The sequence below is a fragment of the Odocoileus virginianus genome, chromosome 10, assembly GCF_023699985.2.
Source record: "Odocoileus virginianus isolate 20LAN1187 ecotype Illinois chromosome 10, Ovbor_1.2, whole genome shotgun sequence".
NCBI classification, from domain to species: domain Eukaryota; kingdom Metazoa; phylum Chordata; class Mammalia; order Artiodactyla; family Cervidae; genus Odocoileus; species Odocoileus virginianus.
Window position 1 is genome coordinate 35,818,891 of NC_069683.1, and position 50,936 is coordinate 35,869,826.

The 50,936-nt window shown below is 46.2% G+C and overlaps 3 long non-coding RNA genes across 5 annotated transcripts; 1 reads left to right on the top strand and 2 right to left on the bottom strand.

The window, feature by feature from the left end:
- Positions 1-20,679: 20,679 nt before the first annotated feature.
- LOC110144834 (uncharacterized) lies at positions 20,680-25,251 on the bottom strand. Its single transcript, XR_002315978.2, has 2 exons — positions 24,171-25,251; positions 20,680-20,884 (listed from the first exon to the last, which is right to left on the bottom strand). It is a non-coding gene; the product is annotated as an uncharacterized lncRNA (long non-coding RNA).
- A 50-nt stretch (positions 25,252-25,301) lies between these two features.
- On the top strand, positions 25,302-37,674 carry LOC139037140 (uncharacterized). Of its 3 annotated transcripts, XR_011489962.1 has the most exons (5): positions 25,302-25,427; positions 27,466-27,728; positions 31,566-31,883; positions 36,125-36,607; positions 37,031-37,674. It is a non-coding gene; the product is annotated as an uncharacterized lncRNA (long non-coding RNA). The 3 variants fall into 3 exon arrangements; XR_011489961.1 differs by having other exon boundaries at positions 36,125-37,674; XR_011489963.1 differs by lacking the exon at positions 27,466-27,728 and having other exon boundaries at positions 36,125-37,674.
- On the bottom strand, positions 34,645-36,129 carry LOC139037139 (uncharacterized). The gene is made up of 2 exons (XR_011489960.1): positions 35,793-36,129; positions 34,645-34,946 (listed from the first exon to the last, which is right to left on the bottom strand). It is a non-coding gene; the product is annotated as an uncharacterized lncRNA (long non-coding RNA).
- Positions 37,675-50,936: the final 13,262 nt, after the last annotated feature.

The window sequence follows — 50,936 nt, forward strand, 5'->3', positions numbered from 1 at the left end:
CCTTTGTGGAGAGGATGGAGAAACTGTCAGTGGCTGAACTCTGAATAAGAGACCCCCTCCTCTATAAGCTTCTGAGGCTCAGCTGTGTGCCTGACCCTCTGTGAGGGCCTGTTTCCCCCAGCTCCCTTACTGAGGAGCTCAAGACTCGGGGGGCTTCATTCAGCGAATGCACAGAACCGGAGGAGGCCTGCAGAGTCCCACCCACACCCTCCTGGGCAGGGGCTATTCCCCAGAGCACGCTGTCTCCACTCCTCACTCCCTTCTTTAGCTTGGGGACTCAGACTGGTGAAGCCAGAGGTGAAGGACACCATCAGTCAACTCCTTTCTGTGGAGGCAGCTGCGGCTGAGGGAGAGGAAGAAGGTTGGCAGGTCCCAGGCTGGTCAGCGGCAGAATGTCCCATCTCCCAGCCTGGGCCTCTCTCCTCCCGCCACCCCCACCCCGTCTCTAAGCCAGACAGCTGCTCCAGTTCTGTCATGGGTAAAGCTTTGGGTAAAACCACTCAAACTCAGAAGCCCCTGGGTGGTCTGGACCCTGTGGCTCCCTCAGCCTCACCCCAGACCCATTTCCCTACATGCGGACTCCGCTTTCTGGCCACCCGGAACCACTTCACTTCCCCCAGAGGGTCTCCCTCCTTCTCACCTCCGGGCCTGACGCCCAGGCAGCTCCCTCTGCCAAAAAGTCATTCTCTTCCCCTTCTCTGGGTGCTGCCAACCCTTCTCATCCTCAGAGACCAGTCCAGACATTGCCCTTCACCCCGCTTTCCACAGCCACTCCATCACAGCCACTGCCAAGCTCATGTCTGCTTTCTCCTGGTATATCCTGGGCCTGGGACAGTTTAGCGATGAAGGTGTGAACGAGGTCCTGTGTTCTGGACCCAAACTCATGTGCTTGAGCTGTCTCCCTTCCCCTCTCCCCGACGCTGTGGTCTCGCCCTCCCTTCCATCCCAAGGTGTCCTTCCCCAGCAGGAAGGGAGTGGACCCTGTCGCTGCTCCTCAGCCTGTGACCAGATGGGGCCTGCGAGGTCTCTGATAGCCGCCAATGGTCAGTAGAAGCCCGTCCTCACTTCTCCCTGGCGAGTTTGTACCCACGGGCGCTCTGCAATCTGCCCAGGAGGTGGCGCCAAAGTGCTGCCAGGAATAGTCTGATCGGTGTCTGGGTCCCTGGGCTCCCCTTCACCCGGCCAGAGCCCACCTCGGGTTCTGCGGCCGTGGCCAGGGTGCTGCTCCCAAATGACCACGGGGCAGCAGGCTCCTTACCATGAGGGCCAGGAAGGCTCAGTGAGGCTGGGCTCTGAGTCACCCTTTGCACCGTAGCCTCACGCCGGGGCCTGGCACCAACTGTGGGGAATGGAGGGGACAGAGACCGTGTGAAGACTGACCAGGTCCCGGGCACATCCTGCGCCAGGTTTCCCATCACAGTGCCTTCGGGGTCCTAGGCTTGGAGGCTAGAGCTGACCAGGAGCGCCTCATTACCAAGAGCCGTTGTGCCTGGAATGGGTTATACGCTCATTGCAAACTTTGACCCCCTCAGGGTCATAACTCTTGGGGCGGCTGGGTGGGACCAGGAGGGCAGGACTCCTTGAGGCAGTTGCCCCCAGTAACAAGCATCTCACCCACTACAATTATTATTTTCTGCCTTTACTTGGTGTGAACACTGTTGGGAAGCAGTGAGCCAGAGACACATTGTCCAATATGCTAGCCACTAGCCACAAGCCACTACTTAACAATTCAGTGAATTAAAATTAAGTAAAATTTAAAATCCAGTTCCTTAGTCACACTAGCCACTTTTCAGGTCCTCAGTGGCCACACGTGGCTGGTGTCTACCCTACCAGACAGCACAGAAATGAGCATTTCTCTCATTGTAGAAAGTTCTGCATGCATGCTCAGTCATTTCAGTTGTGTCTGACTCTTTGGGATGCCATGGACTGTAGCCCAGCTGGCTTCTCTGTCCATGGGATTCTCCAGGCAAGAATCCTGGAGTAGGTTGCCATGCCCTCCTCCAGAGGATCTTCCCAAGCCAAGGGTAGAATTTGGATCTCCTGCATTGCAGGCCGATTCTTTACCACTGAACCACCAGGGAAGCCCAGTAGAAAGTTCTACTGGACAGCATTAACCTAGTGTTGCTTTAGACTCTCTTCTAGATAGGATGTTCTTTACAATCAGAAAGTTCTCGACTTCTTAGTACACTGCCTTCCACTGCTATGTTTGCTGCAAGGCAACTGAGAAATGGAGTCAGACCGACCTACGGTTAAATCCTGACTCTGGCACTTGCTTGTCTTGTGGCCTTGGAGAAGTCACGTGTCCTTCCTTATCCTCTGATTTCTCATCTATGAGATGGGGATAGTGTTACACAATTCCCACGGTTATTGGAGGATTGAGTGAGGTAGGGCTGGTGACTCATTGGGCACAGTGCCCGACACCTAGTTTTATGGCTTGACCACCCCCAACCCCAACTTCATCTACTTGTAACCACTCACCCTTATCACTGGTCTGTACTGTGTTGAGACCTGCGTCGGGCTCCACGGCTTATTCACAGTGAGCACAGGGCTCGATTCTAGAAGGAGATTGCAATCTAGATGGGAGGGCGAGATAAGTGCCGTGAAGCAACTTGAAAACAATTCTTGGGCAATTCACGGGGCGGTGTGTCATCCAGTGATACAGGGCCTGACGGGAAAGGCACTTCAGGGTGGGAGATTTATCCGAGAAGGACTCGTAGAGGAAGGGTGGCAGTCCAGCCGGTCTGGAAGGAGGCGCAGGGTGTGGGCCGGCGGAGCTGATGACAGAGAAGAGGCAGGAGAAAGGGGTTGTGGCAGAAGAACAGCAGAGTGAAGACAGGCTCAGAGGTGGGCTGAGGAGGGGCCAAGCTAAGCCACAGTGAGCTGGTCCTGCCAGGGCTGTCGGAGAAATCAGAGGGTTTGCTAAGAAAAATCGCTCAGCTCTTGGAAGCTGAGTCGCTTGAGTTTGATGAAACTGATGCTTCCCTGGACAGGTAGGACCTTGAGTTCAGACACGGGCAGCACTTGGGGAAGATTGTAGTGAAAGCGCCAGTAAGAGGGTCTGTGAGAAAGATCCTGAAGGCAGGGTGACCGACGGTGAGGTGGGAAAGGAGAGGCCTTCCTGGGGCAGCAGGAGGCACCATTTACCAGGAGCTGGTCACACGCTGTGAGCTCAGACTGCTGGGTCCCAACCTGGCCGGCAGCCCTGTGCAAGAAGCTCATGTCCGACCAGGAGCAGTGGGCAGGGGACGGATACTGAGAGGAAATGAAGGAAATGCATTTACAGCGTATCAGAATTTGAGCCCCAGCTCCTCATTCGGGTGAGAAAGAGAATAGGATGGGGACTGAAAGAAGCAGTAAGGAGAGAGGGAAGTGTCTACAGAGAGGCCTGGATGTCTGAGGAGCAGGGCTGGATGCAAAAGCATCAGGCAGAAACATACACACAAAAGCACATGCACATACCTATTACACATATGCACATATCGGTATATGCACACACAAGTACACATGTTTAACCTTCAGTATACATCTGCATGCTAACTATACACAAAGACCCATAAGGAAATACCCTATGTACATCTGTGCAAATGCACGTTCATGCACATGTCCAGGCACACATCAACACCCGTGTGTATATACATATGTTCTCCTCTATCCCAGCCTATACTTCCAGAGCTGGAGCTGGGGCTGGGGTGGGGTTTACAGTCACCAAGCCAGAAAGCATGTGTCCTCCTGGGCACTGAGTGTGTTTCTGATGGAGGCTTCTCCAGGCTTTGCTTGTAAACACTATTTATTTTGGAAAGCCACTTTTCTGTTTGCAAATAAAAAGTTGGGACATGTGGTATTGGATTTCCCTGATCTGACATTGACCTAGAAAAATGTGCTGGCAGGAACAGAAAATGCAGTGCCCCACTGTGCTGGCAGGCACAAGGGAGTTTCACTCCTCTTGGCTTTGATTGCAAAGGTTAAGATGCAAGTGAGGGGAGCAGGGCTGTCTCCCTGCCTGCGTGGCTCTCTCACGGCAGAGTTGGGGGCTTCCTGCAGGCCTGGGTGCTCGTGGCCTTGAACAGCAGGTTGGCAGGGGGAATCAGAGCAGCTGGAGAGGGACTCTGGAGAGGCAGCCTGTCCTAGAGGCCAGTGACGCAGAGCACAAGCAGCTCCAGCGGGTACAAACTGTGGGGGGGGCCAGGCTATGAGGGCCCCCAGAGGTGTCATCAAAGACATGGGCAATGCATCCTCAGCTCTGGGCGCGGTTTGAAGTGGAGAAGGATGGGCTCCTAGGAGGCAGAGTGACCACAGCCAGCCACAGGTGAAGGTCATGGTCTGCTGCAGACCTGTGGGGACCTGGGTACTGGTTGCATAAAGCAGAAGCAGCACCTGAGAGGAAGGTCTGAGCAGGAGCCCTGCATTATGGTGGGAACCTGAGCCCCCAGGGTATCATTGTCAGATCGGCATCAGAGGAGACCCAAGAAGCTTCAGAGGAGACCCAAGAAGCAAGATGCAACCCTTGCCTCAACCAAGTCACAGAATCCCTCAGCTGAGCTAGCGACTTCATTCTGGGCCTGTTAAGACCAGGGTTCACGTTTCACCCACCTCCCTCAGGGCTACTCAGAAGGATGAAGTGGCATCAGAAATGTTAAGGGCCCAGCCAGGGCCAGCAACAAAATAAGTGCTCAATAAATTTGAGGTCAAATCCCAGCTTCACTATTCACTAACTGTGTAGCCGGGGTCAGTCTCCTCATCTGTGCTTTAACCTCCTCTTCTGCACATGCAGAAATAATAATGTGCACCTTACGGAACTGTTGGGGGTGAAATGAGTATGTATGTACGTACGTATGTACATCATTTTTGAACAGTGCCTGACCCTGAAAAAGCACAGTTACTGGTTACTAGGATATTAAATCTTATTCTTAATAATTCATTCATGTATTCATTCAACGAGTGTCAGATACTGTTCCGGCCCTGGGAATAGAGCAGTGAAAAAGAGACAATAAACCCTGTTGTGGGAAGAATGCAGGTACCCCAAGGACACCCATAGCCTAATCCCCAGAACCAGTTGGCAATTAAAGCTGGCAATCAGCTGACCAAGAGATAACTTGGCCACCCGGGTGGCCCAAGATAGTCACGAGGGTCCCTGCAAGTTGAGGAGGGAGAACAGGTGAGACAGAGTCAGGGAGGACATATGATGAAGCAGAGGTCAGAGTGGAGTGATTTGGGGCTTTGAAGATGGAAGATGGTCAAGGGCCAAGGAGTGCCGGCCGCCTCTACAAGCTGTAACAGGCAAGGAAGCAGATTCTCCCCAGAGTCTCTAGAAGAGAGTAAAGCTCTGCACTTGATTTTAGTCTAGTGAGACTTCTGACCTCTAAACCTGTAAGATAATAAACCTGTGTCATTGTTGTTTAAAGTCTTTATTGAGTTTCTTTCAATATCACTTCTGTTTTATGTCTTGGTCTTTTGGGCCCGAGGCATGTGGGATCTTAGCTTCCCGACCAGGAATCAAACCTGCAACCCCTGCAACCCCTGGAAAGCAAAGTCTTAACCCTGGACTGTCAGGGAAGTCCCAAATCTCTGTTGTTTTAAGTTGCTACATTTGTGTTAGCGTTTACTAACACAAACGCTCCAGCATGGGCTTACATTCTTACAGGGAGATAGACAATAAGGAAATAAATGAATACATGCTGTGTGGGATGGACATTTCCTCTCCCTCTGGTGGGGTGGTGAGCCAGGCTGCTGAGCACAGATGAAGCAGAGGGAGCAGGGGGCGGGGCAGGCTGATCAGCTGATGGTCCCCCTAGCCAGGAGTGCCGCCCACTTCTCCATATGCACCCTGCTGGGGGGCCTGAAAGACAGGGCTGCTCTGTCAGAGGGCTTCTAGGCTCTGGCCTGCCACATAGCCGAGGCTGGGCTCCTGGGCTGGGGAGAGGTCTTGTATGCAATGTCCAGGAGTGGGTGGAACCTGCTACCAGAAGCCTGGAGCAATTATCATGTTCTTCAGATGCCTGCTGGTGGGGAGGTGAGTACATGTGATTTGTCAAAGTGAGTCAGGAGTGAAAACCAAGGCCAGGCGGCCGCCTTGGTAAGAATCTCTGGGTTTCTGTAATTGCAAGCTCTTGATTGAGCATAATAAGAAGCACTAAGAATCCTCCCATTAGGAGACTGTAAAACACCACTTGGACTTGGCTTTCATCTTGCCCAGCTGCTTACTGAAGCCTTCCTCTTTCATCTTGAAGGCCTGTAATTGGCAGCGTGAGCCCAAAGAGCTACCTTAGGAGATGGCTTGTGGCCTGGGGTGGATTCTGGCCCCCGCCCCAACCAGGCCCTCCTACTCAAGCCCCTCAAGTCTCTGCTGCATTCTTGAGCCTAGGCTGAGCAGGGCCGGGAGTCTTGAGGAGTCCAGCCCACCACCAGGTGGGGTACGGCTCACAGGTCTTGAATGGACACTGCCTTGCAGCCTATGTTCGGGAATTCGGCTTGTGCACTGCTCGAGGGCACTACATCTAAGGGGCACCGTCCACATGGTAGACACACTAATTTATGTGGGAGAACACTGATGGTACTGAAATGCTGGGTCTCCAGATGGGTAGCAGGGGAGAGCCACCTTTGACCTGAATTCACAGTGGCACACTAGTCTGCGCGCAGACTCCCTGCACACGCATGTGTATCCTGCCCCATCTGCCCTGCAGCTGCCCTGCGCAGTCTTACCCTCTGGGGCCCTTTTGTGCCTGATTCCCAGGCCTTCGAACCTTTGAACCTGATGTTGTTGCCGCACCTGATACGGGTGGGGATGGTAGGGTGGAAGAGTGGCCCTCTGAGTGTGTGTGATGTTGGCCATGAACGTGACTCCATGGCTTGTGTGTGCATGGAGCCAAGGTGCTACTCACCCCGATCCTGTGTTTTTATCCTCAAGAAGGGACATCTTTTCCTAATTTGCACAAAGGTGCTATATGGATCCACCAGGTCCTTCCCTGGACACAGCCTTTACTGCCACCACATGTGTGGTGAGGATTCACTCTCCGTGTCCCTGGGTAAAATGTCAGCTCTCTAGCAGCTCCAGCTCTGCTCCCAGAAACAACCTTGACCTGGATGCTGACTTCCCCATCTTAGTCTCTTAACCCTGGGGCTGGACCCAGACCTGTGGCCTTGCCTGGTGTCCACTGTGTCCGAGCCCACTGCCTGAGCCTGCAGCCCACCTGCCCTTCAGAGTGCTCAGCCAGGGTAGACGCAATGTCCATTGTTCAACCACAGCCAGCAGAGAATTAAGTTGGGAAAACACTTCTGAAACCAGACCTAGGGGAGTATAACAGTAGAGCAATTTGCAATATGGCATCCTTTGACACAGTGGTCCTACTCCAGGAAATCTGTGCTTAAGAAAATCAAGGATGTGTGCACAGATTTTGCCAGGAGGATGTTATCTGAAGCATTGTTTGTTCTAGCAATAGTTGAAAATAAACCAAATGTCCATCAGGAGAAGCAGTAATTGATCACAGGCCACCCTCTGCTTTCATACATGGTGAGTGTTCCCAGAAATTTATCCGTATGTCAAATGTTTGAAAGTTGGACACCTGCTTATTTTTAAAAACTGACAATAGCTTTTAAAGTTATGAGAGATGTTTATACTCCCTACTAACTCCTGAATTAAAAGCATTATCAAATCACTAAACATGTCTAACCTTTTAGACACAATCTTTAATATATGTGTCTTATTTGGGTTTTTCCAAAAATAACACATGAGAAAAAAAGTTGCATGCAGGTGGTTTATTCGGGAAGTGACCCTAGAAAATGCTGCTTTGGGTGGCATGGTAGGGAAATGAAAAAGGGAAGGGAGAGAGCTAAGAAAAGGAGACTTCTCCAGAAAGTTACCACTGTGGGCAGCTGGAACTTGCCTCCCCTGGGGTCTCTGGGAAACTAGGCAGAATGCTCCTGTCTCAAGGGGCGGAGGAGCTGGGGTATTTACCCTCCACCTCCCATCAATCATTGGCTGCAACTGCTCCCGAGGGCACGGCTTCCCAGCAGTGCCCAGAGAAAGCAAAGTCTCAGGGGTTGGGGTGGGAAGCTAAGTGGAGTGCACGGAAATGGGAAATGCTAAGGGGATAGGCGGGCACTGGTGGAAATTGTTATAGTACATTTCTGGATTCTCTTTGGTGTTTTTCTTTTAAATCTCTTCTTTTCTTAAACAATTCAACCTACAAGCGGCAAAGAAATCCAGAGGATATTTATTTGAGAACAAAAATTTCCCGCTTGATTTCCCCATCTTTGTCACAGTTTAATAATCATTATCACCAACACTTCTACATATCTATTTCCCACTGGTTTTTATAAAATAGCAGTACCAAATGCAGTCTCCTTAAGTGCACAAAGAAGAATAACAATTGCTAACACATACTGTGGGCCAGGTTTACAATATCTTTGCAACAATGCTATGTGGTAGATATTATGACTGTTATTGTTATTTTACAGATAACAGTCCAACTCTTTGTGACCCCATGGACTATACAGTCCATGGAATTCTCCAGGCCAGAATATTGGAGTAGGTAGCCTTTACCTTCTCCAAGGGATCAAACCCAGGCCTCCTGCAATGCAGACAGATTCTTTACCAGCTGAACCACCAGGGAAGCCCAAGAATACTGGAGTGGGTAGCTTGTCCCTTCTCCAGAGGATCTTCGGACCCAGGAATTGAACTGGGGTCTCCTGCATTGCAGGCGGATTCTTTATCAGCTGAACTACCAGGGAAGCCCAGATTATGACTGTTATTGTTATTTTACATATTAAGAAATGGAAGCCCAGAAAGATTAAGTAATTTGCTCAAGGACACATAGCCATTATGGGACAAAGCCTGAATCTTGCTCCAGAGTGCATGCTTTGTCATGTGACTGCTAGAAAACTCCCCCTCCCAGCCAAAGCTGACTGATAAAGGCTTGAGGATGGTACAAGATAGGGAGTGGAGGCAGGGGCGGTCAGTATTAATGTACATACAGTAAACTTTTCAGACTTAGGTAAATCAGCACCACAGTAGCACAGAATGGTTTATGACTGTAACAGGTACAAATTTAAAACTGTTCACTCATTTGGATTAGAAACATCATTTCATCTTTTCCATGGCTAGAAGAGAATTTTAAGATACTATTCACCCAGACGGTAAGGCGTCTGCCTGCAATGCTGGAGACCCGGGTTCGATCCCCTGGAGAAGGAAATAGCAACCCATTCCAGTACTCTTGCCTGGAAAATCCCAATAACAGAGGAGCCTGGTAGGCTGCAGTCCATGGGGTTGCAAAGAGTCGGATACTGAGCTACTTCACTTAACATTCACCCAATGAGAGAAATTCGTCTCAGTCAGCTAGGGGCTGCCTTAACCCTTTCCCAATGGATAGGGAGGCGTTTAGTGTCAGACATTAGTGTGCGTGGCCGCTTTGTGTTCGTTTGTCAAGCCCTTGCGCACACCATCTCCTCCATCCAGCCCCGGGATCCTCTTTGGGGAGCTGGCTCTGTAGCTGTACTTCTATGCCCCTCAGAGTCAGGAGCATCATTCCTCTGACATGCTTGAAGACCTAATGTCCCTCTGCTTTCTTAGATCAATGCCTGCATCTTTGTGAGACCACCATCGTGTTCCCCCTCCCCCCCCTCCCCCCGCCACCAGCTCCACATGCAGGGACTCTGCCTGGGAGAGGGAGGGGAGGATGGGACGGAGGTGGAGCCCCCCCTCAGGGAACCAACAGCGGCTCAGCTTTTGTCCAGGCCACTTTATTTCTCCTTTTCTCCCATCGAGGAAATTTCTCTTTCTTTCTCTCCTTTCTTTCTCTCTTCCTTCCTCCCTCCCTCCCTTCCTTCCTCTTTTTTTTAAATTTTGAGAGTGAGAACAACAGCTTTGCTAGCAGCTGTATACTTCCAACTCCAGTGTATTATACAAGAGAAAGATTCCTTTCTCTTCCCACTGTTCTAGTTATCTACTACAGCATGACAAACCACTTCCAAAACAGCTGTATCGAGCATATATTTTCTTTTGGTCTAGGATTGCCAGATAAAGTACTATGGATATTTTACCTCTAAATACTGTACCTCTTTATCTTTAAAGTTAAAAATATTTAACATTTATCTTTGTATACTATATGAGTAAAAATTTAATACCAGTTAAATTTGAATTTTAGATCAGCAATATATATTTTCTTCATATGTCTTAGCATATTTGAGCGATACTTGGACCAAAAAAAGTTTACTCATCATTGATCTGAAATTCAAATTTAATGGAGCATCTTGATTTTTGGAATTGTTTTTTTAATTTGGGAACCCTATTTTGGTTCCAGTTTTGTGGGTCAGGAATTTGGGTGGGGTTCGGGGCAGCTGAAAAATGCCCTGCTATGGGTGGTGCTTCATGTGTATGTCTGGCGCCTGGGTGCCCCTGGCCTCACTCTCTCCCTTCAGGAGAGGCCTCATCCTCCAGGGCTTTTCCGTGCAGTTAAGGACTCTCATAGGAGGGCAGCCTCAGATGGCCAGACTTCCTACATGGAGACTCTGAGACCTGACTCCGAAGAAGGAAATGAAAACTGCCAGTCTCCTGAATCTTGGGCCTGTCAACTAGTACAACATCACTTCCACCTTATTCGATAGGTCAAGCAGTTACAACACCCACCTGGCTTCCACAGTGGGGGACATAGACCTCACCTCTTAGGGGAACAGTGATGAAGAATTTACAGCCATCTTTAATCTATTGCACCCACTGAGAAGGAACAGATTTTCTGCCACCCACCTGAAGATTGAATATCATGTTTCTCTCTTTCAGCATCCCTTTCTTATTGAGAGATACTTGGACTAAAAAAACTACTCATTGTTGATCTGAGTACTGGTACAACTGCAAGGCAATGACAACGGCTCATTTCAGCTTCTGTCTGGTTGGGAGAAGGGCATTAGGAAAAAAGGATATTCAGAAAGGTAGGGAAATTGGTTTAGTGTTTCAGTATGTGATTTCTAGGGTTGAATGATATATAATAATTCAGAAAGATATTATTAAATTGTTAAGTGTATAAAGCAGGTGACAAAAGTGTGTTTATAGTATAACGTTTTTCTTAAATGTTATTATACTATATAAATGTTGGATAGCTATATGGAAAAATATTAGCAGTGATTCATCTATAAAAGGTGTGTTTCTGGCACATTTTGATCTTTCTGCTTATAAATGTTTTTGATATGTTAAAAAATGAACACATGTCACTTTTATTTCAGAAAAAAAAGAGTTTATCATAAAATAAAACAAAAAGGAATCCACTGTCCTCCTAATTATTAACATTTTAGTTATTCGTACAAATCCTATTGGGCATCTAGCATGTACTGGCTACTGTACTAGGCCCTGGGGATTCTGCCATAAACCAGACACAGTTTTCTCCAGAGTCTTTGGAAAGAGTGTGGCCCTGAAAATGCTTTTGTTTTGGACTCCTAGCCTCCCAGATGGCTAATGGTTAAAGAACCACCCTACCAATGCTGGAGATGCAAGAGACACAGGCTCAGTCCCTGGATTGGGGTGATCCCCTAAGGAGGGATCAGCAACCCACTCCAGTATTCTTGCTTGGAGAATCCCATGGACAGAGGAGCCTGGCAGGCTACGGTCCATAGTGTTGCCCAGAGTCAGACATAACTGAAGCAACTTAGCACAGCCTCCAGAACTTGAGAAAATTTTCTATTTTTTTTTCTTTTTGTTTGTTTATTTTTTTGCTACCCTCATTGCAATAATCTGTTCTGGCAGCCCTGGGGAACTAAATACAAGCCCTTTATTCCTGGGTATCTTATTAACTAGTGATGGAGATTTCCGTTTTGGAAGTTAGTAATCTAATTGTTCCCACTTTACAAAGCGGGAAACTGAGATTCTGTAAAGATCAGTAGTTTGTCTCAGACCCCACAGAGCATGGCTTCCACAGCAGATCCAGGATTCAAACTCTGGTTTATCCATCACCAGTGTTAGGCTGTCTCCATGATGCGACAGCTTGTAGACCTGGGTTTCCAGCAGTTTTACGACTCATGCCACTGTTTCTAAGATCCTTGCTCCTTGTTCTGTCACCCTGCAATGACAAAGAAACCAGCCCTGGGGCCTCTCCACAGCAGGAGCAAAGAGGGGGAAAGTGGCCTTGCATCAGGACCTGCCCTGTTCCTTCACCTCTGACTGGCTCTGAGTCCACGCTGGGATGGATGGGACTCAGACAGCTGTTTCCAGGTGTGCTCACTGCCATTCATGCCTGCGCGTGCTGATCAGCCCTCTGCATCGTTTCGTTGCGGCCAGGGTGTAGCCCTCGCTCAGGATACCTCAGCCTCTCCTCTGACCTTGCAAGGAGGGACTGCCATTTCTTTCCTTCCTTTAAATATTTTCTTTCCAGATTTTAAAATGAATGCATGCTTTTGGAAAGAAAAATACAGAAAGATAATGGAAGGACAAAGAAGAAAATAGAAATGACTTATAGGCAGCAGCAGTTTCCCATTTATAAATGTGCAAAAGGAAAAAAAATAACTATATTCAGATATGCCTCTGGTTATGCTGCGTATGTAGACACATCCATTCACAGAACAAATTTAGCTGTGTTTAAAAATGAACATTTTTATATAGATTCTTTTTGGTGGGGGAAGCGGGAGAAATCTGGCCATAAGAACAATTTTGTTATCTATCCTAAGCATTTCCCCAGATTGTTAAAAATGCCTTGGAAATACCATTTTTAATGGCTGCATGATATTCTATCAAGTGGATCATCACTTACTAAGTATTTATTATCTGTTACTAAACATTCAGAGATTTTTAAAATTTTTCTGGAGAAGGAAATGGCAAGCCAGTCCAGTACTCTTGCCAAGAAAATCCCATGGATGGAGGAGCCTGGTCGGCTAAAGTTCGGGGGTCGCAAAGAGTCGGACATGACTGAGGCACGTCACTTTCACTTTCATTAACTTAAAACACTGTTATGAGCATACTTGGTATGAGACTTTGTGTGCTTTTCCAATTATGCCCTTGTCATGAAATTATTGGGTTCAAGCTTATGAACAAGCTATGAACATTTTTACAATGTTATTGAGGTATACTTTACAAAACATAAAACTCACCCATTGTAAGTTGTTCATTTAATGATTTTTAATAAATTTATACATCCGTGCCAGTCACCTCCACAGTCCAGATTTAGAACATACTGGTCATCACAAAACATTTCCTCAGTTTCCTTTATGACCAAACTCACTCCCACTCTAGCCCCAACCAACCACTGATCTACTGTATATATAGATTTACCCTTTATGGACATTTCATAAAACAGAATCATACATTATGTACTCTTTTTCTACATGGCCATATTTACTTATCATATCATTATTTTGATCCAGTGATGTTGCAGCGTGAATTACGACTTTGTTCCTTTTTGTTGCTGAGTAGTATCTCATTGTATGGATTTGCCACATTTTGTTCATCCATTCATCTCTTAGTGGAAATTTGGATTATTTCCAGTTTTCTCCTATTAAGAAGAATATTGCTATGGATATTTACCCACAAGTCTCTATATGGACATGTTTTTACCCATTTCTCTTGGGTAGATAGATACCTAGGAGTGGGTCATATGGTAAGCTTATATTAAATATTTTAAGAAATCACCAAAGAATGTCCCAAAACTTCCCATTTTACCTTCTCACTAGCAATGTTTAATATCAAGCTTACACTTGTTTCACATCCTCACCAACATTTATTATTTTGAGTATTGTCATTCTGATAGGTAAACATTAATATCTCTCCGGGGTTTGAATTTACGTTTTCTTAATGACTAATGATGAACATCTTTTCATGTGCTTCTTAGCCATTGTGTATCTTCTTTGGGGAAATGTCTATTAGAAACTTTTGCTCACTTTTAAATTTAGTTGTCTTGTTGCTCTTTAAACATTCTGGAAACAAATCCTTTATTAAACATATGATTTACAGATCTTTTCTTCTAATCCTTGGTTTGTCTTTCGTGTTTTTTAAATGATGTTTGTTGGTGAGCAAAAGCTTTTAATTTTGATAAAGTCCAATGTATTTACTTTTTGGATTACCCTATTTTGTGACTTGTCTAAGAAAATTTTGCCTTACATAAATTCACAAAAAGTTTTCTCTGATATTTTCCTCTAGAATACTTTTGAACATAATTTTAAAATGATTTTTGTTTTTTCATTTTGAACAAAATCCATGGTAATTTTTAAAAATTAGAAACTATGGATGACCAAAAGACAGAAAATACAGATCCCTCATAATCAGACTATCAGACATGAGCCACCGTGAATGTGTTTATTGTTGTGTATGTGTGTATTAGTTATCTATTGCTGTGTAACAAATTATCCCAAAACATAACTTAAAACAAACATCTATTTTCTCAAAGTTTCTGTGGATCAGGCATCTGGGAACACTTTACTGGGCACCTTTTCTCGGGACCACTCACAAGGCTGCAATCGAGGTGTCATTGTGGCAGCAGTCATTTCAACAGAGAGAGTCTGCGTTTCCAAGCTCACTCACGTGGCTGTCAGCAGTCCTCTAGTTCTTGCTGGCTATTGGCTGGGGACATCAACTCCTTGCCATATGGGTCTCTCCATAGGGCAACTAGCAACACGGGAGCTGTCTTCCCTGAGAGGAAGAGAAGGAGGAGGGTGCTCATAAAGAAGTCATAGTCCTTTTGTAACCTGGTCTTGGACATGACCTTCTATCATTCTGCTCCTGTTCTATCCATAGAGGTGAGTCACTAGGTCCAGTCCACTCACAAGGGGAGCAGATTACACAAGTGTATGGGTCCTAGGAGGTGGGGATCATTGGGGACCATTTTAGAAAGCTGCCACCATGACTTTGTTTGTTTTCCAGTTTTCTTATGAATTATGTTTCTTATGTTTGCCTGTGACGCATAGAGATGCAGGGGCCCCTTTCTAGATTCTAGATTCTACTGGGTCAGAATCTCCATGGGAGATGCCTCTCTCTGTAAGTTTATTTTTTAAAAACATCACAGGTCACTGTAACAGGATCCAGGGTTGAGAGTCACTGGCAAGCATAAATGTAAGTGTTTCCTGACATGGATTAGCACTGTGCATGTTGTTTAGAAGTGTGTTCTGTTCTCCCCCTCAGATAGGCTTGAAGATAAGCGTGCCTCAGTTCCCCGTGTGGGGCTGCCGCGTTTGCCCCTCTGCTTCCTCGGAGCCGCATCTGAGGGGCTGTGCCAGGCAGTCACGACCTTCACTTCTAGGAGCTTCAGGAAGTCGAGTGGGTGGCAGGGACTGCCTGCCTCTGTGTTTGGCTCCAGAGCAGCTCTGACATCAATTCATCAGTCCAGAGGACACTTTTAGATGCAAGTCTGCTGGTGTGAGGACTTTGTGAGAACAAGAATCCCTGGCTGTGAAATTGCTGGCATTTCATGATGTGAAAGAAGATTTACAAGCTCCATGCTGTGCTAAGCTATAAAACCAAGCCCAGCAGTTATGCAACCAAGCCTGTGAGGCAAGCAAAACGCAAGGAAGTGGCAGGTGGAAATAAGGGAAGCCGCCACCTCACTGTGCCTGGGACCCCCTGGCCCCAAACACACACCCATGGGGGAGTCAGGTCAAGGTTCCTCAGCTATATCCACCTTTTGGGGAGGCTCACCCAGCAGTCATTAGGGAACAAATGGCCAAGTGATATTATGTGAGATCCCCATGGACTCAGAATGGAAGGGGTTTCAAAGGTCCCTAGCTGATACCCCCTGAATACCTTCCTTGCTAAGAGGCCATTTTGCTTCTGCTTGATATTCACCCTGTGACCCAATTCAGGGGAGACACTTGGAAAGTACTCTCCCATAACCCTATTTAATTTTTTTTTTTGTATAATTAAAAAATTTTTTTGTCTTCCCCACTAAAATGTAAGCTTCCTGACAGTAGTAACCTTGCATGTCTGGCCTTCAAAATGTAGCTGGACCACAGTGCATATATGTTGACAGAATAAATGAAAGAATGGATATTTGGATGCTTCCGGGGATGGGGACCTCACTACCTCACAGGTCAGCTGTCCCCTGTCAGGATAGCTTTTGCGTACTGGCTGTCCCTCACCTGGCTGCCATCTACCTCCATGTGGCCTTCCCTCATTGTCCTCACCTGTAGGGCCCCCTTTGAACAAGCCCACTTCTCTTCTGCATTGGAGCCATCCAGAGATTTGAAAACAGTGGCCAGCTGCACGCTTTTCAAAATGAATGTCCCCATTTCTTTCAGCTGCCTCTCGCTTATCAGTGTCATCTTAGCCATCCTCCTCCGAAGGGCGCTCTAATGGGGCACTGTCCCTCAGCAAGTTAGGTTAACTCTTTTGAGATCCTTAGCAAGCCTTGGCAGTTTGCAGATTTGAGACTCTTCTGCCCCAACGTACATTTAGGTCGCTTCTTCATGCTCGGAGTTTTTAGGTATAAAAAGAGTCAGTGGATTTAACTGTGGATCGATGCTGTAAGCCAGTTGACTCGGTTCCCTTGCTCAAAGTTTCTTGAGAACAGCAGTCACAAGTAGGGGGCCCCAGATTTGAGGGGAGCAAATGGCTCTACTGACTCTGCCCTCCCACCCCCCTAACTCTTAGGACCAGGCTGGGGGGTATGGAGCTGAGGGCAGAGTGTGTGCTGCCACTCAGCAGAGGAGGGGGACCCCTGCTTCCTCATCATCAAGGGCGGTGCTCACCAGGGGGAGCGGTGAAGAAGTGGGGGGCTTGGACCCCTAGGGGATGCTACCAGGGTCTGAGATGGATGTTGTGTTTGAAAATGAAGATAAAATATTTTTATTATTCTCATAATTTAAGCTGTGGGTCAAAGGTCAATTTTTTTTGCCTGCTGGGGAGGTAAAACAAAGTTTTGCAGTATTATTAAAGCTTATAAAGGTTGGGAAACTGGCTGGGATTCTGCAAGTGCTCAGATCCCCTAAGTTTGGGGCAGTCTCCCCACACTGATGCCCAACTGGTGTGTCGATCCTGACCGCCCCTCCTCCTGCTGGCCGTGGTGGCCCTTTCAGTCACATGTGCAGGACCCCAAGGGCATAACAGGAGTGAGCTCCACTCTGCCTCCTTGGTGGGGTGCTCTGGGAACCCCTGAGGGAACCATGTGACTGGGTTTAACAGCCCAGGCGGGGCAGGGCCGGTGGCTGCTGTGGGCACCCGGCCCATGTGAACTATTGCTCCGGCCGGGGCCTCCAGTGGTCCACAGCCCCTCAGCATGGGGCTGAAGCCTGAACATGTGAATGTTTGGGTGAAGTACACAGGATTTCTGGACACTATTTTGCAGGTGACCAAAAGAGGAAAGGGAGGAGCAAGGATCCCTTAGATCCACTGCTTGGTGATAATTTTACTCATCCATCCATCCATCCACCACTCACTCAGTTAACAGGTGTTCCAGACCCACCATAGCCAGGCCTCTTCCTTCTTTAGCCTTCTCTCTTCCAGCAGCCCCACCCTCCTTCTCTATTCATGGAAATTTCTAAAGAAAGCATTCAACAATAAAACTAAATGCCCAGATAAGGCAAGTTGTATATAAATGCTATTTAATTTTTTAAAAATTTAAGTAATAAAGTACGAAAAACTTTAATTTTGGAGAAAAGTCCACTTTCCCATCAATCAAACTCCAGTCTGCTACAGTATCTGTGGGTCATTTCTCACCATGTCTCTGCACTATTGCATCGTCCTGAAGATCATCCTGGCTCCATCTAGTTTATAGGGGAGGGTTGAGGGGAAAGGGGTTTGGGCAGCAGCTTTGTTAAAGAAAGGAACAGAGTGGGTTGCATCCTCCAAGGAACTCCTGTTGGGCAGCTGGGACTCGGGTAGCTGTCAGTGTCACTTAGAAAGCAAAGGTGACCTACAATCTCACACTGTCGCCAAGCAAACACACAGCAAACAGACACTTAGGAAGCTGGTAGTTTGGGGGCTTGTGAAGACCTGCATCTGCCAATGCAAGGAAGGGAAAAGCCCCGTTCCATGCCCCCGGCCACGTGAGATGCCTGCTCTGGTAGGTGAACCACTAGATTTGGGGGGGTGGATGAGGGCCTTTTGTAGCACCAGTCAGCCCCTTGACATCTAGAACTTAGCACTGACCATACACCTGTGGCTCACCTGGTCCACACCTAGCAGTGTCCACCCAGAGGTGAAGTCAGTAGTTTACTGGGAAGGTGTTTATTATTCCTATTGTTCAGTGGCTAAATTGTGTCTGACTCTTTTGTGACCCCATGTACTGTAGCCCACCAGGCTCCTCTGGCCATGGGATTTCCCAGGCAAGAATACTGGAGCTGGCTGCTATTTCCTTCTCCAGGGGATCTTCCTGACCCAGGGATCGAACCCATGTCTCCTACACTGGCAGGCAGATTCTTCACCACTGAGCCACCAGGGAAGCCCCCTTCATTCCCAGGTACCACTGTTAACTGGCGCCCACTACTGGGCTTCCCTGGTGGCTCAGTGGTGAAGAATCCACCTGCAATGCGGGAGACCTGGGTTCGACCCCTGGGTTGGGAAGATCCCCTGGAGATGGCTAACCACTCCAGTATTCTGGCCTGGAGAGGTCCGTGGACTGTATAGTCCATGGGGTTGCAAAGAGTCAGACACGACTGGGTGACTTTCAAAGAAAAAAGTAATCGGTGCATCAGATATTTACTGAACATGCCCAGGGACCAAGGCCCACCAGTTTATCGCTCTCACTAGTTTATGAATCCTGATTTAGGCACACACTTCCTGGTGCCTCAGTCTCCCCACTTCTACATGATGGTTACAAGGTGATTAACCCTGGAAAGCTCATGGCAGTGGCTGCTGTGTAAATAAGTTCAGAGTGTTCTGAGGGCCTGTGCGCTGTTCCAGGAGTCTTGTGTCACTGGACCTGTGAAATCTGAGGCCCGAAAGGCCACGAAGATGGGAGCACGCTGTGCCCGCGGCCCCGGCGCCTGGGATGAGCGCCGCCAGTGCACACCGTGTACCCTGGCTTCGCAGCCTCCTGTCTCACTCGGAGCGGCTCAAGGTCAGCGGTTTCAGGCCCGGAACATTCGCAGCTTTCCTTGTGGTGTTAAGGGCCACAGTGCCTCCCTCCTCTGGTCTATTTCAGGCAGAGTCGAGTTCAAGAGGGAAGGGATCCCACAGACACCTCGGCAGGTGTCTGAGAATATGGACTTGGCTCCCACAGCACCGAGTTCCAGGGACAGCTCTGCCACGAACGACCCTGTGCTCCTGGGACTGGCTTCCTTCTCGTGAGACTGGACCCCTCATCTCTAAATTGGGGATTCAAAGTACCTGCCCCACAGGGCGGTTGGTCAGCTGAACTATACGTAAAGAACAGAGCATAGAGCTTGGCACAGACTACGTACTCATCAATGGGAACATCCTTCTTCCCCTAGCAGGTCCCTCCTGGTGGGCTGCCCAGGCTAGTCGACAGTCCTGGGCTCCCCAGTGGTGACAACGTCTCATGCTTGCCTTGCCTGTTTGTTGGCTAGGCTTTCAGAACTTTCTACATCTTTTGGTACCAGAGGCAACAGGGTCTTCTCAGGACTCACCCTCCACCCAATCCCACTGAGACACAGACCCAATCTCCCATAAAGTGTCATGGGTAAGATACTGATCACTGCCCAGAAGTGACTGCCCTGGGCTTCCAGCTTTTCCCAGCCTCTCTATCAATGTTCGTGTACATCAGTGCTGGGAGTCCCAGGCTCTGTTCTCTGTAATTATAGGGACCCTCTACTCTTACTCTAGTGAAACACAGAGCAATCTAGATGTGGGATTCTTCCATCATTTGCCCAGAAGGACCATTTTGGAAAACAAAGTTACATATTTCCAAGGTCATAGACTCTTCCTGCCTACTCCTGCTCCCTTGCCCCCCATCATGCATATGTAGGCACACACGCTCTCCTGCTTCTCTGCCCATGAAATCCTTAACTCCAGTTGCCTGACCACTGGACTCATATCTTATTGTTCTTATTTGCCTGGTTTTGGTTTCATTTATCCTGCAGGTTTTGAGTAAATTGTCTTTGAGGCCTTTGAATATAAACAACATAAAAAAAAATCAGTGTAGAAGCTCTTCAAAACATTAACTTGTGTCTCCTAGTAACTTGTTTCTGTGCTAACCTCAGAATCAAACTTTTCTGGGGATCTCTGTTTAGTGAAGAATTTCTGGAGATCACGATAGATTAAAATACACTGGTTTCCACTTGCAGTTATCTCTTTGTGCCGATCAGTGTGTTAGTCATTCAGTGATGTCTGATTCTGAGCAACCCCATGGACTATAGCCTCCCAGGCTCCTCTGTCCCTGGACTTCTCCAGGCAAGAATACTGGAGTGGGTAGCCATTGCCTTATCTGGGGGATCTTTCTGACCTAGGGATCAAACCTGGGTCTCCTGCTTGGCAGGCAGATTCTTTACTGTCTGAGACCCAGCAAAGTGCAAAACATAGAAATCTGTCAGATGCAGAGGACAGCCCACAGCTGAGTAGCCTGATTCCTGATTTCACTTTTTTGTGTTTATCAAGTAACCTTCTTGTTTAATCTATGTCACTGATCAACATATTATAATAAGTAAATCTGATATTTACTTATGAAACTGAATACCATATAAAATACACTAAATGCATTTATACAAGTTCTTTCAAAATACACTTCTCTAGTTGTGTATTGTCAGTGTTTGGTTAACCACTGTAAGAAATGCCTCTCAAATTTCAATGTCTTGATTTACATCAAAATATAACATGAGTCAGCAGGGAGACTGTTCTTTTATCCTTCAGGGAACCTGACTTTTTCTACCTTGCAGTTCCCCCTTCCCCTGGGTCCTCGGAGTCCTCTTCACTTACGGGAAAAGCAAAGAGTCTCTCAGGGAGGTGGTTGTGGTCAGGTCTGTAAGTGGAGCCCATTCCTTCTGCTTGCACCCCGTTGACCAGAACTCAGCTGCGTGGTCATCACACCTGAACACAGGGCAAGAGAGGGTGTGTCCAGGAGGGAGAGAAGATGAATGAATATCGATGAGGAGTAGTAGATCTGCTATAAATTTATAACCTCACTTCATCCAAGTGTGCTATGCTATGCTACGTCGCTTCAGTCATGTCTGACTCTTTGTGACCCCATGGACTGTAGCCCATCAGGCTTCTTGGGAGCCTTGTCCATGGGATTCTCCAGACAAGAATACCAGCAAGAATACATGCCCTTCTCCAAAGGTGAGCTCCCTCAAAGAGCTTGTGGTAGGCAAAATGATGGCTACAACAATTTCCATGTTCTAATGCCCAGAACCTCAGAAGATATTACCTTCATGCAAAAGAGACTTTGCAGATGTGATTAAGGATCTTGATATAAGGAGATTTTACTGGATAATCTAAGGGAGAGGAGCAATGTAATCACAAGTGTTAGAAATGGAAAAGTGAGGCAAGAGAGACAGAAATTTGAAGGTGATACAATGGTGGCTTTGAACACGGGAGAAGGGGCTATGAGGTAAGCAATGCAGACAGCCTCAGGAAGCTTCAGAGGCAAAGGAATGGAGTCACCCCTAGACCTTCCGGAAGAAATGCATCCTTGAAAACGTCTCGATTTTAGCCCAATGAAACCCATTTTGAACTTCCAGTGTTCAGGACTATAAGATAGTAAATTTATGTTGTTTTAAGCCACTAAGCTTGTGGCAATTTTCTAGAGAGCCATAGGAAATGAGTGCACAGCTCATTTTACTTTGCATACCTACTGTGTGCCTCGTACACAGTAAGTACAGATAGCAGGGGCATTTTTCACATGGAGTTTGATGGGGAGCAAAGCAAACTTACGAAGCAAGAACTGAAAATCAAGGAAAGTGGAGCTCCTTCCTAAAGACTGGGAGACTGTTGCCATGTAGCCCAGGTAAGGGAGGAGACCAAACTTCCAGTAAGGAGGAGACTTGGAAGGTGGTAGCCTGGGAGCAGCTGAGTAAGAAACATGCAGCCGCAGCATGGAGGTGGGTAGGTAGAGTGGTTGCTTATGATGATTTGGTAGTATGGCGGGAGCCAGGGAGCCAAGCTTCTATCTGGAAGGGAACTTGGGGAGCATGGGAACAAAGGGCTTTCTGAGGGGAAGCTGGAGACAGGCTTTTGGGTCAGAATTCCAGGATCAGAGTCTGACCTCATGTCCCTTCTTCTTATCTGGCTGTGTAACCTGCATAACAGATCGCCTTAAGACTTGGTAGTGTACTGCAAGCTTTGTACCATGCTCAGCATTCTCTGAGTTGGACAGGTCATGGTGGGGACAGCTTATCTCTGGTCTATGATTCCTGGGTCTCCAAGAGGAGGATTCCAAGGCTGGGGATGACTCAACATAGTATGGCAACCTTATGTGGAAGTTCAGAGCTTCAAAGACAAGTGTCCTAGCTCATAAAGTAGAACCTGTAGCTTCTTTTATGATTTATCCTCAGAAGCCATCCAGCGTCCCTTCTGCTGCATTTTATTAGTTTACATCAAATCACAAACTCATCCAGATTTAAGAGCAGAGCTAGATTCTCCCTCCTGTTGGGAAGTGGCAAGGTTCTAGTAGAATGCATCAGACAGCAGAGATTGCTGCAAGTACCTTAGGAAAATGTAATCTGCCACATTTGGTAATTTTCCAACTTTTTGAGGTTTGGTTTCCTCAGCAAGAAGATAGGGTGATAGCTGCAAACCTCCCATCTGGGTTAAAGTATCTAAAGCTTCTGACACAGCGCCTTGAATATAATACTATCCTAATTGCTTCCAAGAAACCAGAGAGCAGGTCTGTTGTTTCTCATGACAGCATCCACAGTTCCTTGCACAGTGCCTGGCATCTGAATGAATCTAAGAGAATTGTGCCAGATTGGGGATCGTCTGTTGGTGTATCAGCTATATACTGCTGTGTAACAAGCTACTCCAAAACTTAGTCACTTGAAACAGCAGCCACTTTATTTGTCTGTAGTTCTGTGAGTCAGCAGTTCAGGCTGGATTCAGCTCAGTAGTTCTTCTGCTGCTCTCACCTGGGATCACTCATGTGGCTGCAGTTATGGGCAGTTGACTAATGTTGGATGATCCAGACCCATCACACACATCTCACATATCTGACAGTTGGAGAGCCTCAGTTTTCCTCCATGTGGCCTTTCTAGCCGGCTAGCTCAGGTCCATTGGCACCACGGTCCCAGGGTTCCAACTGCAGCCAAAACTCAAGCCCTAATTCCTAGGCACTTCTGAAGCCTCTGCTTGTGCCTTATTTACTACTTTCTTGTTGTCTTAAAACTCAATGTTCAAAAGACTAAGATCATGGCATCCAGTCCCATCACTTCATGGCAAATAGATGGGGAAACAATGGAAACAGTGACAGACTTTATCTTCTTGGGCTCTGAAATAACTGCAGATGGTGACTGCAGCCATGAAATTAAAAGACACTTGCCCCTTGGAAGAAAAGCTATGACAAACCTAGACAGCATTGTAAACAACAGAGACGTCACTTTGCTGACAAAAGTCTGTATAGTCAAAGTTGTGGTCTTTCCAGTAGTCATGTATGGATGTGAGAGTGGGGCCATGAAAAGGCTGAGCGCCAAAGAACTGATGCTTTTGAACTATGATGCTGGAGAAGATTCTTGAGAGTCCCTTGGACAGTAAGGAGATCAAACCAGTCAATCCTAAAGGAAATCAGTCCTGAATATTCACTGGAAGGACTGATGCTGAAGCTGAAACTCCAATACTTTGGCCACCTGATGGGAAGAGTCGACTCATTGGAAAAGACCCTGATGCTGGGAAAGACTGACGGCAGAAGGAGAAGGGGACGACAGAGGATGAGATGGTTGGATGGCATCATCGACTCAATGGACATGAATTTGAGCAAACTGCAGGAGATAGTGAAGGACAGAGAAGCCTGGTGTGCTACAGTCCATGGGGTCACAAAGAGTCAGACACGACTGAGTGACTAAACAACATGGCCAGTCATGTGGCCAAGCCTGGACTTAAGGGATGGAAAAATAAACCCCACATCTTGAAGGGAGGGGCAACAAAGTTGCTTTACAAAGTACAGGAAAGGAGGGATCATTGCAGCCATCCTTGCAAATGATCCATCACAGTTAATATCAAGCTGTATGATAGAGGTTGAGATGGGGCTGGAGGTTCAGTTGCATGAGGGAGGTGGCAGGGGGGTAGTGCTGAGCATATGTGACAGTCTATCCAGCAGGACACTGGTTTGGCAAGGAGAGTTCACTGCACCTTCTGCCTCAAACCACAGGGAAATGTATCAGCTCACCTGACAGGACTGCAGAGGCTAGGCTTGCTCCAGCTTGGCTGAAGGAGCAACTCAACAAAGTCAGCCATCCCAGATCCTTACCCATCCACTCCCTGCCCTCCTTGGTGAGGGCCTTGTCCTTTAGGCTTGCAGTATGATGGCTACAGCAATTCCCAGAGCCCTATTCAGGCACCTGGAGAAGGAAAGGCAGAAACTTCTCAGAATCCAGCCAAGCAGTTTTTTCCATTATGGCTCCGTGGCCAGGACTGGGCCAACAGGGTAGGATTCCCATGGCTGATCATGTTACTTTCCCGGGGCTGCCATAACAAAATACCACATGCTGGTGGCTTAAAGTCACAGAAATGTATTGTCTCACAGTTCTGGAGGTTAGAAGTCCTACATCAATGTGTTGGCAGTGCCATGCTCCCTCTGAAACCTGAAGGAAAATCATTGCTTGCCTCTTCCTAGCTTCTGGTGTTTCACCCCAAATCCTTGACATTCCTTGGCCCGTAGATGCATCACTCCAATCCTCCATCTTCACGTGATCTTCTCCCTGTGGGCTCACATCATTTTCCCTCTGTGCGTGTCTGTCTCTGGGTCCCAATTTTCCCTTTTAATAAGAACACCAGTCATATTGGATTAAGGCCCACCTTCATGACCTTATTTTAACATGATCACCTATGTTAAGACCTCCGTTTCCAAATAAGGTCACTTTCTGTGGTGGTAGGGGTTAGACTACAACTTACAATGTAGTTGAATGTTGAAAATGAATCACAATGATCCCCACAGCCTTCGAATGAATGAATGAGTGAATAAAAGACCATAGTACTTGGAGTACTCCCATGGAGTCCGATATTAGCTTCCTGGTGAGGTTTGCAGGGTAATTTTAGCCCTAGAACTCAATGAGGATATTTGGGTATTTGTGCCTTCTGCTTATGACAGATTGTTGATCACATTTATAATTTATTTCTGGCCTGTATCTTTAGTCAGAAGCACAACCAACTCCTCAAGGAGAACAAATGCTATTCCTCTGGGGAATTTTGACAAACCACATTATGACATGGTTTCCAGGAATGTATTGTGATGAAGTCCAGTCTGCTTATACAGACACTCAGCAAATACCCACAAGCACCCAGCTCATATACACAAACCAGCATCTCCAGGGCAACGAAGGATAGCAACTGGCTGCCTAGCAACACTGCCTCCCTGGCTCCCACCTTTCACTACCCTCTCCTATGTGGAATGCGGGCCTTTCCCCTTCAAGGCAACTCTCTGTGGGTAAGATGATTAGATTTCCCTGTGGGAGGGAGTGGGGACTCTGGATACCCTATCACAAAACTTACCAAAGTTGCCCTGTTGTTTTAGAATATATTTAGGTCTACCCAGCCCCAGATATGTCACACAATTCTTAGAAGCCAAACTTAAAATTTGCACCCACCACAGGAAGTCCTGAGTCATACATAATGAAAGATTAGGGGCTGCCAGGTTTGCAGTGTGTGTGTGCTCAGCCGCTTCGGTCATGTTCGACTCTTTGCCATCCTTTGGACCGTGGCCTGCCAGGCTCTGTCCGTGGGATTCTCCAGAATGCTGAAGTGGGTTGCCATGATTTCCTCCTTGTAGAGGAGGCACTAATTCTCTTACCTTGCTCTTTTGAGATGGTGGAGGACTGGGTGGAACTGGGGTTTAGAGTCCCCTGGGAGGGCCCAGGGTTAAAAATAAAAATCTCCTTCTTGACTATCAATTCATCACAGCAGATACCTTTAAAGTGTGCATCTATCTTCACAGAGAGCTAGCACTCAGGCACTTTTTATTGTAATTGTTTTTCCCATTAAAAAAGGACTAGATTCCACAGCAGGGAAAGGAGAGTGTGGGAGAAATTCAGAGCGTAGCATTGAAATATATACACATGAAATATATATACACTACCATGGGTGAAATAGCTAGCTAGTGGGAAGCTGCTCCATAGCACAGGGAGCTCAGCCTGGTGCTCTATGATGACCTAGAGGGCTCAGACGGGGGATGGGGTGGAAGGCCTAAGAGGGAGGAGATATATGTATACTTTTGACGGATTCATGTTTTTGTATGGCAGAAACCAACACAGCATTGTAAAGCAATTATCCTCCAATTAAAAATAAAAAAGACAAAGCTCTCTAAAAAACTAGAGAGAAAGAAAGCTCTCTCAAAAAAAAAAAGGAAAAAAGAAAAAGGACCTTTTCAACCAGTGGAAAGAGAAGAGTGGAGTCATAGAAATCGATTAGCAGCCAGGACACTTTGAGGTCAGACCCCTGTGAAAATGGGTACTTGGGGACTTATAAGTCGTAGAGAAAAAGGGTATAGAACAGAAGAAAAAGGATGCTGTAATTCTGACCGTAGTCAAGGCACAGGGGGACATCAATCTTTCTTCTCACAGTTGCCTTTGCCGCTGGAAAAGAGTGATTTTTTCCACCAGGAGGCTTCCCTGGTGGCTCAGATGGTAAAGAACCTGCCCGCAATGTGCGAGACCCGGGTTTGATCCCTGGGTTGGGAGGATGCCCTGGAGGAGGGCATGGCAACCCACTCCAGTATTCTTGCCTGGAGAATCCCCGTGGTCAGAGGAGCCTGGCGTGCTACAGTCCATGGGGTCGCAGAGTCAGACAGGACTGAGCGGCTGAGCACAGCACAGCGGTCCCTGCGCGTGGACTTGAGCCCTCTCCTAGGTAACAGTGTCACCACCCACCAAGTTCCCGGGCTGCTCTAGACGCCTCCCTTGCCCTTAGACTCCATCAGCAGGTCATGACTGTTCCACTTCCTCAATGTTGCACAGATCTTTCCCTTTCCCGTGACCCGTTTTAGTTCAGACCCTCATGCTCTCTTCCTGTCCCCATCCGTCTGCCTCTCTTCATCCTCCATCCTGCCCAAGGTGGTCTTGTTGAACTGCTCATCTCATCACATCACTCCGGGGCAGGACATCTTCTGTCTGCCCCTGCAAACCTGTTCTATCCTACTGTCAGTCCTGGGAACTGACCTGGATGGACCACAGCTATGGCCCCCCTTGGCTTCCGGCTTCTGCTTGGATTTTGCCAAAGGGGAGCGCCACCAGGAGGTCAAAGGGGAGGAGAATGAGGTTAGGGTCTTTATAGCCCCTTACAGTGGAGTCTCGCTTACTTGCTCAGTCGTGTCCAACTCTTAGTGACCTCATGGACTATAGCCCACTAGGATCCTCTGTCCATGGGATTGTCCAAGCAAAAATATTGGAGTGGGTTCCCATTTCCTATTCCAGGGGATCTTTCCAGCCCAGGGACTGAACCCATGTCTCCTGTGTCTTCTGCATTGGCAGGCAGATTCTTCACCAATGAGCCACCTGAAAAATCCAAAAGGAAGTGGGCTTGTCCTGGATTTGAACCCGGGACCTCTCACAACCAAGGTGAGGATCATACCAGTAGACCAGCAAGCCCAACAAGCCAACTTGGGATGCCCATGGTACAGTCACTTTAACCAAAAGTCTCAGCTCCTCTCAAGGTGACCTTCACATGAGTTTTTCAGCAACTGCTCCTTCCCCTCATCTCTTCCTACCAACAGTCCTCGTGTTACCTGACTCAGGTATAGCATCTTACTTTGTGGTTTTACTGTGTGCTACCCAAACCTTAGTAAATAGCCTTTCCATTGAACACACCTCAGATTATCCCTGTTTGAATGTGCCGTCTCTTTCCGCTGCATTCCTGAATGATTCACTTCTCCTACTCAAAATCCTCAGAGGTTCCCACGGCCTTTAAAATAAAGCCCAAGTGATGATCTTGGCACTCAAGGTCCTTCATCACCTCATTTACCTTTCCAGCCTGGTTCTTGTCACTGGCCTTCACTTACTCTGGAATCTAATTATAGAGTCATACGTATTTACCCTCAGATATTTGTACCCCTGAGCATGCAGTGTCTTATGTCTGAACTGCTTCTCATTCACTCAGTCTGATAACAGCAGTTCTAAAGGTCTAGCACTGTGTCTGGCATTTAGAAAACTCTCAGTAATTACACAGTGAATGAAAAAAATGAGAATTTTTGAGAAGCTCACTTCCAGGCCCAATGTCATGCAAAGGCATATGTATGGATACATAAGACTCAACTCTCAAGGAAAAGGGTTTTATGCCAAACCAGGCACTATATAGTCTTCTTCCCTAAATTATGGGGGCAAGTGGCAAGGGGAAAGTGAGGAGGCTTCTAAGCACAAATCAGTGCAAGGTAGTACAACCCCTTCAAAGTTGGAGAAAAACAATGGCATCTTCCCCAGATGGCTGTCTCTGATGATCTCTGGGTGAATCACTGTGGAAAAAATAGAGAAGATGTTCCAGGGAGCCAGACACGTAATCAGTAGGAAAATCTATCCCTTCAGGGTGTTCTCATTCAGTAAACTTTCCCCTGCTGTGAGCTTCCTCAGGATGGGGAAGCCCTGGTGAAAGGTAGGGATGGAGCAGGAGGTGGGAGGGAGGATTTGGGTGGAAGAAGAGAGGAGGGAAGGCGGGTCAGTGCAGACCAGCCCTCAGGGGAGGCTTCCTGGCTCCAGGGAGTTGAGCCCATCACCTGGAATGTGGGCACCAAGACTTGTTAGAGAGGGGGTCAGAGGGTCTGGAAGGCTTGGGATCTCCCCTCAATTAGGTGGGACAGCTTACAGAGCAACTCACCAATCCTTTTACTCTGGGTCTGACTGCTGTAGAAATAACGTTCTCAAAATCACATAAGAAACTGGCTGATGGGTCCCAGTGGGAAGGGGAGACTAAGGAAGAGGATTCTGTGTTTCCGTCTTATATTGTTCTATACAAATAACATGCAGAGGTACTATTTTCGAAAAATGCCCAAGAGGCTATCACATCTGTGGAATTTTGGACCAATTGGTTTTTACTTTATTTTTATATTTAAAAAAACAATAAATGTTATTGAAAGCAGCTACTGTATCTCTAAGATTTCTGAGACAGCCCTGAGTTTCAATATTCTGTCCCTTTGGTCTCACAGAGTATAGAATCGTCTCAGAAATTCTGACAGCATGTTAGCATCTAAACTGCTCACCTACCTGGAAATAGGGCCAAATCTCAAATCAGACCTCAGTTCCTAACATCGAGGAAAGAAAATATAATTTCCATGTCTAGTAAGAACATTCACTTTTTCTTTCTTCTCTGAGAATAATAATACATTATTATTATTATTATGGATGGTCAAGATAATAATACATTAACTTTTTCAAGAATCTGAGGATGCAAACATCCTTCACTAGGGCTGGTGTGAGTCTGCTAATCTCCAATTTTAAGAACTGTTCCCCAGGCACTAGGAACACTCTGGAGGCACTCACTATACTGAGAAATGGGGAGTCACTCCCCAAGTTGCCTCCAGTTATAGATCCTGCAGAGACATGGCCTTGGCCAGGGCAGCAGATTTTCATTCCTGTTCTGGAATCTTATCTTTTCTATGGAGCTTCATCTTATCACGTCTTAGCAATGACTACTTGCAAAGGCAAGATATTCCATGGAAGACATTGCTGGCACTTCTGAAACAAGCTTCTTCTGAAGTCAGGCCTATCATTTTATTTTGTGATTAGTCAATTGTTCTGTCCCTAAGTTATGTCCAACTATATGATCTCATGGACTACAGCATGCCAGGATTCCCTGGTCTTCACCATCTTCTGGAGTTTGCTCAAACTCATGTCCATTGATTTGGTGACACCCTCCAACCATTTTATATTTTGTCATCTCCTTCTCCTCAATCTTTCCCAGCATCAGGTTTCTTTCCAAAGAGTAGGCTCTTCGCATCAGACCTAAGTATTGGAGCTTCAGCATCAGTCCTCCTTATAAATATTCAGGGTTGATTTCCTTTAGGATTGACTAGTTTGATCTCCTTGCAGTTCATGGGACTCTCAAGAGTCTTCTCCAGCACCACCACCAAGAATTGAAAGCATGAGTTCTTCAGTGCTCAGCCTTCTTTATGGTCCAACCCCTTTTTGTTCAAGAGTATTCAAGTTGGGATTTTTGCCTCCATATAAAGATCCCTGAGAGGGATGCTATGCTGAAGGCAGCATAGGTCTGTCCTTGGTCTCTGAGCCTAGTGCTCCCTGCTTGTTCCAGGCTGCCAAGAGGAACTATTGACCCTCAGATTCCAAACATAACAGTGTCATCCTGCCACCAGCCCTGCTCCAGCCCCTGGCTTCCTGTCTCATGGCTGGGGTCCCAGTACCCCTTGAAACAACCTTCAGAGAACAACTGCTCCTGCCAAGTCCTGACTAGATTAATCTGGAAACCATATGAAATGAGTGTGAGGTCAGGGGAGTAATTGGCTCAACTTGTCAGGGCTTTCCTTGTGGCTCAGGTGGTAAACAGTCTGCTTGCAATGCAGGAAACACCAGTTCGATCCCTGGTCAGGAATATCTTTAGAAAAAGGAACAACTACCCACTCCAGAATTTTTACCTGGAGAATTCCATGGACAGAGGAGCCTGGCAGGCTACAGTCCATGGAGTTGCAGAGTCGGACACGACTGATTGACTAATACTTTCATACTTTCAGGGGGAGCTCTCAGGGAGGCTGGGCCAGTGAGGCCGAGGTGGACAGGCCCCATAAGTGAGACATGGAAAGAAACAAAAGTGCACACAGGTTGATTTCCCAATAGAAGTTCTCCCTCCTAGAGCGTCTCCTGGGACCAGTAATTCTGAACCTCTGGCTTCCTTCCCTCTGCATAGCTGCTACAATTGTGCAACAGAGACAAGGCAAGAGGCAGGCAACCACTTGGAAAATCATTTGCTAGTGCATTTGCTAGTGTTAGTAAAGGTGAAGACATGTGCGTCCTTTGACCCAGCAATTCCTCCTTTAGATACAAACCCTGGAGAAATACACGCACATAGCACTAGGCTATACGTACCAAGAACCCTCGTAACAGCATTGTGATGACAGTCAAAACAACTCAAATGTTCACCAACAGTAGCATGGATAAATAAATCTGACATATATATAGTGGAATACTATATAGCCATGAAAATGAGGGTACTACAACTGCACATGACACCATAGATGATTCTCAGAAACACAACTGAACAAAATAATCATTCTAATCTAGTAATGATTCTATTTATGTAAAGCTCAAAACAGGCAAAACTTTTTCTTTAGGAATGTAAACTTAAGTGGTAAAACTAAAAGGCAGTAAATGTTATAAGTCTCAGGGAGAGTGAGAGTGTGATAAATCAGAGACATGCAAGGGGCTTCAGAGTCCTGGCAATGTTTTATTTCTTGATGTGAGTGGTGACGACATGAGCATTTGCTTTATAGTTATCTATTAGAATATAAAAGATTCTGTGAACTTTCCTGTATGCATGTTACTTCTCAGAATTTAAAAAATGAAAGAATGAGAGGCCTGGCTTTAAGAAGAGCTTAGATAAGGGCTTCACTCTCTAATGCTCTCAATTTCAGAATCTACCATCATGGTCCCAGAGAAGGGACATCCCTGCCTGGACTTGCATCCCTGCCCTGCTCCAGCAATCAGTCCCAAGCCACCCGCACTAGCAGAAGCAATCTCACCCTTGAGTAAGCCTGACTCAGCTGGCCCTGATTGCATCTTCTGGGCTCCTGCATCCCCAAGGATGTAATTGAGTGTGTTCTGGGGGAGACAGTCTGTAATGAATTTCCTAGGATGGAAACTGAACGGAAATCAAGAGTGTTGTACCAGATTGCCGGTGTGGATCACAGCTGAGGAGTAGCCCTGATATGCCTGGCCCGGGCTGGCGCCTGGTATGCACGTCTCATGTCTGGTTTCCTTCTCCTCCTCCTCCACCTCCTCCCCCATTTCCTCTGCTCAGGTGGCTGGTATGCATGCCAGCTCTCTGAGTGAACCAGGAGGGGTTGTGTTTAGCTCCGGCAGCTTCTTACCAGGACATTTTCTGAGGATTTGGGGTGTTTGTTTCCACAACACTCAGCATAAATGAAGCTGACAACAATGATAATAATAAACCAACTTGGCATAAATAAAGCAGGTGCCCATGATGGGTTGGTAGTAGGCGACACTTTGCTGTTCTGGTATGAGTAATGATGAAGCTGGGACTGAGAAGGCCACTATTTCTGAGGAGAGCCTAGATTGAATCACCAGTGAAGCCCAGGAACTTTGTTCAAGGCATGTGGGTCCTCTTGTTTGGGGCCTGGGGGAGTGGTGAGGCTACAGTTGTTCTAGTCTCTTGGGATGCTGGTCACTTGATGACTTGCTATTCCAATGGAAGCTCAGACTTTCCTCCACCTTTTTCTCATTTGTCCCCAGCAAGACAGGGTCAAAAGCCCTGTACTCAATGCCTTCATTAGGGATTTGCAGAAGTCGATCTTGATTACTGCCCCCTTTGCCCATTCCCTTGTCTGAAGTTGCCCCTTCCTCCCCTTGGCCTCAGAGATCTCTGCTCCTTGGCTCTGTGGATACAAAAGCTCAGCTCAGCTCAGATTGGGGGGCCCTCCCTGCAGAGGCAGCTGGTAAGTTCCTGGGACAGAATACACTTGGTGAGACCCAAGCTTGGAGGCAGCTGGGCAGGCTATAGTAAAAAAAAGAAAAGAGGGATGTAGGAATAGGCAGGAGGAAGTTAGGAAGGAGCCTCTATCATGACTGCAAATAGAAACCTCAGTTTGTGGTGCAATGAAATCACCGTATATGGCTTGGGAGGAAATTCTCTGCAAGGAGCTGCATGCAAATAGGTCATCAAGTAATGGCAAAAATATGCAGCCAAATGGAGGTGCCTCTGCAGGGCTCTGTGTCTCTAAGGGCTAAGTAAGCTCCAGGAAGCCATAAGGGCTCTGAGCTTCATGCCACAGAGAATGAGGAACAAGAGATGCTCCCTCTGCTTCCCTGCCCAGCCTCCAGCCTCCTGCTTCTCCCCTACCCACCAGGACCACACCGAGTCTGACTAGCATCCTTGCTCTCTATTGCTGAGATCAGGCCGGGATTTGGAGATTGCATGAGACACTTTCTGGTGACTAATGCAGTACTTGAACAGGAAACAGACTGGAAAGGGCTTAGGAGGAGCTATAAATAGCTCATGTCCTAAAAAATCTAACTTGGGGAGAAATGGAACTAACACACTGGAAGGAGAACAAGGAGATCACAGGCTTCAAGCAAGACCAAGATTCCTCTTGGGAAATGAGCTTTTCTCCCAGACGGAACTCGAGCTGCTCTTGCAGGAGTCACCTCTATCAAGTGCGCATGTCTTGGTCCTGAGGTTGACCAGCTAGCCCTGTCTGCCTGCCAGATATACCCTGAATTGTCTATGGTTCTGGGGATTAAGTCTTGGAGGAATCACAAAAGGGCATGTGTGTTTGTGTGTGTGTGTGTGTGTGTGTGTATGTGATGGAGGTCACTGAGGCTCAGAGCTCAAGGGGTACAAATGTTCTCACATTGGGGGGATGTAGAATTGAAAATGTGTCAGTTTCCCCTCTATCTGTTAGGCTACAGCAATCCCTTTCCATCTTGAATCCAGTGAGAAGAAGAGAGAAAAAGCTAGGAGATCTAGCTCTGGAATTAACAGTGGATCAGCAGACTGGGGTTCTATGTCCAGCCAAGACATTCATTTGCTGGGCAACTTGGAGTACATATTCACTTCACTAAGATTGTTTGCTTTTCTATCAGAGGGAGGAGTTGGTCTATTTCAATGAAGTTAAAAATCTTTTTATTTTATTTTTTCAAAGCTGGCTAACATTTCCCCAAAGAAAGTCACAAAGCCAGAGCTAAGCTGCCTTGCTTAAGGCAGGGACCTCACACTTAGACACATTCACTCCCCTTGTGGTATCTGCTAAAAAGCCACCACAGAAGCCCAGGCTTCGCAGAGTGCCAGTTGAAAACCACAAAGCTAGAGCACTTGACAAGGGTGGCTGGGCGCCCCAAAGTTCCTCCTTATGCACCCTTTTCTCTTTACCTCCATGTAGAGGCTGGAAGGTCAAAAGAATGAAAAGTAATATTGGATGATGGAGATCTAACTAAAGATGTCAGTCAAAACAAAGGAGAGTTTTTAGTTCACAATACCCAGCAAACTTCTTAACATCCTCATTGGATGTGGGAATAGACTGGCTGCAAAACAGCCACAACATCCACCCACCCAGTATCCACACCCTCTGTAATGTGACTCCTCCCATCAAGAAATAGAATTGATTTCCACATCTTTTGAGCATGTGCTGGCCTTGAGATTTACTTTGAACAATATTTAGTGGAATTGATAGCATGCCAGCTTTAAGTTTAGGTCTTAAGAAGCCTTATATCTTCTCCTTTGTCTGTCACACCCCTGCTACCACGCTGCAACTGGCCTGGGTTAGTCTGCCAGGGGACGAGAGGTCACATACATCAGAACTGACTCATCCCAACAGAGACCACGACAGAACAGCCAGCCCCCAGCTGACTGCCTGAAGACAGATGAGCCAAGAACCTTATGAGAAATATTAAATGGTGGTTGTTTTAAGACATACATTTTGGGGTAGTCTATTTCTGTTCTAGCTATCTATTACTAGTAACAAAGCACCCCAAAACTTAGTGGTGTAAAACAATTTATTATATATCGATTTGTTATGATCTCCATGGTTCTGTGCTTTGACTAGTCTCAGTTGGGCGATTTCCACATGGGGTCTTTTCCAGGATGATAGTCCGTTGTCAACTGCGGCTACAGTCATCTGAAGGTTCAACCAGACTGGGTGTCTGAAATGGCTCATGTGGATGGCTGGCACTTGATGCTGGCTGTCATCTGGGGGCTCAGTTGGGTCTGTTGATTGTTCCTCATGGTGTTGACCTCTCCACAACATGGTCGTTGGGTTCCCAGGGGCTGGAAGAGAAAGCTGCTAAGCCAGGTAAGGCTATGCCAGTTACAGTATGGCATCGCTTCCTCCATATTTTATTGGTCAAAATAGTTCTAGGGTCCTCTCATACTCAAGAGGGAATAGATGTTAAAAAATAAATAGATGTTATCTCTTGATGGGGAAATGGCAAGATCACGATTCAAAAGAGAATATAGAATGAGATGTACTGTTGGGACCATCTTTGGGAAATAAAGCCTGCCATAGCTGAACAGCATTATTGTGGCAAGAGATAAGAGGAGAGTTTTTTTCTGCATGGTCCTTCCCTGCAGCACTGCTTTCTGTCCATCCTTTCACATAATCACACAGACATTGGCAAGCACTGAGCAACCAGAGAGGAAGACCTGCAGAGCTCTGCTGAGCATTATCAACTCCTCTGGGCTCAGTGGGAAAGAAAGCAGACTCAACAGCATCTCTGCCGGCCAAGAGCCAGGAAAGGAGGAGGTGGCTGTAGTGGGAGGTAGTAGCTTGTCCCCTTGGGGAGCTTCCCTGTTGGTTCTTAAGTTAAAAAATCTGATCCCTGGGTCAGGAAGATCCCCTGGAGAAGGGAATGGCAACCCACTCCAGTATCCCTGCCTGGAGAATTCTATGGACAGAGCAGGCTGCAGGCTACAGTCCAAGGGGTCACACAGAGTCGGTCACAACTGAGCTGTACCTGGGTTTTCTCTTTTTCATTTTTTCTAAGGGCTATCCAGCATGGGAATGAGGAAATGCAATTGTCGAATTTGAAAAGTAAATGAATAGAGTCAATGCTAGTTAAGTGTTTTGTCAGTACCCGGTACTGTGGAGGGGAACATCAGATGAATAGGTTCAAGTTGAGATTCTCACCTTGTTATCCATATGGTGAGGCTGAAGATGTCAGTCTCTGCATGCCTGAGCCAGGCCTTTCTTCAGAGGCTGGAGATCTGCAGCTGCCCGCTTTAGCTGCTGCTCCCAGGGCCATCGCCCAGTGGATAAAAGCCCCACCTGGGCAGTGGGAGAAGGAAGATGAACATCTGCGTTCATGACTCACGTGGTCCTGAGGAAGCTCCCCAGCTCAGTCTGAGTGACCGGGCTTCTGCTCCATTCTCACAGGTTTCCCGGTGAACGGGGAGTCCCCTGGGCCCCATTTGGCCAGGACTCTAAGCTCTTATTCACTTCTCTCATCTTTCCCCTTGTAGGCTGACTCCTGTTCCTGAATCCAAAACCACTTCCTGTTTCAAACGTCCCCTCAGAGTCGAGATGCTGTTGCCCAGCTGATGACAGAGGCCAGAGGCTCTTCCTGCCAGAGTCCCTGCCAGGTCTACAGCCAGCCGTCACCCCCTCTGAGGGCCGGGCCCTGCTACCCCTGTCCCACTGCCGGGGCCTGGTGGCTGGGCCCAGCAGGTCACAACAGGATGCCCCCGCCTCCCCGGCTGACTTGGGCTTGGGCTGCTTTAGCACCAACATCCTGTCTGCCCTATTTCCTACCGAGGGGAAGGTTTTCACGAAGCCCATACCCCTGAGAGCCTGGGTGAAGAGACAGCCTCATAGAACTCCTTCTGCAGCTATCAAAACTCTGGTAGAGTTCTGGGAAGCTGAGAGCAGGAAACAAGAAGGTAAAAATGAAGTCAGAAATCCAGAGTGGCTCCCTCCCGGCTGAGGTGACGTGCCTCCTGTGAAGAGTAAGTAACTCGCCTGCCATCTGTGCTCACAGGAGAACCAGCCCCTCCTGGCAGTGGCCACAGCTACACCCACTGCACATACACATCCATCCCATCCATCCATCCATCCGCTGAGTGGTGGGGAGCAGCTTTGAAAAATGTCCTTCAAATCAAGCAAAATAAAGGGAACTATACCCACTGTAATATGGGCACAGAATAGACTATCTGAACAGAGGAAAGAAAATTTCAGGAGTTCCACCCTTAGAAAGAAATAATTTCTGTATTCTGGAAAAGGTTTTTTTTTTTTTCCTTAAAATAATGTTTAACCAAATTATACCCTTCAGATATTATGTCTCTGGTGCTCCCTTTGGTCTTTAGCTGAGCCCCTCTCTGGGGCTACAGAGGTCATGAGGTTGATGCGCTTTTTCTGTCCTCATCTTAAAGGGCTCAGGATTCGCCCCTTCACCCTGCAGCCTCTAGTCCTCAAGGAGCCCTGCCTGCCCCACCAGAGAGGATCCCGAGCTGTGAAAGTCTGCCTTCTCCTCCCCTTCCTCCAAAGTCAAACCAGGGCACTCTGACAAGACTGTTGCAGTGGGGCTTCTAGACTCCCAGGACCCACGGATGCAGCCTCTAGGAGAGGAGGAGGAGGGCAGGCCTGGAGCCTCCAACTCCGCCTCCCTCTCTCCATCTGCTCCCTCTTCTCCTCCGCCCTCAGCTTCCTCCTTCCCACCTCCTCCTGCCCCCCACCTCCCCTCATCCATAATAGGCAGAAGTGGGTACGTGGCACTGGACCTGGATTCCACAGCCATAGGTAGACAGAGCCTGGTTCTTGATTCTATCCTTGACTGTGTGGCCTTGATTGAATGAGTCACTTTAGTTCTCTGAGCAATTATGGACATGATAATACCACTGAGGTGAGGACTAAAAGGGTTTAGATCTTAAATGTTTAACCCAAGGCCTTATACAGGATAGACTCTTACAGAATGTTAACCAACTGAATCTGCATCAGCTAAGCACCTACTGTGTGCCAGGTGCCAAGGGCCCAGAAGGGAACAAATAAAAAACATTTCTGTTTTAATCTCTTTGAAGTATATTGTAATGATCATTATTAGAAAAGGTGTAAGGGAACTCAGTAGCTCCCACTGCCCGGCACTCCGACACCAGATTTCAAGGGCTTCTGCACACCTAACACAGAGTAGCCTGATGGTTGGAATGAAGTCAAAACCAGATCCTGTGGCAAATTATATCTCCATTCATTCTACAGGGCTAATTTGTTTGCCTAAAATCTACTGCTTTTCTAGGGGCAGGGATCTCTAAAACAGGAGGAGGTCACATATTGGACATGCCAGCACTTCCATCTTGGAAGACAGCAAGCTCAGAGTCCTGTGCAGGCCTGCGGAGCCACCAGTGTTGGGCTGTCACAGGGCCCCAGGAAATGCCACCTCCAGAGAGCTTAGGTTGGTTTTGCTCGCGGTGCCAGCTCTGGCTAATCTGGGACCAGGTTGAGAACCCAGGCTTGGACACCCTGCTTTGCTGGACTAGCACTAACTGCCACAGCAGGCTTAGGAAGCGGGAGCTTGTTTGCCACCCTTGGGTTAGGCAAACCCTGACAATCGGTGTGAAAAGCTTACTTTCATTTCCTGCTGGTTCGACTCTGCTCATATCCAGAGATCACTTTCTGGAAGCTTTTTACTCTTCCACTGGGAAATCTTGGGGGGAATGATGCTCTGTGGTTTGTTACCACATCCCACAGAAAGGGAAACTTGAATCAATAGCACTCTCTACCTGACCCATTGATTGGAAGATTCAGTACCAGAAACATAAAGATGTCTCCCAAATTAATATATGTGTTTAATGAAATGCCTATCAAAACCTCAATAAGGATTTTCCTAGACCTTTACAAAGTGATTCTAAAATTCACATGGAAGAGACAAGGCTGAAGAAAGGCCAGAATGGCTTTGAACTAGACCAAGGAGCAGAGACTGACCCTGCCAGTTCTTAAGAATTATTACAGATCATTGACATAAAGAAATTTGTGCACCAAGGGACACAAACCAGTGGGATAGAACAGAGAGCCCAGAAATAGACTCACATATATCTGAATACCCGATACCTGACAGAGGTGACATTAACAGGGAAAGGATAGACCATTCAATAAACAATGTTGGCTAAAGTGTTATCCATATGGGAAAGTTAATATTCAAGATGGAATGCAGTTGGGATTGTATATGTATAACTGATTCTCTTTGCCATATAGCATAAATTAATACAACACTGTAAATCAACTATACTTCAATAAGAATTAATGAAAAAACAGAAAACAAAACAAAGATGGAATGCAAAATAAAAACAGGTTTTTAAAAAGTAGAATGTAAAACTTTTTGAAAGAGAATGTAAACATAAGAGGACAGATTTATGACATTGGGGTAAGGAAATATTTTTTAAAATAGAGACTAGCAAGAACAACAAACCCACAGGCCATAAAGGAAACAATAAATTTGCCTAAATTAAAATTATAAATTTTGTTCACGAAAAGACAAAGCAAACCAAGTAAAAAGATTCATTCCAGATTATATTGAGAATATATCAAGGACTCCCACAATCAGCAAGGAAAGGGCCACCCAGGAGGATAATCAACAAAGGGTATAAATTTGAAATTCAGAAATAAATGACACCCAAGTGTCCAATAAACATAAGCAGCTTCACCTCTACAGTAATTGGGGAAACGCACACTCGAATCACAGTGAAGTCCCACTTCATCCCCATCAGATTGGCAAGAAGACCTTTAAAATGTGCACGGCAGTGGTTCATGCTGTGTGGGACGGCACTGAAGAGAGTAAATGCCATAATCACTTTGAAGAGCGATACGTTCCTAGTGAGGAGAGTTGAGAATGAGTATTTCTAATGATCCAGCAATACTAATTCTAGATGTATGAGACAATTGTCATACATGTACACAAAAAGACAAATACAAAAATGTTTTGCAACTTCAATTATAAAAGCAAAAGATATCAACAGGGGAATGAGCAAATAAAACATGGTATATTCACTCAGTGGCACGCTATTCAGCAGTCAAAACAAATCAGCATATCCTCAAGAGTAAATCTCAGATATTAACATGGATAAACTTCAAAAACAGAATGTTAAGGGAAAAGCAAATAGTCATCTAATGCAGTATGAGTCTATATTTTAAGTTAATATGTTTTAAAATGTGAAACATTGTTTGGAAATGTATGCCTATGTAGTGAAAGTATAAAAACATAGAATAATAAACATTAAATTCATAAAAAAGTAAATGGATCTCTTTAACAGCACGCATTAACTATAATGTTTATTTTTTAAAAAAAGAAAAAATACATCTGAAACAAGTATGGCAAAATAAGGTTCATTAACAAAAGTTTTTGGTGTGTTACGTTGGGTTGGCCAAAAATTTCGTTCAGATTTCTCTATAAGATGGTACAGCTGAATGAAATTTTTGCCCAAACCACCTTGGTTTTCTTATGTTTGAAATATGAGAGGAAGAACCCTCAGGTCCCTGGTCTCTGAGTTTTCCCCAAAAGCATGCTTATGGCTTGGGAAAGCAAAAGGCAGAAATGTTTTCTGCCCTTATATTATATCCAGCAGTTTTCCTAGAGACTTGGCCCTCCTTAATGCACCTCTCATCTAGGGTGTTCAATGACTTTGAAATCAATTCATCATCAGCTCAGTGCTGTCCAAAACAAAAATTAAGAACTATTCCTTTTCTATATAGGAGTTTGTAGGATGTTAAAACTGAAGTGTGTTTAAAAAAAAAAAATGTTTGGGATAGCACAGTAGGAAGGAGTGAGTCATAATTCATTCTGCTGAAGGGGTGGATACAGAAAAAGCAAAGAATTGGGCTTTGAAGTCTACTTAAGAGTTGGCAAGACAAAGAAGATGACAGTGTGAGTAAGGAGAGCAAGGTATGGAATTGTATTATGGGGCTGGAGGGCAGCATCTTGATTGGACATGTGCTTCAGAAAAATCCTGGCAGTGGCAGAGGATGGAAAATCTGAAGAAAAAAAAGGCTTAGAGATTGGTTAGAAGTCATTGAAAAAAGTGTTTCAATGGGAGGTGATGAAAACCTTGATGACGATACAGTGATTTTGGTTATAGTTTCCCTGCAAAACTACAAATTAATTGAAGGTGCGAAAATGGCTTAATCTGGTTTTATCTGGGTGTACCCCACAGATCCTACAGTTGTACCCGGCAGATGATAGGAGCTCAATGAATACAAGTTGATGGAAAGAAATGAGACAGGAAGCAGGCAGCTCATCCCTCCTTTGACAGATAAAAAGACTGAGAGTAGGAGAGGAGGAGTGATGTTTTCAAGGATATCTTCAGCTGGAAGCTTACAGCAAAGAGCTGTGCAACCACTCTGCTAACAAATTAAGAAGCATGTAGGTTTTTTTTTTTAATTATTTGTTTATTTGGCTGTGCTGGCTCTTAGTTGCAACACACGGGATCTTCAGTCTTCATTGTAGCATGCAGGATTTTCAGCTGTGGCATGCAAAATCATGGTTGTGGCCTGTGGGGCCTAGTTGCCTGACCAAGGACCAAACCCAGGCCCCTTGCATTGGAAGTATGCAATCTTAGCCTCTGGACCACCAGGGAAGTCCCACACATAAGTTTCTAAAGACAAAGCCTAGACAGGTAAAGTTCCATTGCAATCAGTTTCCTCATAAATCTGTGTTCTTCATGAGGAAGTACTTTCTCATTCCCTTAGGCAGAAAAAAAGTTCCTTTAAAATAGGCTAAGTTCCCCAAGATGAATAATACGAGACAATAGCCCTTTACCTGGCCTGGGTCCAAATAACAGGCTCTATTCAGGTGACTCTGAAAACACCTGATTGTGTGCCTTTAGCATTGTGGGCAGGGCAAGCCCAGCAGCAGTGAGAACTTTACAAGTCCTTTGTTCTGCCACCACGAGGTAATTGGCTCTCCACCCCAACATAAATTTCCAGCCACCTGAACAAAATTCACCTACGTTAACAGCCTACATGCAAAGCAAAACCACCTCCACAGTACATACAGGTGTGAAATGCTCCACACCCACCCTCCGTGATTCCTCTGGCCTGGAGAGACTCAGTTCTCTGTGTAGGAATAAATGAAAGAATGAAGATAGAGGCTGACACTTACTCTTTGCTTGCTGTGTGCTACCAATGTTCTAAGTATTTTACAGGTGTTAATCTTGAACTCCTGACCACATCACTGTGGTATAAGTGCTATCGTTATTTACATTTTATAGATGAGGAAAGAAGGCCCAGAGTGATTGAATACTCACACTGGATCCCATGGAACCAGGATTTGGGCAAAGGCACCCTGGCTCCAGAACCTAAACTTTCTTATATTTTGTACTCAGTACAAGGTGGCTTATACTTTGTACTCAGTACAAGGTGGCTTGAAGGAAAAAAAGTACTTAAGAAAGTGGCATGAAGCAAGGCCAAGCATTGTGGCCAGGCTCAGATCACAAGAAGATGGCATGAACCTGTCCCATTTATTTATTCATTTGCTTATTATTTAACACTCACTGAGGGCCTACCATGTGCAAGGCAGAAAGGATAAAATACATAAATCTACCATTAAGATGCTCAGAGCCCAAAGAAGGCTCTGAAGAGGCCTGGTAAGTTGGAAGGTGGGGAGCTGGGGAAGCAAAGATAAAGCAGCTTGCTTTACTTAAAGTGGTTCCCATGCTTTACTCTGCACTGAAATCACCTGAGATCTCTAAAAATGATGCCTGGCTCCCACCCCTAGCCTTTACGATCTAATTGGCACTGAGAGTTTTAAAAGCCAATGTTCAGCAAAATTTAGGAAACATTGACCTAACAGGTCATAAGCTGGTTTGCAAGTAACACAAAACCTAACTGAAATTATCTTAAGGAAAAATAATGAAAAGAAAAGGAGGGGCATGGGGCTTAATGTATTGGGATACAATAAAAAAAAAGGGAACAAAAGCAAAAGATACAAACTTCCAGGCATAAATGAGTCATAGAGATGTCATGTGTAGCATGGGAACTATAGTTAATAATACCATGTTACATATTTGAAAGTTGCCAAGAGTAGATCTTAAAAGGTTTTATCATAAGAAAAACATTCTTTTGGTAACTATGTATAGTGACAGATGTTAAGGAGGTAATCATTTCACAACATACAAATATCCAATTGTTGTCTCCTACAACTGAAACTGGTATGTTATATGTCAATTATACCTCAATTTTTGAAAAAAAGGAGAAACAAAGGGTATACGGTTTTGAGAAGGGTTTGATTCCGTCTTGAAAATGTCACCAGGGTGAGGTTTTCCTTTTTCCCCAGTGATGGCTCCATTCGCAGGCTCCCCTTGGTTGCAAGCTGCAGCAGTTCTGATCTCTACCTTGCTTCTTCATGTCCAGTGCAAAGATGTTTGATTCCCTCCTAGCTCAAATAAAAGCCCGGAACTGCATTCCGTTGACTGACTGGGGCCTGAACAAGTGCTGGAGTCAGAGAGCTGGAAACCGCTGACTGGCTCAGCCTGTTTTGTAGTTTTATTTTTGTTTGGTTTTGTTTGTTTACTTTTCCTAAGTGTGATTTGCTCAGTTTGATAAAAGAGGTGTGACCAAGTTGTCAGGAAACAAAAGAGAGGGAAAAGCGGAAGCAAAAGTGATTTTCCATAGAGACTGAAAGCAGATAAGTGGTTACCAGGGGTGGGAGAAAGGGCAAGGGAGAGGGATGGCTTAAAGGATGTGGGGTTTCCTTTTGAGGTGATCAGAATGATCTGGAACGAAATAATGATGCTAGTTGTGTAACATTGTAAGTTTACTAAATACCACTGAATTTTATACTTTGAAATGGTGAATTTTTTGTTACGTGTACTCTAATCATCCCATCCCCCTAACACACAAACACACAGTGATTTTATATACCTTGCTTGGTGCGTTTTATGTGGATCATTTTATTTAATCCTAACAACAAAATTAATTCAACTTTGGGGAATTTCCTGGTAGTTGAGTGGTTGGAACTCTGCTTTCACTACCAAGGATGCGGGTTCAGTTAGAGAACTAAGATCTTTTTTTTTTTTTTTGGTATTTTCATTTTTTTTTTCCCTCTTTTTTTTTTTCCCATTTATTTTTATTAGTTGGAGGCTAATTACTTTACATCATTACAGTAGTTTTTGTCATACATTGAAATGAATTAGCCATGGATTTACATGTATTCCCCATCCCGGTCCCCCCTCCCACCTCCCTCTCCACCCGATCCCTCTGGGTCTTCCCAGTGCACCAGGCCCGAGCACTTGTCTCATGTATCCAACCTGGGCTGGTGATCTGTTTCACCCTAGATAATATACATGTTTCGATGCTGTTCTCTTGAAACATCCCACCCTCGCCTTCTCCCAGAGTCCTCAAGTCTGTTCTATACATCTGAGTCTCTTTTTCTGTTTTGCATATAGGGTTATCGTTACCATCTTTCTAAATTCCATATATATGTGTTAGTGTACTGTAATGGTCTTTATCTTTCTGGCTTACTTCGCTCTGTATAATGGGCTCCAGTTTCATCCATCTCATTAGAACTGATTCAAATGAATTCTTTTTAATGGCTGAGTAATATTCCATGGTGTATATGTATCACAGCTTCCTCATCCATTCGTCTGCTGATGGGCATCTAGGTTGCTTCCATGTCCTGGCTATTATAAACAGTGCTGCGATGAACATTGGGGTGCACGTGTCTCTTTCAGATCTGGTTTCCTTGGTGTGTATGCCCAGAAGTGGGATTGCTGGGTCATATGGCAGTTCTATTTCCAGCTTTTTAAGAAATCTCCACACTGTTTTCCATAGTGGCTGTACTAATTTGCATTCCCACCAACAGTGTAAGAGGGTTCCCTTTTCTCCACACCCTCTCCAGCATTTATTGCTTCTAGACTTTTGGATAGCAGCCATCCTGACTGGCGTATAATGGTACCTCATTGTGGTTTTGATTTGCATTTCTCTGATAATGAGTGATGTTGAGCATCTTTTCATGTGTTTGTTAGCCATCTGTATGTCTTCCTTGGAGAAATGTCTGTTTAGGAGAACTAAGATCTTGTAAGCCATGTGGCACAGCCACAAAAAAATAAAAATTAAAATTAATACAACTTTATAACTACTTGATTATTCCCATTTTACACAAGAAAAAACCGAGGTTCAGAGAGATGATTAATTTATCCAAGATCACACAACTAGATTTGAGATTCTAATTCGAGCTGATTTAACTACAATGCCCAAATTCTTAAACCCTCTTTCATACTGCCTCTACAGCTACATAATTTCATATCTATATGTCTAGATAATATAATAGATCCATATTCAAAGTACTGATGGTCCAAATCTCTGAGTGATGAGACTATATTTTATTATTCTTTTTGATTTGGCATGATTTTTATTTTAAAAAGATAAATCCTATTTTTAATATAAGGAAGAAAAAGGTTTTTATAAGTACAGCACTTCTCTGAAGGAGATGTTGTGGAAACAACTAGAGAAGACGTGAAACTTCACAGGGACACGGGCGTGTCTGTTTGCAGACTGTGGAAGGAGCACGAACTCCAAGGCAATAAGGAAGACTTCTCAAGGGGGTGAGCCAGAGCAGTCTGGAAGGGAGTGAAGGTCATCAGTGGGTGGAAAGGAGGAGAGGGAATAGCCGGGCTGAAGCCCTGAGGCCAGGGTGGGGAGGGTCAGGATCCAGTTGGGCCGTGTTTCAGGGCACCACTTTCCAGGGCTTCCATCTGGCCCCCGCTTCCAGGTCCCTCTGCTCCTCCTCTGCCCGGAGTGAATGACACCCCACAAAGCTGCTTTGCTCCATCTGTCCACGGGGCAGCCACAGCTTTATTCTGAGATGCTTCCCTCAGTCCTCTGGGGAATAGAAAACCTCGAGGGCTGGCCTCCCAGGCATTCTTAGAAGGCCGCTGCAGCCATGCCTTCCTGCTTTGTCCTGGGATCCTGTGACTCTCGGGCACAAACCCAGAGCAGCCCTCACTCAATCACTTCTTTGATTTTCTCCCAGTTGGACTGTCCGGGCTTGTTGGCCAGTGGGAGGGTACTGAGTGGTGAACTGTGCAGAGAAACGACGATTGTATTTCTTTGGGTCAAAAGTCAAGTTTCTTTGCTGAGATGGCTGTGCAGGGAGGGCTCAGACCCCTGCAGATGAGACAAGGCCTAACCCAGTTTGCCTAAAGAGCAAGCTGCCCAATGACTAGCAGGTCTACAACTTAACACCCCCCTGATAGTTTTTTACATCTTTGAGGGTATGTCCATCCCTTTTTAAATTTTTTGCCATGTTTTTGGCATGTTAAACATTTTAAATTAACATGTCTAAGAGTCTTTCCTCTTTTTTTTAGCCACACCATGTGGCTTGCAGGATCTTAGTTGCCAAATCAGGGGTTGAGTCTGGGCCACCCCAGTGCAAGTGCTGAGTCCTAACCACTGGACTGGGAAGGAATTCCCTTCCTATTCCTAGTAAGAATATATCACATTTGTAGTACATTTATAATTAATGAGACACGTGCTTCTGGTAAATTTCAGAGTGACCAAGTGATCCAAGCTTAGTCTCAGGAACTGGACAGACCAGGGTTTAAATCCTAGTTCTACCGGATACTAGGACATGATATTTAACCTTCTTGATCTTTGGCTTCTCCAAGGGTGATGGTTAATTTTATGTGTCAACTTGACTAGGTCACAGGGTACTCAGATATCTAGTTAAACATTATTTCTAGGTGTGTCCATGAGCGTGTTTCTGGATGAGATCAGCATTTGAATCAGTAGACTGAGAGAAACATGTGGCCTTCCCTGGTGTGGGTGGGCATCACCCACATCCTTTGAAGGCCTGGATGGAACAAAAAGAGAGAAGAAAGGGAGAAATCACTCTCTTAGCCTGTTGAGCTAGAACATTCGTTTTTTCCTGCCCTTGGACTGGGACTCACACCATGGGCTCCCGTGGTCCTCAGGCCTCCAGACTTGGTATGAAACCACACCACCTGCTTTCCAGGGTCTCCCACTTGCTGTTAGCAGACCGTGGACTTCACAGTCTCCATAATCAAATGAACGAATTTCTCGTAATAAATCGATCTGTATCTTTACCTATATCTAATCTCTTATTGGTTCCGCGTCTCTGAAACACCCTACTACACCAAGCAAAAAATTGGGCTAATAATCTCAGTCCATAATTCTCAGAAGTATCTTGTATGGATGATGTGAAGATGTGTAAAGTAATGATGGTCCACTGCAGGCCCACGAGAAGTGGCAGTCTTATTTACCTAGTGTATCAGTTAGGGTTTGATCGGGGAATCAGGGCCACACTGTGATATGGAATAAGGAGTGATTATAGACAGAGAAGTTCGCTCAGCCAAGGCAGCTGGTGAAGAGGTCTGGGGATGCTGTTGCCTCGATGTCTCCTAGGGGCCTGAAGTTGTGTGGGCCAGCAGGGTTGGCATTGAGAAGACAACACAGATATGAAACAAACAAACAAAAACAACAACAAAAACCAGAGCACAGGGAACACTGACAGCCCTTGAAGAGAAGCTGGAATTTGTGTCTATTTCTCACCACCTCCTCCTTTGACAGCCTGGTGGCCCCAAGGGAGTTCTGGGAAACCCCATTCTAGCTTCATAAGTTGCTACAATATGAAATAGTCACACTTACAAATAGGAGGGAAAACAGCTAACATTGAGTCAGAGCCAACAATACACCTTCATGTATGTTTGTCACCAAATTTGCTCTGTGCTTACCAAATAAGGCGTATTATCTCCATCACCTGTTCCAAGTCTACTGGAACCCAGGTTGTTGGGGCCTGAGCACTTTCCACCAGAATTTGACCTGTGACGCTGAACTGGGCCTTTTTTGTTTGGGGGTTTCAGCCCTGTCATTGTACCACTGAGTGCCCCTGCAGACCCCACACGTCTGGACAAGGGGAAGAATCAGCTCTCTGAACCCATCAGAGGCTGGGCTGCCCCGGGTAGTTTCTTGCCATCTAAGCTGCATCTAGGAGAAGGATTTGAATAGAAGAGCAGTTGGGCAGGAATTTAATTTTAATTAAAATGTATTTATCTGCTACAGAATGCATGGAACTTAGAGAAAACCTTCATGTGAGGCGGTATGTGGGTGGGGTCAGAGTGAGGAGTGGGCGGTAGAAGAGGAAGTCAGGATGACGTATAAGGATATTGCTGAGAGGTGAAAAGCACAAATTCCTTCTGAGCATTCATTTGGGCCAAAGTCCGTGGCAATGATCCAGACCCACTGGAGAAACAGCGGTGGATGGTACAAACACCTTGTTTAATAGATTGCTTTTGAATAGCTTCCTCTTTTATTCTTTCAACAAGCATTTACTGACACCTCCCAGGTGCTGGGTGCTATTTCAGCTACACACACGGAGGGTATAGCATTGATAACCTTACAGTTGTTCATCTCAAGGAGTTTAAGGTCGGGGTTTAGATGACTCTATAGTTTAGAATGGGTTCCCCCAGAAGCAGACCCTGAGAAGAGAATCTGAGTTCAAGCAGTTTATGTGGGAAGTAACTCTGGAAAGCATCAGGAAAGAACTGAGGAGGTGATAAGAGGGAACCATTATAGAATATGTTAATGAACAATCACGGCTACGGGCACCTGGGCTCTGTCCTTCTGGAGATCTCTGGGACAGAGACAGATATTGCACATACCTCCAGGACATCCCACTTGAGGCTGAGACATTTGGGGTATGTATCTGCCAACTCTTGCCCACTCTTGTTTGAAGGCTACTCCAGTGGTGTTAAGTCTCCAGTACTCTGGCCTGCCCTATGCATTGGCTGAGCTTGCCGCAGAGGCCAGAGGAAATCCACAGGTGTGGAGTCACAGGTGCTTGCAATAGAAGCCATTTGTGTATATGAAAGCCAGCTGCTGCTGCTGCTGCTGCTAAGTCACTTCAGTCGTGTCCAACTCTGTGTGACCCCATAGACGGCAGCCCACCAGGCTCCCCCCATCCCTGGGATTCTCCAGGCAAGAACACTGGAGTGGGTTGCCATTTCCTTCTCCAAAGCATGAAAGTGAAAAGTGAAAGTGGAGTCGCTCAGTCGTGTCCAACTCTTAGCGACCCCATGGACTGCAGCCTACCAGGCTCCTCCATCCATGGGATTTTCCAGGCAAGAGTACTGGAGCGGGGTGCCATTGCCTTGTCTGATGAAAACCAGCAGCATCTGCTATACCCACCCAGCATATAACCATCTATCCCTTCTCCTCCCTTCCTAACCATCTCAGCTTTCATTCAGATGTCCCTGTCCGTCCCCTGCAGCCTGAGTGTCTCAGGGGAAGCTGAGCCCATCCCAGCTCCAGGCAGGGACCCTGACTGGCACAGCCAATCAGCACATTCCAGACCTCTGGCTATGGTATGGGTTCAAGGAGGCATGTGACTCAGTCCAATCAGAGTGGATCTCAGGACTCCTACTTGGAATGCTGGGTCAGAAATGTGTTTTGGTATCAGGTGGCTTCTGGCATTGAAAACTTCTTTGGTACTGGCTACAGGGAGAAAAATATCAGCCTGAAGACAAAACCAACACAAGGGAGGGCAGAGTCAAGAGGATTGTAAAGGATAGCTGGAACTTTACTTCTTCAGTCAGCGGAGTCTCCTACATTCCTATTGTAGTCAGATCTCTTCCAATCACATGTGGGACACAGCAACTGGTAGCCCTGACTTCCAGGGAGAGAGAGCTTCTCTTGTGCTACCTATACACTGGTCCTGAAAAAGAAATCTGCTTGGACCATACGCATGTCTGTTGGACCTGTCACCACTGAGCCTATATGACTGGCTGGGCCTAGGTGCTATGTCCAGTCTTGTAACCAGGAATAGGGAGTCGGTTAGATTCACCCTGTCATATACCAGCTCCTGGGAGACTTTGGGTGAGTGGCTTTACTCCTCCAAGGTTGCATTTTTTTCATCTCTAAGGTGTGGATGATAATTATCCACCTTAAAATGTGGCTGAAGATACACAAGTGTAGCACTGGGAGGGGACATGTCCCTGACTTGGAGCTGCTCATAATGGTGTCTCTTAGAGACTCCAGTTCTCTGCACCCTTATTGATACCAGCCCCCAAGTTACTTTAATCAAAACCCATATATGTCATGTACTATGTACACGTGTTCTAAGCACACATCTCCATCTAACTATGCTATCCTATACCTATTCCCATATTATAGGTGAGGAACCTGCTGTACAGAGAGGTTAAGAACTTGCCCAAGGTCATCCAGTTAAAAAGTGGCAGAGTTGGGATTCAAACTCAGGCATCTTGACTTCAGGGCTTGTGGGACTAACTACTTGACTATGATGTCTCTTAGAATAACTGCATTGTACCTATTTGTGGGGTGGATATATGTTAGATGGATACACAGATGAACTTGAGTGAGTCCCCTCCACGGGCTAGAGCAGAAGAGAGTATCCCCATCCTTGCCCCTAACCAGCTACCCGTGGTGGTCTGGGGAGCTTCGTTGAATGAGAACAGTGTGTTCTAGAGTGGACTTCAGGTTTGCATGAACAGGACTCTGCCAGGGGAGCAGTTGGGCCCAGCCTGCCATGAGGATGCAGTCAGTTTGGCGGTATTGTTTAGTCTCTGGTGTCTCTAGGGGCCAGAACTGTATCCTTGGATTTCACAAGTGGCTTTGAGTATGTATGTATCTACCTGTGACTCAGCCTCTACCATCTCCCCAGGCTGTTTGGAGCTGGGGTCAGACTACTTTCATGATCCTGCGTCTCCTCCCCTCTCCTCCGCATACCCACTCTGTTTGCCCCGGTCCTTGCATCACCTCCTGCCTGTGGCCTCATCTCTCCAGTGCTGACCTTCCCATCCTTGCAGCCAAAGGCACACATTCCCCAAAGTGCTGCGGTGGATCTGAGGGCATCATTGATTTTGACAGGTGACATCTCTGCTCCAAACTGTCTCTGGAAAATGCACTGAATGTGTGGCAGGCCTGGTGATTTCCTAGTGACCTTAAAAACTTTTATATGTCTTATCTGTGAGAACAGTGTGATCTGCAGCCATCAGGATGATAAGGGACTGAAACAAAGCCCCAGTGATCCTGCTTCTCGCACAGTCCTGAGTCTGTTTGAGAGAGGTAAAAATGTTTCCACTTCCTGGCTTAGAAAATCCTTCTTCAAAGATACCTCCCAAGGAGGATAGGCGCCAGTCAGGCTTTTCTCATCATCTAACAAGGTCATCCAACTCTGGGTAGATATCAGCCTTCCTCCTCTTTCTAAATATTCTTGCCTGGAGAATCCCATGGACAGAGGAGCCTGGCAGGCAACAGTCTATTGATCGCAAGAGTTGGACACAACTGAGCGACTAAGCACAAACCTCTTTCTAAAAGACT